Source organism: Petromyzon marinus, chromosome 5 (genome assembly GCF_048934315.1).
Source record: "Petromyzon marinus isolate PM22_M1 ecotype Great Lakes invasive population chromosome 5, UKy_Petmar_22M1.pri1.0, whole genome shotgun sequence".
Taxonomy (NCBI): Eukaryota; Metazoa; Chordata; class Hyperoartia; order Petromyzontiformes; family Petromyzontidae; genus Petromyzon; species Petromyzon marinus.
The window spans coordinates 15,211,806-15,270,855 of record NC_133671.1 but is presented as its reverse complement, the minus strand read 5'-3'; the positions used below and the strand labels follow the sequence as shown (position 1 = coordinate 15,270,855).

Below are 59,050 nucleotides of genomic sequence, written 5' to 3'. Positions count from 1 at the left end.
CACGACTCACTGCCATCACCACCACCACTCCCTGCCATCATCACCACCACCACCACCACCACCACCCACTCCCTGCCATCATCACCATTTCCTCCCCGCTTCCATCACCGTCATTACCCGGCCACCACCTCCCTGACATTAATACCACCGTGCCGTCACCAACGACTGCTTACCACCATCATCCACTTCCTGTCACCACGGCTGGCATGGCCACTACCACTACCTGACACCCATCACGCACTACCACCACCACCACAACCTATTCGCTGCCACAATGCGCTTTCTCTCTACCACAACCGCCACCACCACCACCACCACCACCCAAAACAAAACAAAAAAAAAACAATCAGTGGGCGCTGCGCATCCAACGCGAGCCTGCTGCGCGCGCGGGGCATCACGTGCGTGGTGAACGCGTCGCTCGAAGTGGCGGACGCGCGCCTGCCTGGCGTGCGCTACGTGCGCGTGCCCGTGCCCGACTGCCCGCACGCGCCCATCAGCCGCTACTTCGACCCGGTGGCGGAGCGCATCGCGGGCGAGGCGAGGCGCGGCGGCCGCACCCTCGTGCACTGCGCGGCCGGCGTGAGCCGCTCGGCGTCGCTCTGCATCGCCTACCTGATGCGCGGCGAGGGCCTCGTGCTGCGAGACGCCTTCCGCTGGGTGCGGGCACGGCGGCCGGCCGTGTGTCCCAACTCGGGCTTCTGGCGCCAGCTCATCCGCTACGAGCGCGAACTGTTCGGCCGCTGCAGCGTACGGCTCGTGCACCTGCCCGCGGGCTGCGAGGCGGCAGACCTGTGCGGCAGGGGCGTGCAGCAGATCATTCGCCTGCAGGAGATCTGAAGCGGTTCGTGCGTTCCACCGTTCGGGTCGCGTGGTTTCGTTTGTCGTTACGTGGCTGGAGGCGCGCAGGGCAGAAGAGGCTTGCGAGGGTTGAAAGGTCGCCCCCCCCCCCCCCTCCGCCGCTGTTTAGCCTTGTATAGCGTAGAGAGGTGAGTGCCGTCACTGATCGTGCGTGCACACACACACACACACACCTTACGTGGCCCTGTGTTGGCCGAGGTTAATTTTTTGATTTATGGGGCTAGACCCTTGCAGAGGTTGTGTTCAAGTTTAGACTGAGACTGTGTGGGGGGCCCAATAGATATGCTACCCTCCAACAATGGAGAATAAGGTTCGGTAGGTCTGATGTTCCCTCTCCCCCCCACCCCGCTGATCGTAATTTTGGATTTTGGGTGAGGTGTGGGTGTAATCGTATACCGAGTTCTCACGCCTTCCAACAGGATTTCGGAATTGAAATACATTCTGACAGTTTCAAAAGAACAAAGTCACGTAAAACGGCAAGTCAGAGGCGTTGTTTGATCTGCATGGCTGGCGAGACGATTGCTTTTGGGAGTCTGGAGAGAGGGTGGGGCTCTCCACTGAAGTCGATGCCCACTTGAGAGTCAACAGCACATACAATTTTAAACAGAAAAGGGTCTCTGTCGCCCGTCAATAAAAAAAGACGACGTTTTGGTCCTCCGATGCATATTTGGGTTGTACCGCACGCTGTTCTCAAGGAACTCTCCAAACCGAATTCTCGTTCCTGAAGGAAGCTCCCAGCACGTGGAGCAAAACGTCGTGCGTAAACGCCGGACAGCGCACCTTCCGACCCGAACACGCATCTCAGGGCTAGGCGGCAACAACGGCAAAAACCTATGCGCCAGTCACCATTTGGCTCATCAGCCTATTGGTCTTCGGGACTAATTTTTTTTCGGGATGGAATATTTTCCACCAGTCAAACTCTGGACCAGGTTTGGACTTTCAGAGCCCCACTCGTAGAACCGTGGTCTGTTATGCAAGAGTTTGCCTGCTGAAAAAAAAACATTCGTTGGGAGGTCATCGTAGAAATGGCGAACCAAGATGCAAGTGTATTTTTCTTGCCCGCGAAAGAGACCCATGTGTGTTTATTATTTTACTACCCACACTCCACCAAGGTGGCATATATAACATATTGTGTATCAATTTATAGCTGCATAAAATGTAACGACACACTTTTACGGAATAACTTACAACCTACAAATAAATGCTTCATTGTAAAGCATATACGGATTACTGAGTGTTATTCAAGAATAAAATAATGACATTTTATCAATAATTATAACAGTATTAGAAACAACAATACAGTACAGGTATGGTATCGTTACTTTTATTTTTTTGCTAAATTATTCCAAGTTAATATACAGTACATATATTGAAACAATCCTTTGTGATAAGTTCAGTGTTTAAACATTGGTGGAGTGGATATTAACGTTTTAAATTGCATTTAAAATCAAGACCGAGTCACGAACTAATAAGCATGATGCTCAAAGATCTCAGAAACTCTAAGGGGGCGTGAATTTACTCTTTTTTTTAGTCAATGCTTCACAACCCCCAAACCAGCCTAGGTACATACAACACCCCATCAATGTTGCATATTTCCCTGAGACTACCCAGAATAAAATGACGCTGCAATTATTATTATTAGAGTAAAAACAAAAAGCAGTGGAGTTGCTCAGACATCTAAGATGGTCAGCGTGCTGAGCTGGCACCAACGAGATCCTGGGTTCGCATGCGGGCGGTCACCGACGGTTGAAACTTGTCGTCGATCTGTCTCCACCCGGACACGGATGACTTTTTTGCACAACGTATTGAATTTAATTTTCGCACTTAATTTGGCCGACTTCTTGTCGAGCATGTCGATTATTGATTCCGACGGTCTTGCGACAAACACGACTCTCATATGCAAAGTGGGTGAAAGGACTCTCACAGGCAACTTTGTGATATCCGCTTTACCGTGGTCCATTCTCTGCTCCGCACGAGATCCGAATGGCTTCATCTCATGACATGGGGAACCGATCGTACAATCAGCATACAATTGTGGGGGGGGGGGGGGGGGGGGAGTGTATACATACAAAATATAAAAGCTTAGAGGGTCAAAATCAGCTTCCCCTCCCCCCCCCACTATTTTAGTAGGGCATTTAAACATTTATTCCAGGACATTTAGTAGGAGTGTACTTGGGTGTCACAGCCAAATTAGCCGAATTGATTCATAATACGCATTTTAAGGTTATCCCTGCTTCATTGAACAATCGATATGAGCAATAAATAAAGCACCCCCGCCCTCCACAAACGCGTCTCTTGTACGTGTATCACACACGGATGCGAAGCTACGGCGGAAAGCGGCAGAACTGCTTTATCGTGAAAGTTTCCAAAACGTCGGCTCCAAAGCCCTCCAACCAGAGAGCGCGGAATGATCGTGGCATAGCGGTTACGCACGCGTTTCTTGAACCGAGAGCAAGCTTATCATGGGAGGAACTTGGTGGGGGGGGGGGGAGATAATTTGATTGAAGTTTCAAAGCCGAGCAGCGCTAGGCACGGCCGTTCCCTCGGGGTATGGCGAATCAGGGCGACCGTCCCCCCATGGTGCTTGGAAAGGAGGAAGACAAAGTTGTGACTTAAAACTTTCGTGACTGCAGGAATTCATATTCTTTGGTTCTTTCGGTAAAGTCACGTAGATAGATAATGTATATACTGTATCCTGGTTCTTAATCTGAATGAGTGTACTGGCAGTCTATAATGTAGACTGTAGCAATGGCTATTAAGCTGGGTGAGTACTGACAGTCTATAATGTAGACTGTAGCCTGAAAAATAACATTATTCTCATATGCGATGCAAAGTGCCTGAAAAAACAATAATTTATTTTTCAGGCTACAGTCTACATTATAGACTGTCAGTACACTCACCCAGCTTAATAGCCATTGCTACAGTCTACATTATAGACTGCCAGTACACTCACTCCGATTAAGGACCAGGCTAGAGCATTATTTATTTTTTAAAAATATTTTTATTTTTCTACCTACGTGACTTTACCGAAAGACATTTCGATTTAAAGCTTTCGTGACTGCAGGGATTCATATTCTTGGTTCTTTCGGTAAAGTCACGTAGAAGGGAAACAATAAAATAATAAAAATAATAAACCAATTAAATTCTCACGACGTTTCGATTGCAACGCAAGAAACCGAAAGAACCAAAGAATAAGACAAGATTGGTTGTCCTGCAAATGTGGTGGTTGGAGAAAGTGTGGATGAGAGTAAACTCTCTCGTTAGAAAAAAAGGGGCTTTTTTTTGGACACGGGTATCAAGATGTTGACGCTCACGGCTACAAAAATCGAGGTCAGTATAAACAAAAAGCGACTGATAAGGAGGCGCCTCGACAAAGGCAAGATAAAGATTGATACGAAATCAGTGATCACTTCATTAAAAGAGAAACCAGTTATTTTTTTACGCAGTATTGTATATACAGGATGGTCCAGATGTCTTGCGACTCCCATTTCATGCTCTAAAACTTATGTTTTTTTTTAAAGTAAGGTTTATTTGAAACAGAAATTAATATACAAAGGAAAAACAATGTTAGGGGTCAATTCATTGGGGGGGGGGGGTTCCCAAGACAACTGCACCACTCTGTACATCAAAGACAAAGATTCCCCATATAGCCTATACAGACTGTAGGGGCAAGTGCTATTAGCGAGTACCTATGAAGAACGGCATGGCACACTAGGCTGAGTCGACCTAGGGGAGGCCCAAGACCGGTTCAGATAAATGTCACTGGTGTTGGCCGTGAGCGGGAATCGAACCCGGGTCTCGAGGTCCGTAGCGAAGCGCGCTAACCGCTACACCACCGCTCCCCCACACTCTGTACATCACCACCCCAACCACCGCCATATCTCAAACACAACGTTAATAGATTAAATCTGTATTCTTTTGGAGAAAGCTAAGACACAGGAGGATTTCTCCACAAATCTGGCTGTAGCCTGATGCAGCTAGTTGTAATTACTGGCGAAACGTCGTACTCAGATTGTAAATGTTGTGGCTTGGCACTCCAACACACCGGTTAGTGCTGTACTCGTGACGAATTGGCCACGTTCTGTTTACGTGACAACTCTTACTAGTTGGCTGTGTCGGGTGGTGGCGGGTTTAACGACACAACATTTATATATTTACGCGATCTAACCCCCCCCCCCCCCAAAAAACCGAAAACCCCACCTGTACTCTTTGGTTTTATTCGGTAAAGTCACGTAGGTAAAATTAAACAAAATAAAAGAAAACAATTAAATCGCGACGTTTCGGAGGCAACACAAGCTTCCGTCTTCAGGTGGAATAGTCACAGCAGAATATCTGTGTCAGGAGCACAGTTCATAGACGACCGGGATTCAGCGGATGTGAGTGTAGGTATTACCTTGTTGTCGCGGCATCTTCTGAGGAAGGTCAGCGTCTCGATGAGCTGTGACTTCTTGTCTCGTTGTCTGTTAAAAGCTCTAACAGATGGCTGACAATCCTCCCCGTAGAGGTTATTAATTCTAGATTTTGAAGCTTTCGTGACTGCAAGGATTCATATTATGGATATTGGTCGCGAAAGCCTCCGCGTTAAACTGACGGATGCACCGCGCGTTTATTGAATTTCTTTCGCACCGCACGTGGCCAACCGCGCCAATCGTGGAGGTGCGGGATGAGAAGCGCACTGCGATTACATTGGAATCGCGCGGTGCTAGTGTTAGAATCGCACCGTACGACGCGTAATTAATGAGCTAATTAACATTTGACCTTAAATCACACCGAAGCGCGCGGTTATAATTATTGACAACTCCCTCCTCACAATAGGCAAAGCAATGCTGGGCTTCAACGTTGGCATGTGGATTGGATTCGTTTGAACAACGTTGACTCAACGTTCCATATATATTGGGATGGTCACACACCCCCCCACCCACACCCTCCACCATGACTGGTCCTATATTGTACCATAACAACACTCACCACCACCACCAATATCGTCATCACCATAGCCCCGCGGCTTACGATGAGAAACGACAGCAGGGCTTTACGAACTCCAATCGTCGCATACTGCCACGCCACTGCCCGCCTGCCTGCCCTCGTTCTCCCAAAAGTCAACAGCACGATTTGCTACGTACGGTGCGAAAGAAGCTCTACATACTGTAGAGTACACAGCAACAGATCTCCGTTCCCAAGTAACAAAGGAAGCATTGCCACGGTCATCGGTAAACACGCCACGTGACGCACGAGAGTCGATGAGTACACTGTGTAACTGTTGCTGGCTTACATTTTGATTTAAAGCTTTCGTGACTGCAGCGATTCATATTCTTGGTTCTTTCGGTAAAGTCACGTTGAAGGGAAACAATAAAACAAATTTTTCACACCTGATGATGACTGTTTGTGTTACAGTCGAAACGTCGTGAGAATTTTATTGTTTTATATATATTTTTTGTTTCACTTCAACGTGACTTTACCGAAAGAACCAAGAATATGTTCCTGGGTTATTAAGTGTTATTTTCTAATTGCTTATGCCTCAAAAGTACAGAAAATGGCTATTTTTATTCCCCACAAACTTTGCTTTTTGTGACCAGGACATAAAAGCAAAAGCAATAATCCACTCCATTAAAAACACAGTGTAACGCATTTTTATTTTTTATTTTTTTTGTTCCTGGGTAGTAAGTGTTATTTTCTAATTGTTTATGCCTCAAAAGTACAGAAAATGGATATTTATTCCCCACAAACTTTGCTTTTGTGACCAGGACAGTGCTATTTAGAAATGTTCCTATTTTCAATGAGAAAACGTGGTGTGCATTTGTGCCATTCCTTCACATAAAGTCCTGGTTTCCAAAAGCAAAGTTTGTGGAGAATAATAGCCATTTTCTATACTTTTGAGGCATAAGCAATTAGAAAATAACACTACCCAGGCACAAAAATCGTGTTACATAGTGACGTATCAATACTTCGGTTTGAGCGCGTGGGGAGCGGTGGCGCAGTGGTTCGCGCACTAACGATACGAACCCGACCACGCGATGTCGATTCCCGGTCACGGCCAACGCCGGTGACGATCATTGGAACCAGTCCAGGTCCTCCCCATAGCTCGACTCGGCCTCAAACTGAATACCTGGCGCGGGGTGTACATCGTCAGCATTGGGGAGACAAAGGCGGCCGGGCGTGGTTGCTGGCCATCACCCCCCTCGTGTACCATGCCGGCCTTCTTAGGTGCTCGCTAACAGCACTTTCCCCACAACAGCCTGTTCAGACCAGGGCCGGATTAAAATTCTGTAGGCCCCTGGGCTACAGGTACCGTGAGGCCCCCAGTAATATTTGCAAAAGTAACACAAAGTTAAAGAAAAATAAAATGTATTTGTTCAAGGCTAACAACAAATAAGTATAAAAATGTTCTCTTCGCTGAGCCGTTGTCCAGACGTTCCCAAACTCCAGTCTCGCCAAGTTTCACCAATTTTCGATTTAAATACACATTAGGGCAAGTCGTCACGCGCTGCACGCGCCTGATTGTTGTGAAACGCGTTTCACGTGCAGTGGCCGAAGGGAGCACTGATTAAAATCGAGTCACCTGTCACACAATTTACATAACATGAATCAGCGCTGCCTTCATCGTCCAGGACCCACACGTACACCCACGATCTCGAAATGAAGTTACATTTGCACCTCCCGATTAGCACGGTTGGCTACGTACTGCGCGAAAGAAGTTCAACCATACATATATTACTGTATAGCCTGAACCAGGGCCGGGTTAAGGCACGGGGGGCTTTAGGGACTGCAGCCTAGGGGCCTCCACCAGCTGGAGGGCCTCCAGAGATTAAGTGAAAAGTTATTTCAGTTGTGAATGCTGAATTTTATTTGTTGTTAGCCTTGTAAAAAATAAATTTTATTTTTCTATAACTTTGTTTTCCTTTTGAAAATATTACTGGGGGCCTCACGGTACCTGGAGCCCAGGGGCCTACAGAATTTTAATCCGGCCCTGGTCTGAACAGGCTGTTGTGGGGAAAGTGCTGTTAGCGAGCACCTAAGAAGGCCGGCATGGTACACGAGGGGGGTGATGGCCAGCAACCACGCCCGGCCGCCTTTGTCTCCCCAATGCTGACGATGTACACCCCACGCCAGGTATTCAGTTTGAGGCCGAGTCGACCTAGGGGAGGCCCATGACCGGTTCAGATCATCGTCACTGATGTTGGCTGTGAGCGGGAGTCGAACCCGGGTCGTCAGGTTCGTATCGCAGCAGTCTCACACACATAACTACCGGATTATAAGACGCAGCCCCCCCCCCTACCCAACTTTTGCTTTAGAGTACGGGGAGTGCGTAATATAATCCGGAGGATTCATTACTACTGAACATGATGGACGTACGAGTATGATTACTGAATATTATGGTATGCTTATTAGATTACTAAACGTAATTATAGTAATTGGATTCACTTTAGACGGCATTATGGTGAAATTTACCTGCCGTGTCCTGCAGGCTACCATATTATGTGATCCAGTTGCCGCTGCTTAATCAGTGAAGTGAACGTATATACATCAATTAACAGGATAATGAAATATAACAGGGCTTAATGACTGTCACTCGGAGGAAATGATTTTTCTTTTTTTAAATTAACTTCTTACTTTACGGTATCCGTTGTTATTAAACGTACAGGTGTGGGTGCCAACGGGGGGGCAATGGTAACGATTTTTAAAAAAATAATAATTGTGACAATAGGGTGGATTCATTGACCCATTATCAAGCAAGCGTGTACCCCAGCCGTGGCCGCATTTAATACGCCACGGTGACGAGGAGATGTTACTTCCCTCGCCAGGTATGCAGGAGGTCGTGGGTTAGATCCCAACCCTGACGCCTGCTGCCTGTATATTTGGAGTTCGCGTGTCTCTCCCCCCGTCCCTCCACATTTAGTATTTGACTCTTTTACATTTCCACGCGATAGGCCACTTCGTCGAGCTATCATTTGTGGCCAGCTCCCTTTCTGGAAGAAAACAAAAACCTTACACACCTCAGTGGGCTTTACTCGATATATATAAATAGTTTAGTTTAATGCCAGACTCCAGCTACTAGACGTGCACACGTTTGTAAAGCCACTCCAAGTCGGAGGGAATAACAACAATTCATCAAGTAATCGATTAATATTGATTCATAAGATCGCGATGCACAGTTGTAATTAGCAACGTGGGCGAGGGGGTGCGCTGGTGGCGTCTCGCTCGGGCCGTACGGGGGGTGATGGGGGTGGGGGTGGGGGGAGTGCGATAGAGGATGGGGGGGGGTCAAGAAATGGGTGCGTGGGGAGGGGTGGCACAGGAGAGGGGCTAAATCCGGGGGTGGGGAGGGGGGAGATGTTGGGGTTCGCAGGGGCATCGCTCAGCCACGGGCACTTCATCTCGGAGTTACAAAGACAAAGGAAGGTCCCCCCGTGAAATTTGAACAGACTGTTGGGGCACGTTCTGTTAGCGGCACGGCACACGAGGGGGTGGGTGGCCAGCACCATGCCCGGTCGCCTTTATCTCCCGAGTGGCGATGTTTACACATCGCTCCAAGTACTCACTTGAGTTGTAGATTTAAAGCTGACTGCAAGGATCCATACTCTTTGGTTCTATTCGGTAAAGTCACGTAGGTAAAAAATAAAACAACAAAAATTACAGCGCTGCCCTCGAGAGAGCCTGGTCCCTTCACCTGATGAAGGCCGCTTGTGTTGTGGCCGAAACGTCGTGATTTTTGTTGTTTTATTTTTTTACCTACGTGACTTTACCGAATAGAACCAAAGAGTATACTCACTTGAGGCTGAGTCAACCTAGGGAAGCCCTAAAATCGGTTCAGATAATCGTCACTGGTGTTGTGGCCGTGAGATGAAATCGAACACGGGTCGCCAGGCTAATCGCAGTGCCACCACTCCCCAATCTGCTCACCCACAAGCACGCACGCTGAACCTCAACTTTGCCCCAACCTTTGTTTTTAACAGTGGCGGCTCGTGACATTTCCACTAGGTTGGGGCTTCTTTGGTTCTTTCGGTAAAGTCACGTAGAATGAGAATAAAATAATAAATTGATAAAATAAAATAACACAATAATATTCTCACGACGTTTCGGCCACAACACAAGCGGCCTTCATCAGGTGAAGGGGGCGAGACTGTCTGGTAGGACAGCGCTGGAGTGAAAGAGCCACGTTCAGATCACGGCCTTTAAGCTGTGTGAGAGGAACAAAGCGCCTTGACAAAGGAATTAGCATATAATTTAGCATTGAAATGGCTGAATGATTAGCTTGTGACTGGTCACAGAAATAGCTATGTTAAAAGTTAAAGCATACACACCCGTGTTATTTTATTTTATCAATTTATTATTTTATTATTATTATTCTACGTGACTTTACCGAAAGAACCAAAGAAGATGAATCATTGCAGTCACGAAAGCTTTAAATCGAAATTTAGGTTGGGGCTGTTGTGAGTGACCTCTGCAAATGTGGTGTTCTAATTCAGAAAAACCTCGTCATGTTGTTGGCTTTTCCGTGAATGTGATACAACTATCTTATCTACCAACGGTGAGGCATTTACAAACAATACGAAACAAAACAACAAACCACTCGCATGCTGTCCCCATGACCCTGCCAAGTCCACACAACCCCTTTCACACCGCCAAACGCCTAACAAGAACAATTAAAGATCAATCTTGATTTGAAGTTTTCGTGACTACATGGGAATCCATTCTCTTTGGTTCTTTCGGTAAAGTCACGTAGGTAGAAAAATTAAACAAAATAAAAATAATTAAAGATCAGCTGACACGACTCGCCAAATTAGCCGAGGCAACCAACGCACGGGATGCTGTACACAATAATAACCACACAACAACAACCGCCATTCGCCACTAAGTGGCGGTGACGTCACCACGACGCTTGTGCCAGGCCATGTGCACCTTGAGGCCACCACGTGAAGTGTCGAACGCCCGCTGGCAGGAGGTCACGGGGCAGATCCAGCAGGTAGGTGCCACGGATCGACTGACTGAGATGACTGAGATGACTGGCTGGTGCACCACCTGTGCCCCCCTACTGTGCCAACCTGCTGTGCTTTAGCCAATAAATTACCACTAAACCACGCATTAACACCCACACACCGCCGGAGACACGTACACGTGTCGGCCGTCACCTGCTTCATTTGCACAGTGGAACCTCGAATCGTGACATCGTCTCATTGTAGCCATTGGGCGACTCTTTCGCCGCCCTGAATGGGACTCAGACGGCGTGGCTAATCGAGTGAGAAAGCTCATCGCTAAATGAATGAGGAAGAGATAACTCTCACTCGGACGCCTTCAACAGCCGCGGTTTCTAATGCGAACAATTTGCAACGTTATCTTCATTAGGCAAATCACGTAGATTTGTTTTTTTTTTACATTTGAAATAAACATTTTTTTTCACCACAACAAAACAATTTCGAGAAAAGTATTTTTTTTATTTAAAAAATAATTGCTCATCTCCAACTGCTTGATTGGGGGGCGGGGGGCCCCCAACGCGCCGAGTGGACGAACCGCGCCTGGTTTTGCAATGCGGAGAAGTTGGGGAAGGCGGGGGAGTGGCGAGCAAAAATCGACTATTAAGTCGAATCACATCGTTACACAAGCCCCGGTGCGTTATAAGATAGCGAAGTCGTCGACTTAAGAACTTAATACATGAGACCCGTTCGTAAGTCGAGGACTCTACGGTATTTGTTGGCCATTGCACAGAGCCACACCTCGCACAGCTGAGCGCACACGAGGCCACGTGGCTGAGCCCAGCAAGGTTGGATCCACATCCATTCATCAGTCATCATTATCAGCAATGATCATCCCCCCCTCCCCCAAGCCGCCTCCACCCGTCACGGGTTTTTGCGATGCAACAATCCACCGAGAAGCAGCTCCATCTCCCTCGGTGGACGTTTTCTCGGACGCGTTTCATCCACCCATCGTTCCCTGCATTCCCATCGCCCGCATTCACATGGCAATCACGTCTACACGCCGCACTGCAGCACAGATCACGCCACGGCTCACGCAAATTCATTTTGCCTCCCGACGGCGAGTGCGATTGCGTTGTCACGAGTAACAACAACAATGATGATGTTGATGATGATGCGTCAACAATGAACGAGTCCGAAAGGCACGTGTGAATCGCGGAGATGGAGTGATGAAATGAGCTCGTGTACACGTGCTGGGTATATTGATTGTGGCATGGCAGAACCGTGAGAGATGGCAATGGATTGGCGATGGATTGAGCATGGCTGTTGATGAATAACACACGTGTCATTCATGTATACCCGACGCAGGAGAGCTTCAAACTCATGAACAGTTAAGGGCCAGCCACCCAACTCCACTCCACCACCTGTGGCCTATTCGTCGCTCTGCAGTCACACACGTTGTTGGTTCCATCTCTGCGTGATCCGTCAACCCCACCAACCACGTTAACGTATAAGCTCATAGGCGTGCACGACTATACGCCGCATTAGACATCGAAATGCAACTTTTGTCCCGAAATAATTCGCTGTGGTCCATATAATTGTTGCATCCCACACATTGATATTTTACTGGGAAAAGCCAAATCAAATATTGATTGTTTTTGTTTCTATTAGAGCAAAACTATCTTTGCAAATGTTCAACCCCAATTTACTAGTGTTCACATCAGTTAGGATTTTTTGCTGACAGTTCAAGGTGAGGCCGTTAATCTCACGGCCTGCATTGATCAATGTGATCGTTTGGATATCCTTGGCACATCATTGTTCAATTGTATGCATGTAACACACATTCGCTTCAACGGCTTTCTGGATTTGGAAAATTGATGTACCGTAGTTTAAACGTATACCCACCCATTAGTTACATTATACTAAATCTTGATTTGAAGCTTTCGTGACTGCAGGAATCCATACTCTTTGGTTCTTTCGGGAAAGTCAAGTAGGTAGAAGATTAATAGATCACCACGCTTCGATCGCAACACAATTGACCGTCTTCACCGTCTTCACCTGAAGACGGTCGCTTCAGGTGAAGACGGTCGCTTGTTCGATCGCAACAACAAGCGACCGTCTTCAGGTGATCTATTATTTTTTCTACCTACGTGACTTTACCGAAAGAACCAAAGAGTATACATTACACTAATAACGATTATTTGCCATTCGGTTTGTTATTAGTTGATAAAGAATTTAAGCTTCCGTGACTGCATTCATTACTCAGAAATACCACAAAATTATATTAAAATCAATCAATCACGATGTTTCGACCGCAACACAAGCGATCTTCATCAGGTGTAAAAAAACAAATAGCGAGGGAGCATTGGTGTCGCCCTGTATGCTCCCTCGCTATTTGTTTTTTTACACCTGATGAAGATCGCTTGTGTTGCGGTCGAAACGTGGTGATTGATTTATTTTAATATAATTTTATGGTATTTCTACATACGTGACTTTACCGAAAAAAAACAATGCGTTGTTATTAGTTGGTTGCTGCCAGAGCTCGATTTTTCAGAGCTGGTAGATTGTAGTAGGCAATTTAAACGTACTGTATACCCTGGAAGCGTATTATTAAGTAACGAGGTTGTTGGGGGGTGCCTGTCGCGTCCCTCAAAACCATTTAGGGCCTTCGGCCAGGAAAGTCACACAATTTGCACACGAACGACGCATTCACGCACGCACCCGATGCTCCGTTATAAAGTTTTGAAATGAAACATCTTTGAATTTTATTATGTTTTGAATTAGATAATTTAATTTATTCATTAGAAGCTTATATAATCTTACATCTGGAAGACTTAATTGAAAACGACATTTCGTGTGAATTTTCTCTCGTCGTTAAGTAGATGGCCTTGCTTGGGGGGGTTCGCTTCGATGCGGACTTTCACCTGTTTGGGATTGCGGGATCGAGATAAGGCGACGTGGAGTTGCTGGCCGTGCGAAAAGACCGTCGTCTGCAGATCGATTCCAACGTAATCGAACGTCTGATCCCTGCGACTTGTCGATTGTGATAGCGTGTGGAGGGGAGAATGGGAAATTGTCGTCGCCGCAAAACAGTCGTGTCGGTGGGGGCCAAGTCGTTCGCTCTCTCTCTCTCTCAAGCGTTCATCATGTTCATCGCAGATCAGTTTGGGCGTTTATATTAGTAATACATCTTACAATTCTGTATGGAGGAGGAGATACATACTAATGAAGTGACTAATCGATTATATTATAACAATACCCCTCCTCCGCCTCTGATCTCTGCACCTGATTGGGTTCAGTGATGACGATGACTTCGTGCTACTGCTGCTGCTGCTGCTGCTCTGTTTAAGACCAGAAGCAGGTGGATTGCTTCACTATTATGGCAAATCGCCAGATGATGCTGGATGTCATAACCAGAGAAAAGTCGTACTCAAATTGAAAATTTTGGGGATTTACGCTCCAACACACCGGTGGGCTGAAGTCGAAACTAATTGGCGTTTTGTTTACGTGACAAAAACCCTTACTAATTGGCTGTTGGGTTGTGGAGGGTTACGACACATTTATACTTACGCGATCCAACCCAAAAATCTTTGAGTACTGTATAGCCATTTGTTCCACCCATGATAACCAATATCGAGATATATACTAGATGTGGTGTGCCGGGTGCCTAATTATTTTCCGGATCACTGACTCAACGGAAAGGCTCGGCTGAAATTAAGTGCCGATTACTGCCCACTGGATATAAGTCGAGACAATTCTAAAGTGCAGTCATTCAGCTTCTCGGTTGCATATGAATCGATTGGCGGTGACCCGGGTCACCATCGTGACCCGGGGGTGCCAAAACCTCCATAACTTCGAAACCAGAAGACCGATGAAGACGGGAGATGTTACTGAGCCCGATACGCAACGCCAAATATGGAAATAAAAAACACGCAACACACCCATAAAAAAGGGGGGCTGCTGGGGATTTGTGCATGGAAACGGCTGTTTATTGCTTGTTTTGAAAGTACATCAGGATGTTGGTCTGGTCATTCCCCAGCACGTTCTGCTTCTTAAGGGGGTGGCTACCCTCCTTGTCTTTAGGAGCGAGACCACTTGGAGGCAATGGCGCACCAGACGCTCTCTTGGTACGGCCGGCGGTCACGGTCGTGCTGGCGGGATCGACATCGTCGTCATCATCGCTCCCAGCGTCGCCCTCCGGCAGGACAGGGTGGTAGTACTAGCGATGCTCCCAGAAAAAAAAAAAAACGTAAAACTATGCCCGGCCCACCAATATTTTGCAGTGACCCGGGCTACCGCCAATCAATTCAAATGTCAAATTCTCGGCCGAACATTACATTTATACACAGAAGCAACAGTTACTTGCGAAGGCTTGTCGCCACATGAATGTTAATATTGCAATGAGTTGAATGCTGCTGTGACAGCGTGATGGTATTCAACAGATAGCTCATTTACAAAACGCGTGGGGTTGACGTTTGCGTGGGCCCATGACGATGATTAACAAATCGAAGCAGACATTAAAGATATCGTTTGCTTACCCATGAACGTGGTGTGTGGCAGTGTATTGTTCACATCACGCACGTTCAATAGGTTTTCCATTGTGCCAACATTTGGTTATGATACAACACTTGTAATCGAATTAATTGTAAAACCTCTAATGATCGAGAAGGACTGGACGAAATACATTTACACATTTGATTTAACGAAAATTTACAGCCCCTCGGTATATATTTTTTAATCTGGCCAAATTAAGATTCTAAATAATTTTAAGTACCGTATTAAATATTTACAAAAATCTACAGATATCCACTCTGGAGTGACAGTGAAGCCAACAGAAAACGAAGCATGCTGTCAGTTACTCTTGTATATCCTCAACATAAAAACAAACAATTCAGCATAGTACTATATACCTCATGACCAATTCAATCAAGGAAGCTCGTCGCTTGCTTATTGCTCTCCCTGGGATATATTACATCCTTCTGTCGTTTGCAGAACACCGCTGTTCACAGAAACGACAAACCCCCAAAGCAAATCCTTTGTAAATTACCACAGCTTACCAATACAAGTATTTAGTTTGTGGGTAAATGTGTAAATACGCCCGTGTATGTGCTTACTTGTTTGTGTAAATGTCTCGGTACAGTATAATCTCCTAACAATGGAAATACCATCCTTGGACCGAATGCAAGCTTGTTTTGCAATACAAAGCAGAGGTTTATTTGGTATCCACATTAATTCGCCATTAGGTGGCCTTGTAAACCAACACCTACGGATTAATAATGCATTATCATCGAGTGAAAGGTGACATTGCAATAATATTCTAGTATCGAGGCATTCAACCCATTAATGTTTTATTGCATTTGTTCTCATCAACGGTATATGCGACCTTAATGTAAGTGCGCCATCATTTACTCGCGAGCGTGTTCATTCCTGTGCGGATGGTGTCATGGTGAGTGGCACTCGCACTCCAGAGGTCGCTAGGGTTTGATTCGATCTACCAAGGTGACAGCTGAAACAATGGGCAAGTTTGTTAAACCCCCCTCGCCTGTCCACACAGCGGTAAAAAAAATGGGTGCACCAGTTTAGTCAATTTGACGGTCGCATTTGGTGGGGGTAAAGTGTGGTTTAAGCACTTCAAACTATACAAACATATTTTTTATTTTACAAGGTAAGGCCCATTGAACTATATAGCTCATTTTCAGAAGTGACCTGGCCACAAATGATAGCTCAACGAAGTGGGTTATGTGGACATTTTTTAAAAGCATGTTTCTAAATGTGGAGGGAAAACCAGGAGGTCCTGGAGAAAAATCCACACGATCACAGGGAGAGCATGCAAACCCCACCGTTTAAGCCAAAGTTCCAGAGATGGACACATGCATGCCATGTATAACCCGATTTGCGCACATGTGAGACGAGTTGAAAAACTATTTTAAATTATCGCAATAAAGTACGGTAACACCAGTGTTTAAAATGTTCAACGTACAAGCACACGTGAACACACAGGAATGGAGGCAAAGTTCTTACATGGTGTTGATGTGCATTTGAATAAGTGCACACTCCACGTGCACACGTGGTTGAATTAACAGTAACAAATACACGTACTCGAGAGAAGTACAGCCTTGTCTGCAGGAAACAAGTCAATGTTAAACGTATTTGAAAGCTGCCTACACCGAGGCACAAGAATGCACACGGCATTTATGAAGGAAAGAAAATACTATTACAAATCATACCATCAAACACCCATTTATTTGAAGATTCCTAAAGCATAGGTAACACATTCACAGCTGTGGACCAAAACAAATTATTTAGAGAGATGAAAACGCATCACAGTACTATTCACGGAATGTCATAAAATGGAAACCGTAATATACGGCAGTCAAGGACTATATAAGCAGGATGACCTTACAGCCCATACACGTTCAAGTAAGCACACATTCCACCTTACAAATAAACATATCAACTAACCTTACTGTCGCAATGTGCTGATGTTAATGCATAACTATTCATAACATACCAATATTTACATAAATATGGTCGCTCTTATAAAGATGCAACTGATAATGCAGTGTGGTGCGCGGTATCGATAAAAATTTGGTCTATATTTAATGAGGCCAAAATATAAAGCTTAAAATATCGAGAAACACAATACATCAGACACGTAAGAATACACAATACTGGGCTAAATTATCAGAAAAATATTGCAAGTATATTATAATTTCACAGATATACAAATACGCACAGTGAACCAAGATGGGTGCCATTCATTTTTATATCGTTAATTTGGCTTTTCTGAATGTCTTTTCTCTCAAACATTCATCCAGCGTAGCTACTTAAAGCCAACGATTGTCTGTCAAGGCTATTTTCATCCTTAAAAAAGATGTGGACAGTATCATTGATGTAGTACACGATACAATGCTCTTGTGAAATGTCTAAAAATATCTTTGATGGCAAATATTAAGAACAATGACGCAATAACACTCCATTCAGTCAGAGAGAACGCATATTTTACATTGTGCCTTCAATAGTGCACATATGGCTGGATAAGAGCACAACCTCACGACTGGGATAACCATAATAAGCAAAACCAACAATTTTGCCATGACCAAAAAAACACAAACGCATCGCAATTTAAGCAGAGATTGCCAGTGACGGGAATAATTTGCAAAAGATCAAAATCAATTCCTGCATTTCAGTGGGGAACACGGGACTTATCAACATCTGTGTTTGCTTCTGTGTACTCGTTTGGTTGCAAACACAGCAGATTTACTTATCATGTGCTTGCACACTGTTATATATCATACATTTTTATGTTTTTGTATTACACCGTTTAAAATGCATGAAAACAGCATTTCATACCGATTAGTATCTGTGTGTGTGTGTGCGCGCGTATACACCGTTGTGTGCTCTATTCCCAATTATTGCTATTGCGCCAATCGCACGGACGTACGAGTGGCCTTCGTACCAAGACCTTGCAGCAGCAGGGCACCAGCAGCGCCTGCACAGCTGCCGTTTTTCTGACCGAAGGCCGCCGCCGCCGCCGCCGCTGTCACAGCAACTCGGGAAGGCTCAGTCCGGGTGGCTTGGGCTCCACGCAGTTGATCCAGAAGTTGGCGCAGCTGGCGTGGTACTGGTGGCCCCCGTACACCAGCTTGTAGCTGTCCAACTCGGCATCAAATGCCTGTTTGTTAAACACAAAATAAAGGCGGAGCGTCGTCTGCACCGGCATCGTCACCAACACCACTTTTTTTTTATTTAATTCAACTAATCGCAATATTGTATGCAAAAATATGAGGATGTAAATAACTCTCAATTCACGCATTTTTCTAACAAATATGAAGGCTCATCAGCAGAAACGTTGATAGGAATATATTAAATGCAACCGTCTCATCTGCCATAAATGATCACTCGTAAGGAAAACGCAAGAAAATAAAACAGGCCCACGCTATGTGCAGAAACTTGACGCGTACGTGGGGTCAAATTTTACAGGAGCACTGCCATGCTGCCTTTAAAAGCAGTGGGAATATTGACCGCAAGATATAATGTTGAAAGACAAGTGATTGAAACAAGCCTCACTGACCTTACTTCGAGCCTCTACATTGAGCAGGCACACACCACATGCCAGCTGCTTGGCATTTCTAGTCCCCGCCCTCAGAACGCAGGATGAGAAGTCCAATGCGCTTTCGTCTGGCTGTTGAGAGTGAGAATGAGACGCGCACTATTTTCGGGGACACGCACGCACACAAAGTCCAGGGCAGTGATTGCATTTGGACAAACAAATGTGCGTTGCGTACCGCATCTCAATAGGCTCGCAGACATTTTATGACGGAGAATTAAGAACGGTACGTATGAATGTACTGGTGGAGCTGACGTGGATAAAATAGAGAGGAAGCAACAGGGCGAACCTGTGATGCGTGCATTCGGTGAAAACGAAATTGATTACAGTATATGATGAATGGATTGAATGAATGGGGAATGAGTAATAGCCATATGATGATAATATGAAGAGGGAACAGTAACAGTGGTGGTGAAGAGGAGGAGATTAAGGGGCCGTGGGGGTGAGATCGGGAAAATAAGTGAGCTTTGAGTGAGGAGCAGAAACTAGAGAGCGACCAAAACAATGGGTAAATAATGATTCCTTACCTTCTTTTTATTGACGATCAAATCCCATGTGTGCAGTGGAAAAACAAAGCATATACTACAATATAATACTGTTACGTGGTTTGCATAATCTCCAATTGATGTACTTCACAAAATCTAATTCTTTTGTTGGATATGAGTTTTCATTACTGAGTAATATGCCCGTTAAAAGTATTCTGCCCCCAATGAGTGACAGTACAAAATGTTTAAAGATTAAGCGATGTTGATCAAGCACACACTCACCGATGCTACTGGCCAACATAGCTAATGCGAAACGCTCATCCTTGCCACATTTGTGTGCGTGTATGTGTCAAAAGTCAGTTAACCAATAACACATTGGTCAACCCATGACCTGTTGCCAGCAAGCATTCGACACATCACGTGGCCTCAACTTGCATCCAGCCTGCGACAACGTCCTGTGGTTACGTCACCCTAGCAGTCAATTGCCGGCTGCTGTTTGCATGCATACCCGCGTCCACAGGCATGCGTTGGGACACGAGATGAGCGGCGGGTTTGTGTGGCTTACCAGTAGACTCACCGTGGCGGTACTCAAGGACAGAAAAGCCATGAGGTTGTGCCACACCAGCTCGATCTCCTTGAGAAGGCCCTGCAGCTCCTCGCTGCACACCGCCGCCGCCTTGATGCCAAGCTCGACCCGCTTGGCAACGCGGTAAACTTCCACAACACCTGGCAGAGCGACGTGCCCGGCAAAACACATTCAACTCTGCTGGCCCTCTCATCACAGTTTTTTTTATATTCAGAAAAAAAAGTAAACAATACAAAAATCATCCGAATCATTGAGAAATGCACGGGAGGAAATTGTTGTGTCCTAAGTACTGTGGTTGAAATGGTAGATGATGACCAGAAGGGGGAAGTGTAAAAATGCACTAGCGGTTGTGTTACAGCATCCCAGAGTGGAGGGATGCAACGGCGAGGGAGGATGGGGATGGGTGGTGCTGATGGTTTGAGATTGCACACCAAATGTATAAGATTCAGAACAGGAAAGATAAATCGGCATTAAAATGTCTCGGAGGAAGAGAAAAGACATTTAAAAAATATTTATAATGTAAGTATATTCGTATGTTTTTGAGTTTTACTTCTTTAATAAAAAAATGCGTAAAATGTGCATAAATGCGTTGAGAGAAATGCTGTATGCTCCAAACATCCCAACTTCTCACAACCTGAACTGCATAAAATTCGAACTGACTTTTTTTACTCTCTATGTAGAAATGTTAATAATCATTACATTTAAAAGCAAACTGACAGATCTATCTTGTTCATAAAACCTTCCAATATCATAGTTGTGCGTGAGCGCTCATATGCTACAATACGCACTTTTCTGGCTGGATGCAAAATAATGAATGCATCAGTGCTTGCTGTAACAAAAAAACTCGTTTGTCAATAACACTACATAGTCAGGAAAAAATATAATTGGCTTTATTTTGGACAATGACCCTTCATACCATTGCCTGAAACACCACCATTTTGTTTTCCTTTTAAGGCCGAAGTAATTGATGAATGTGTTTGGATGTCTGTTAATTGTGCACCACTGCTATGGTTGTAGGTGCTCGAAGCTGACCTGTCAGATACTCCATGCCCTGCTCAGATTGGATGACTTCCGTGCACACTGCAGAACTGCTGATGCCATTCAGCACGGTGTTGGCTTTCTTAATCACCTGCCAAATATACAGCAAGGCAGCTGGGTGAGATGAAACAGCTGCAACTTAAAACAGTACTTCGGAACATTTTGCGTAAACACATCGTATTTAAATAGACTTCTGAGAATGCCCACGTTAAACGAAATTTTCTTTTCAGTTTTTGAAGTGAGGAAGATCTGATTGAGACAATCTGAACAATACTATTCTTCGTTTATATTTTAGTTTCACTTAAGAAAGTACTGTGCTTGAAAATCGCAATTTCTTCAAATGACTATAATCGTAATAAAGCATTTAGGTTTTAAGCAGTAATGTCAGCAGATTCCAGCTTGGCGAGGCCTTCATTCAGCATCGTGACAACGGTGGCCGATGATGATAAATATACAAAGCAGCCCTACCTCTTTCGCACTCTTAAGGCACCGTCGCCACTCGTACGCGTAACGTTCACTCTCCTGCGAAGAGGTGCAACGGCAACAACAAAAAACGCATCAGCTTTTCAAAGACAGTGACGTTCCTGGTGAATATTGAACAAATACGTCGGCAGTGCAGGGACAGAGAGGTCACTTTTACCTCCACCTCCCCTGTGAGGTCCTTGTATTTGTCGCGGATGATGGGAAACGCTGGTTTTTCACTGAGCGTGTTGGAGCGCTCGCGTGGCATCGGCTGTGGCTCGGGGGCAGCTGGGATATGCCCTTCCTTCTCATCCAGACTCAGGCTGCGCTTGTGTGTGGCACCAGCTGTCGTAGTATTTTGCCAAATGACACAAAAATTAAGAACGTGAGGGTACCAAAACGTAAAACGGTGCTTTGAACGCTGCCGCTGCTGAAGAACAGAAAGTCGCTGAAGCTTAAAAAAATTATATCTGGCAGACAGAGAGCCATGAGGAACTTTCACAATTATTTTTTGTTTAACAGCTGGGTAGAATTAACCTATATTCTTAGCTCTTTCGGTAAAGTCACGTTGAAGGGAAACAATAAAATACTAAAATATATAAAACAATAAAAATTCTCACGACGTTTCGACCATAACACAAACGGTCATCATCAGGTGTGAAAGCCAACGGCAAGAAACATTTGAAAGAAGTGGCGGTTTGCATTAATTTATTTATAAATCAATAAGTAAATGCAAACCGCCACTTTATGAATTACTGCAGTCACGAAAGCTTTAAATCAAAATTAGAATTAACCTGTTTGGCAAACTTAGACATCAGCTTTTAAATGATATTGTCGGCAGCAGAAACTCTTCAAAGTGGCATCTATGTAATAAACCGATTTTAGTGATGAGTCTACATATGATACCATTCCTATGATATGTATTTAAAACTAAAATTAGCATCTATTCTTTATAACAGGCTTCTTCTTTCATTTTGCATGTAAGCAACAGTTTGTATAGATGTCATAGTTGAATGTTAAGGTCCTTCAACCAATTCAAGGCGGCAGTAGATGCTGTATGGATTGCAGCGATACCACCAGGGTGTGCATGGATGGCGCACTCAACGGTGATGTGTTATATGGTCTGGGCTTTACCAGTCACATGTTTGTAACAATTCATCACTCGGTCATCTCTGAAATACAACAAAAACAGGGCAGAGGCCACCCTGGCAAGTCAGAGCGAGGCATTGGAGCTGTAGGGGAACTTCAGTGCCTACCTTGCACAGTCAGGTCGAAGGTCTCCAGCTCGCTACGGATCATCTCCTCGCTTGACCGCACGCGGGACTGACCGGCAACAGCCAGGAAGTCAAATCTGCTGGCGCGGCGGCCTTCCTCCTTCACGCCATCCTCCAGCTGAGTAGTAGGGGCATCTTCCTTCTTGCTTTCCTGCTTCATCATTATCATCAACAAACATGTTCAGTTAAGAGCCTTAAAAGCATCAGCGATTTGCAACCAAATGTAAAACGGAACAATACTATGGTAGCAGGCAACAATGATGATTAATAAAGTTATTGAAAGCTAAGAGATAAAAAGAAATAGTTTTCAGGAAATAGTTATATTTGAGGCAGAACATTTTTATAACATTGGGAGGTATGGCTGATTATAAGGGAGCAGAGGTAAAAGGCCTAAATACATTATATTAGTAAGTCTACAAAATGGTAAGGACATCTTCAGCATATTTTCCACGTGTAAACAAGTATATATATATAAATAAAATAAATTCCAGCCATCTCAACTGACTAATGGTTGAAGGTCTCCCCACGGCATATCAGTCATGTACTTTGCTGATCAATGTGAGGTATATTGTTCTTTAAAAAAATAAAAAAAACTGATGCAGGAAAGAATGATCTGATGTAGCTGATCACCTCCAGATAGAGCACTGGGCCTGGGATAAGTGAGCCTATTCGGTGCAAGTGACAGCTTTGGAGCGTTGTATAAACGAACCGTGCTCGCAAAGTCTCCAAACTCATCCTCAGCACCAACAGGTTCCGTGACAATCACCGTCTCTCCAGCGCCACACGCTGATGGGAGACTCTCATTGCTGCTGGCGGTATGCAGCGCCACGCCAGAATGCATGGGCTTCTCTGCCCCCATAAAAAACTGGGGCTGAGCCTTCCGCCCCTCGGGTCGCTGAAAAGGAACAGCACGATTATAGCATTGGTTGGCTTCATACGGTGCGAAAGATGTTCAACATACATATGAACATGTCGTGCACATGTCACCAATAGCTATAGATAAAATAAAACACACTGCCAAGATTCTGAACCTTTGTGCTGAAATGATAAAATAGCAGGCTTTTAAGTTTGTTTTAAGTCACTATCTGTGGAATGTTGTTGACCCTGGCAAATGGAAAATTGGCACCATCCTTTTATGAAATTAAATGGGCAGATAATAATGGATGTAAAGTCTGTGTAAGGTCTTGTGACAGCAGCTGCATGTAAATCCTGAGTGGAGACATGACATTCTACAACCACATAGTTTGGCTGTTAAAATGTTGGAAATCAATCGTTATTAATGGGCACTGGATGTGAGTGGCATTTGGAGGATGTTTAAAGATAGCTGCAAGGCCAGAAATAGCGAAGAACAGATTGCCTTTTTTAAGTTGGGGAATTTGTGATGAGTAAACAACACATGATATTGCATTTGCTGCTGACGTTTAAAAAAAAAAAAAACACGCTTCAGTAATCGATAAAAATGTTCTTGACGATCAGTGTTTTGTACGCAAGCACCCACCAACCCTACCTCAATTTTTTGTGCGTGCGTCTTGTGCCGGCTGTGTGTGGTCACATCCTGGTGCTCAGACCAGTCATAGCCAGTCAGGCTGCTGGTCCCAGACGATTCACCGCCAAAGCTCCCAAACGGATCAAACCGCATCTCCTCCAGATCTGTGCACAATGTTCACATCAGAACATTTAGATCCTGAGTCTACAGAGATACAGTATAATGGTTACAAATAGCAACATCTTTGCTGTTATTGTATATTTAGAAAAGGAATCCTCAAAATATTTATACTGCCAAGTGCATAACACATTAGAGTTGACCAGGTGGCTCAGGTCAGAGCGCTGAGCCGCCACCGCCGCCGAGATCCTGGGTTCGAATCCAGGGAGCCGCCCATGATTAAACTGGACTTAAGTGTCGTCAGTTGATAGCCTCTGCCTCGCCATCAATTAGACAAAAAGACATCAAGTAAAATTTGGTTCTGCACTTAATCTGGATAAATTCCAAGTTTGGAAAATTCAAATATCAGTTTGACTGTCATGTGATGGAAATTAATCTCACATGACAAGAGTGAATGGAAAAGTGCTGCCCTCTATTGTGTAGGTCAGGTCACTTGAATGGATTTCAGAGGTAGTCATCCAATATCTGGTTCTGTGGGCACTTCTTGAACATGCATTGCACTTCGAGTGATCTGAATACTTGTTTTCTTGACATTACACTGACATAAAAATTTGGAAAAATTTGGGGAGAAAGTTATTTGTACTGTATTAAGTTTATATATTGGTGTATGGTGAAAATACAAGTTATTTTTCAACATTCTGTACACTAAGTGCATTCAAATGTAAATATATCACGTAAATATGTCATCTGGCTGGTCAAATTAATTTAGTTTTACCTCCTAAGTCTTGCAAAGTAACTAAAAGCTAATAGTGTAAAAATGTGCCAACACTATTATCTGTTAATTGAAATTCAAGCTGAAAAATATGGTAAAATAAACGCTGATTTAAAGCTTTCGTGACTGCAGGGATTCATATTATTGGTTCTTTCGGTAGTGTCACGTAGAAGGGAAACAATAAAATAATAATAATATAAAACAATATATTTTTATTATTTTATTGTTTCCCTTATACGTGACTTTACCGAAAGAACCAGGAATAAAAATAAACGCCGTTATCAAATGTCCAAGTACTCTCGGCAGGCCGTAATGAGCCACAAACTGTAATGAGCCACAGAACGGTGGTTTAATTTTAGTTTCCGATGTCATATCACGGTATAAATTGGCGCACAGAGTGATCCCCGTTACCCGTTGAGTTCTGCAGCTGCTGGCCGGGATTGGCTGTGGCTGGCAGGTCGAGCGAGCTGTCCGACGTCACGTGGCGCAGGTCAGCCAGCGAGCCTGACGCACGGGGCTCGGAAGACGACAGGGACGCCACGTCATCCGAGTCGTCTCGGCCGGCCAGGACACCCGCCAATGGCGGCAGCTCCAGCGACTTCACCGAACCGCTGTCCTCCCGCAGGCACAGACGCGCCATGCCGCCGCCTCCAACCAGCGCGGGGGCACAGGACGTGGCAGGTGCCACCGCGGGCGCCGATGAAACGGACAAAGCGTCGTCAGAGTCGTCACGTCCCACCGACGGCAGCTCCAGAGACTTCACGGAGCCGGTGTCCTCCCGCATGTTGAAACGCAATGCCACCGGAGTTCCGAACGGCTTGCTGGACTGTGTGGCATCAGGCAGTGGACCCTAAGCAAATGGTAATTGTAACACAAGTTTTCGCTTTTAAATACAGAACAAATTTAAACTATGAAACGAAGTTGTGCGATGGCCGACGCACTCGAAAATACTTGCCTGCAAGTCTGAAAATTCGTATTCTTCACTGCCCACCATGGCAATGCCGAGTGACCCTTTAGTTGGGTCCTCCACAGCTTGAGGTGTGTCCTGGGCTAGCTGCCTGAAAATGCTATACTTGTCTTCAGCTTCACCCTGCCTGGGAAGCACCTCCCGGAAATCTTAATTGTTGTAATATAAAAACAAACATGACTTGTAGCATATACTCATCATATAAACACTGAAAAAAAGTATAGTGCAATGAGCCATACAAAGCAAAAAATGGATAGTGCAAATCGACAAAAGCTACATAATTACCTTTAAAAGCTGGGAACGGACTTTCCTCCTTAATTTGTATTTGTTCATTGCCACGAAAGGCAGAAAAAGACGTGAAGTCGGCAAAACCATCGCTCGACGCCTTTGTGGAACCGTCTTTCGCTTCGGATATAAGAGGGGGCGTGGCAGTGTCCGAACGATGTCCAACAGCACTAACAGAATGTGACACCTGACTTGGGGGAAAAGTGGGAAAACCTGACAGTTGTGGTGCATCCCAGACTGGTCTTGTGGGCGGTGACTCTTGGAAACAGTCAGCGGTCAGGCTGCCACCCATCGCAGCTGAGACCGCGGCTGCCGTTATCCTCGATGGTGGAGGATTGATGGATGAAGGAGGGGCATCTACAACGCCGTGGAAATCGGCAAAGTCTTCTGAATTGGCAGTGGGCACTGCTGTCACAACCGGGTCTTCACCTTCACAGCAAAATGATAAAATATCACTGCGGTGGCAACGTATTACTGCCAGCTAGTTATATGCAAGCACAATTTGTAGGTATTGAATATGTACAAATACAATAATGAAATTGACCTTTCAGGATAAATAACTTTTTTTTTTCAGAATTTTTTTTCTGAAAATGTTTATGTCAATAAGCATTTTTACCATCATTAATAAAAATTATCCTTTATATTTAATAGGTTTTCTTTAACCTGTATATAGTTGAAAAAACAGGAACATATTACCGTATGAAGTAATATCATTGTAACATTACATGAAACTGGACAATTATAATAAGAATGAAAGTTAAAATATTATAGACTCAATTGCCAGCTTGCTGAAAGACATTTTGCCACATTTTTCAGAAATAAGCCATGCCGATTCCAAAAACAGAACAATTTTTCACCAAAAAATAAATCAGTGCAGATAACGTCAATCAACAAGACAGTAATTGGACTATATATTGAATCAAAAGATATCTGCAATGATCACATGATCAAAATGCATTGAGTAAACCATGCAGAACGACGTGCAAGGAAAACAGATAAAGGCATGCAAAAGTTTAGAAGTTGTTACTGACCTGACACTACAACTGCATTCAATGCCAGTTTATGTTCGCATATGTCGGCAGAAACAGAAAGTTTGTTAATCCAATCGAAGTGTAGACGCACTCCGGGTTACTGCCCAAGCCTGCATTGAGCTGCCCTCTGCTGCTGAATTGTCCAAAAGTGTGCGAGCACTGTGTCGTGTGTTGGCGCTTTCAGAGTTTACATGCCTAGATAATGTTCGTAATGTAGTTATTTTAAAAACCTTGGTTTGGCGCTTACGCATTACGGAATACCTAGCATCTAAATTTGGTCTCTGCAGCACATTTCATGTATACACATCACTGAAGTACATCAGAAGTATACAACTACCCTTGATGTTTAGTAAGAATGGTTGTTGCATTCTCACAATTAGAGGGTATATGAGCAGTTTAAATGTGACTGGAAGGTACATGTTCAGGGTTTCATAAACTATGGACAGGTGTTGCGTATTAACCATTGCTCGAAACGACTTTAGTAAATAAATTAAGAATTTAAAAGCAAAGAAGCACAGAGGGTAACTAAATGACAACCAATATTACCTGTAGTTACATGGCACTTAGAAAGTAAATGATTTAAAATGAAGTACAAAAAAGGTCGTTTGAATGCATCTCATGTGTATATGTCCACCGCATGCGTTAGTAATGCCGTTAGTATCCCAACCACCAAAGCCAGAAAGAAATGAAAATACAATAAAACAAAATAAATCAGCATGACTGTTATTTCATTCAGCAAGATTTTGATTGGATAAAGATCAGTTTATTTACTTCAACAATGCATTTTGATACAGAATAAGTTAGTGACAACTAATATTAAATCAACAGTGTAAACAGTAAGTCAAACCACAAAAACACACACGATAATAGACCTATAGGGTTAAACATAAATATGATAGGATATAACCGACACGAATTCGCAGTGATATGCATTGGCCATTCACAACAAAGTCTGAAATTGATATATTAAGCCAATGATTGTGTCAAAACAAGACAATATCAGTCTGTGTGAAGTATAGGCAGCCTGCGTGTTTATTCCTTAATCTAGCAAAATATTATTTAAATAAGCTGTGGTGCAGGATTGCATTGAGCACTTCAGACTTATCAGGCATGCTACATCCATTAGCAACAGAGTTTTGCTTGTAACAAAACTGAAGAATGGCCTATGAAATAACTCAAAACAGTAAATAAGTTGGGTTTTTTTTTTCCCAAAGGGACTCTTTAGATGTTTAATGGTAATATTCAATTTCTGCAAACTGTTTTTTTTTATTGGGACATGTTGTGACACATCAGTGGGTTTTATATGCAAAGGAAGAAGAGTTGTAGCTTTAAATAGACTACTCAAAAGCAGGGGAGAACAAACACTTGGCTGTATCCAGAAAAATCAAAGCACTGAGAATGCTTCACTGAATACTTTCGGCCAAGTTTGTTTTATTCATTATAGTGTGCGCTGGTTGTTTTTTTTCTCTTTACTTTTTGTTTCGGTAAACTTTGTTCACTTAAGTAATCCTATTTATTCATTTCCCATGCCTTGCAAGAAGAAAAAAAAAACATTTCTGTTGTCTCCAACTATGTTTTCAATGTTTGCCATCTCATTAAAACTGTACTGAATGTTCTGGACAGCACTTCCATAAATTTTGTACACCCCTGCTCTTGAGCGATTCACCAGTACACACTTGCATTCGCTGCAGCTGCTGAAGCGTCCAGGGAGCGGAAAACGCTGTATTTATCTGACGGGTCTGCAACGCACAATTGCAGGCAAATCACTTAGCATTTACAGGTGCAGCTGCATTGCGGCAATTTAATTTAAAACACAGTAATTACCTGTACGTTTTAAGCGCAAAAAGCAGCGTTACCACAACCACCAATGCTGCGTTCCCATGACCACTTAAATATTGGGCCGGCACCGTTCACGAAATAAGCAAGTGGGCCAAGCTCACAAAACTGCTTTGTGTTTAGTTTGTTGTCCTTCCCCCCCGCACCTCCCGATTCGCAAAGTTGGCTACGTACGGTGCGAAAGAAGTCCAACATACCTACGTACATTGCCCGGATTCCAAGGGCAGCCTTACCCAGCCAAGAGAGCAGTAACATGGCCACATGGTTCTCGCATACTGGGTTGAGTTAAGTGGCTTTACCAAGTATGTTATGTGCTTTTAGCCACAACGCTCTTGGAAAACGCTGTGGAGTACCAGGGTCAACAGATAAGAGATGCGAGCCATGATTCGGTGTCTCTCACTTAGAATCAGGCACAGAATATTTATTTATACTGGAGGAATCCGATGAGATATGAAGCTCTTTTTAAAAAATGTCAGGGATATGCTTTTTTTTTACACAAAATATTTGCAGATATAAGCTTAACATGATGTAGCTTACCAAAGTATATGTTAACACTTGTTCAAATTGAATAAAACAATATTATTGCTTCCCCCTGTCCATGGTTCGACCATGCCTTTCTCTCTCTTGGAACACAAATGGACCATTCCTGGGCCAACGAACCCATTTACCAGTGGTCATGGAAACGTAGCACAGCTCTACCCAAAGGAGAAATAGGCAGGCTGGAGGGAAAATGAGAAGGTCGGTGTCTTTGACTCGGTACCTGGAGGGGGTTCAGGCACCGCTTTGGGGCTGTCTTCTATCTCGCGGAACACGGCGTACTTGTCAGAGCCTGACAGCACGGGGACTGCTGACCCAGGCGCTGAGCTGGGTACCATTGGGGTGGCCCAGGATGCCCTGCAAGGACACAGTCGACCGTCTGGCTCCTCATCGAAAGCTGAGCAGCGTTTATACATTGTTTACTTTGGAGTACATTCTCTCAGTCAGAGTACCACCATCATGTCTTTCATACAAATGGATTGAAATAAAATTAACCAGATTTAAACAAAAATGGTGATAAAGCGACAGCGCAGTGGTTAACACACTGTTTTGTGAACCTACCGACCACAGTTTTATTCCCAGTTACGGCTAACGTCATTGGCAAGTGATATCTAAACAGGATCTGGGCTCCTCCCTTCACCAACCTGCACTGACCAGCATGGTAAAGTATGGTCCAAGAACAGCCATGACCGACATTGTGTGAGGAAGGCCTTCATCCAACAGTGGATTGACAAAGGGCTGTAAATTATCATTGCATCATCATTGATGTTTAAAATAATGAGTGTTTATCATTTGCAAATCAAATTACCAAATGGTAATCATATTATGAGAAGCTTACCTAGTATCTGCTGGTATCTGGGGTCCAGCTGCCTGGAAATCTCCAAATCCTTCAGGGGATGAAGCTGAAGCAGACTGGAAATCCTGGAAATCATCAATCTCAGTGGAAGTAACCTGCAAGGTAAGAGAATTCATTCATCCTTGCAGCAACAAAAAGATGACAAGGCTGGGTCATTTGCCAGCACCAGCGATATTAGTATACATTTATGTTAGTGCTTTTGTGTAGGATGCGCCCGGCTGGGAAATATGTAATGAAATTAGCCTCCTCAAGTATGAAATCTTACATTCTCATTTTTGTTGCAGGAAGACATTTAAACTAAAAAGTAAAACAATTAGCATGCAAGTGACTTAATGACGCAAGTGCATCATACTCTGCGAGCGCTTAACAGTTTAAAGGTATAGAAACTCAAGGATGCACAGCTGAGATTGATCAACCAAATGTTCACCGAGTCGTACCTGCATGCCAGCAAAGGAACCAATGACTGAAGGGGCAGAAGACATTGTTGAGGAGTTGGGAAGGGGACCGCTGGCACCGACGGACATGTGAGCGGGGCTGTGTGTGGCCGAGAGGGGCAAGGCGGGCCCTCCACTCGTTGACCGGCCAGTGATGGGGACCAGCTGTGGAGCCAAGCCTTGTGTAGAGACACTCGCGTGCGCTGGGCTGGGAGTGGCCTGCATTCCTGTGGAGCCTGGGATGTTGAGCGTTGGGACAGGCGGTGTTGGGAATTGGCCCAGACTCTCCAAACTGACCATAGATGCCCCTCTCTTCCAACAAATGCACAAAACAAAAACAAGAACATTAGTATTTGCATTGTGTAACACAAACAACATGCGAGCTGAAGTGACAGGTAGCTCCTACCGAGCCTGCTTCACTGAGGACTGGGTTCAATCCCCGATTTCAACTACTAGTGGTTAAATTGATTTCTCACGCACATCAAGTTGACGGTCTCAGCCAAGTCACCAATGATGGCACAAAAATAATTTTACATTTGGTTTCTCATTTAATTCGGTTTGATATGCGACACTCTTTTCAGCTAATGAATAAATATCTAACCTATGAAAGATGTGACTTCTATGATGTCATCGTTTGGGCCCATTCTCCGTCACAGGGTGGTGCATTCAGCTTGTGGGCAGAGTTCTGATTGGAACGTTATTTGTCTCATCATATCACTGACAGCACAACTTGAATATAAATTGCCAGAAAAAAATGTGTACCTGAGAAATCGCGATGAGGGCTAACACCATGTACAGCTCTTCTTTGGAAAGCTGCCCAGGCAAAGTACGGTTGGCCAGGGCCCATATGTGACCCAGCGTTTCACGAGGAAGCCCAGACGACAACAGGATTGGGTACAGCTTCGATGTGTCGATTCCCGCTGGACACATACTGCTCTCCAGCACTTTTCTGTACACGTCTGTAACAAAAAGGCACATTCCCTAAGTAAACATGTAGGGAATATTCATGAGTATCTTTAAACCTTCAATAGCATTCAACACATTAGAGAGTAGATGTATGGCTATTTTGTCAATCCACTGATGGATGAGGGCCTGCCTCTGCCACGTGAGTCGTGGGTGTTATTTTACCAACGTTAACTCTGCAGGTCATTGCAGTTTGAAGGTGGGGAGCATAAATAAAATACAATGGATTGTCTGCACTGCACTCTGCTGCCCACAATGTAGACTTGCACCTTCTAATGACCTGTTGTTCATGGTGAATAACCATCCAAGCACTATCCAGGCTAAATTCTACTGAGCGTCTTAGATTTAACCGGATCAGTTGCATTCCTGGTGATTTTGTCATATATTCTAGCGTATATCGATAGTGTACCTAACATATTGCTAGTTGCCATAATAAATGGATATTTGAGCATACAGTAATAACATTCTACTTAATATGTTTTAAGCATATCGAAGTTCCGATATATTTTCACATTGACCAAGTATTATTATGCAGAAAATGGCAGTGTGCTAATATAAACAGCCAGGGAGTTACTGGCCTGTTGTTCTGTACAATATTTATTGTTAAATTTCACAGATTAAAGTGTTGTTCACGCTACAGTATGTCCTCGCTTAACGCGGCAGATGCGCTCCTGAAAAGTGCAGCGTTAAGCGAAACACTCGCTGGCCGAAAACAATTTCGCCATAAATAGAACGATACATTTTGGCGAGATATGATGTACGCACACACAATAACATGTTGGGACAAATAACTGACGGTACGCCACCGCGTTACTGCACCATTTCCGCATACTGCATCGTACCACTCAGCCGCACAGCTCAAGTAGTTTGACGTCGACCGCTCGTAAGCCACGTCATAACAGGTCACGTTCAGCGTTATAACGGGGCACGTTCCGTGTTATAATGGAGCGCGTTCGGTGTTATAACGGCCGTGTTTTGCGCTGTGCGAAAACGTTCCCTAATGGAAGAACCGTGTTATAGTGAAAACGCGTTGCACGCACAAGCGATAAGTAACGACTTACCGCACTGACATTTGTGACTGCTACATGCCGACATTCGGGGCACAAAAATGCATTGCAAAATGTAGACATACCGGGAACTAGGCTGTCACTGAAGAGCCAGGCAGGTAGCAAAGGTTGTAGGGTGTCCTGCGTTGAAAAGCTTGGAGCTACCGATGTTGGCACTGCTAAAACAGAAGACAGATACTCACACTTATGAATAACCTTTACAGCACTTAACAAATGTGATGACAAAATTAAAAACGGAATATGTTGATTCTGTAGCGTCACCATTCCAGCAAAAGACAATGTTTAAAACATGCTCCATTTTCATACTGAAACACATGCCAGGTGATGCGTATGCCTGTACGTTAATTTGGCATGCAAAAATATTAAATCCAAGCTGCTCAAGATTTACCTTGGGCAGTGGGGTGTATAGAAGGTGGTGCTGATATTGGGCGATTGGAATCGTTAAAGGAATGTGAAGAAGCACTGAGACTATAGGATTGGGTTGAGGAGGGAGGTGGCAAGGAAGCGTCAGAAACCGCGGGGACACCGTGGTTGGGATAATGGATGGAAGGCTCGGCAGACATGGTCGGGATGGAAGCGATAGGGCCCGGTAAGAAAGCTGCGAAATCCCCTGTAGCAGCTGGTGCCAGAGAAACTGCCTTAGGAGGCGGTAATGGGGTGGAAAAGTGAGAAGGGAGGGAACCATGCATAGAAGTGCCACCACCAAATGCTGAGGACGGGCCAGGGTTCTGGGAGGGGATAAGAATCTGGGATGGGCGACCAGGGCTGGAGGCTGGAGGGTGTGAGGGTTGAGGCTGCTTGGGAACATCTGGAGGCAAACACAATACCAAAATGACAAACAAGGAAAACCCACACTGCAACAAAAACAAACGACAGTGAAACCTGCGTGCAATAACAGCTGGGAATCATCACAAGTTGAACATTTATCTACATCCTCTTTATACGCATATTAACAAGACATTTTCATAATATACAGAAAAAAGAAAAATACAGTTGAAATATGGGTATATAAAGGTGCCAACAGATTTCACTGTAACAACAACATATCAACAGAATGCGCACACGTGGTATAATTCTGCTTATACAAAATACAACGATGACCTGAAGGTTGGCAAAACTTAGTAAGCAATTTCTACACTTTTATTTACGTATTATTTCACTGGCAATTCTGGTGAACTCGGTATGTATTTCTAAATTACAGAATATAACTTGTGCGCATTGAGCCACAGCAAACAAACTGGTATACTGACCTTGTGACCCAAATAAAAATATAAAATCACTGCAATAGAGCTCAACTATATTTTTTTTACAAAGAATCCTATTCATACATAATACTGTAAATGTTCTCAAATATCTAACAAACTATTATCAGATGACTTCGAAAATCTTAACGTTACATGGTTTGTAATTATTTTTTGGAGTGACATTAAGCTTTTTGCAGTGATCAAATTACCTTTAAAAAGGTCACCGTTTATGGCGGTGCACATGTACAAAAGTCAAACATCAATAAGGGAGAGGTAATGCGTTCACACCGGTCTTGTGAGGAGTAGAAGGGTGCTGGATCTTCGCCTGCCGCGTGAAGCCGGCAATGTTGCCCATTATGGCCTCCAAGGCATCATCACGCTTGTCAACTGCCTATCATTGCATTCAATACAAAAAACAAACACGTTTCACAAAGGTGGAATTATTCAGCAAGGGTGCTCTTAGAAAGCCAACATATAGACAAGGGCTTCAATAGTAGTGTATCCATGCGTGTACAAATGAATCGATTACTTCCGCATGGAAAGCTTACTCAAATTATTCCGGCAACGCATCTGTATTGTTTCGGTCATGACGCAGATTCCAAACAGGATAAAAACAATTGTCCAATATTTTCATGAAACTCACGAGGACATTATGATCAATCGTATTATTGTATATCAACAACAGCTACGAGTGCCTTCGATTACCTTTGGCATGTGAGTATTCGAATACCTATTTTAGGCCTCTGACCTACAAATTAGATAACATGAAATAAAGCAACCAAAAAAATTAAAGATACAACGCAACTCTGAACTAAAATAGACACCAATTGACACAAAATTCCAAGATGAAACATTCTCCACTGACAAAATTATCGATATCATGATGCATAAAATGGCCCAGCCATGTGTGATACATGAAGCTCAAATCTCTGAATACCTTGAGCTTAGAGCTGCTCATCAGCCGCAATTTGTGCTTCTGCTCTTCAAACTGTCTTCTTTTCCTATCCTGTTCTTCCCTCTTTCTTTGTTCTTTCATCATTCGTTGCTGCTCCTCTGCCAGCTTCCTTTCACCCAGTGAAAGAAATGTGAAATTGTAAACAATCACAATATATTAACGGCATCACGTCGATCAGAATTATTTTTTTAAGAAGTGATATTATTGCGCCAAGCCGTTATATTTGGGCAAGCCAGCTTTGTATTTTCAAAAGGACGCCGATTTCAAAAATGAGAACAAAAAAAAACATGCAAAGAGATTTCATCACATGCGATGGGCTTGCCTTGACAAAATGGAATTACAAGAAATTTAAAGACACGTTACATACTTTCTCAAGCATGGTATTGGATGTATTTGGAGAAAATAAAGCTTATGGCTAAGTGTCCATACAGCACTTACTGTTGGCTCACGGCATAAGTGGGCGGAGATGACCGGATTTGATAAAAGGGTTGCTGCTGGGCAAGGAACTGCATGCCTCCTGACTGGACCATGCCCATGGGAATCCCACCCTGATTCCATAGAGCACACGAGGACATGACATCACAGACACCAATGAATAAAATAACAGTTTCTTCTAGTCAGTACATTACTGTATTGTTTAATTTATTTACATGCTATTGTGCTTTTCAAATATATCTGCACACAAAAAGGTTACAATTAAAAGTCATAAGCTTAGCACAACAAATAATTTTTGTTCGTGTAAAAAAGTAGCTAAATAATTAATTCGTTTACAACCACCAAGTATTGGAGAATTTTAACAAGCGCTTTCAACCATCAAAAGAATGAAAAAGTAGAGATGAAATGACAGGCAGACAGATGGCCGGAAGACATAATAGAGTACATCCCATTTTTCCCATCGTAAATAACAATTGCTCCTGTGAATAGGCAAAACGTATAAAGCATTTCACAAACCAATCTGTTATTCACAGTGCAATCTGACAATTATAATTTAACTGTATTTTAAATAAACACGCAATCAAAATGTATTGCAATGGATTTGATATGTATGCTTATATTACAGTTCAATTACAACGTAACACGCATGCTAGCACGATTTTCGCCCCGTCTTTAATCTGACAGTGCAGCCGTTGGTACCTGCATGCATACAGCTCCTTGCGGGGACATATGCGGAGCCATTTGTCCCCCGTAGGCCATTCCCATTCCTCCCATCATGCCTGCCTGCATCTGCACACCTGGAGGCATCATGTAGCCTCCTCCTTGTGATGGCTGCAAGCCAGGCCCTACACCTGGGGCTTGGATGAGCAGGGTGTTTGTGAGAGGGGATTAAATTGGAACACAGCAGTAACAATAAGAGTGAGATGACTGGCAAGCAGTAATATTACATTTTTATAGGTGTCAAAGTTAGGCTTTAAAGTTATTGCCTATTTTTTTTAGCTTTTCTGCATTTATTAGCAATGTTGCTTAAATAGCAAATTTCACACTTTATTATGTTATATATGTATATATTGTTCAAGTTGGTACATGTCAATTAAAGTATCAAACAACATACCTTGTGTTGATCCCATTGCTCCAACAGGAAACATGAAGCTAAAATAAAACACATTAAATTTTCATTAGCAATCTATCACACATACAGCATGTACTGAACACAGCAGTCAATGTACATTTATTTTAATTCGAGAGTAATCTACTCCCAATATTAGTTCCAAACGTATTTTATAAAATGCTACAGGTTAGCCATTAATTTCAATAGCTTTACACTCAATCAAAGATAATGACCTTATGAGTGAAATGTAACAATTTCCTGGATAAACGACAGCCAAATTGACACGTACCCACACAAGGTGCAGAATTTCTAAGTATGGGGAGGTTAGAGTTGGAGGGGTCGGAACCAGACCATGGCTCAATTATAATTACAATAGTAGCTGAAATTACATTTACAATTTTACAGTGTGATTTTAATTCATTACGAAGTACCCAATTTCAATTGTATTTGACTCCAAGTATTGTAGTAAAAGCCTAATGTTATACGGAATTAAATGAAAATGCACAAAACAAAATCCGCATTAAGTTTAATACGAAATGGCCAGCAAAGGGATGGGCAGCTGTAAAACGGAAATAAATGCACTTCTACATTCCCATCTGCGAATGTCCAAAGACACCTATTTTACAATGTTCTAAAAATGTCATTCCAATAATCATTAGCATGATTTTCATTTAAATTAATTCAAGCTTACTTCACGTTAATTGTACTGAGTTTTTTTTTATTTTAATGACCGTTAATTGAAAATGTAACGCCTCTCTCGCCACCATTGTCAAGATGCAAAACAGCATTCAGTAAATGCGCAACATAGACGTCTCACTCTAAGTTTGATAATTCGCGAGTGGCGACATGACGTTCAGTTCCATGATTTCACAGTTCCATGATTTTGGATGTACAGTACATGTCAGACACTTTTAAAGATGTGGCCAATCACAAGTAAAATTAGGAAGTGGCTTTTTACTTAGTTTAGAATTTCACCCAATTAGGCCTGCAGATAGAATTTGTTTGCCTTTCTCCACCATGACGCTCATGATTATGTTAAATATTATATTTTAAGTCAAATTAGGACGCGTATCAAAAACCATAGGTCCTTGCCTGTAACATCGGCAGTTCACCAGCACACATTCAAGCAAGCCTGACTCTGCTGATGAGACATTGAATAGCAAAATCTGTCCATAGTTTGCCTCTATTGACTCAATTATGTTGAAATTATGCACTCCCAGAAGGCCGTACGTCCAATCCATTTTTACGTGGCGATGGCTATATCAAGGACAGAGAGTCTGCTTACTTGTTATTTATAAAATATCATGTTGTGGATGCACTCAGACGGTCTTCTGTTTTAGGTCAAGCTGCGGTCGTGACAGAACATTCTGTGTCAAATGTTAAATCATTAACACATTCCAAGAAAAAGCCATAGTTGACCAAGGTTGCCTCATTTTCAGAACTACCTCCAGCATAAAGCGTGAGACTGCCTCTACCATCAGGCAGGAGACTGCCTCCAGCATAAAGCGTGAGACTGCCTCTAGCATCAGGCATGAGACTGCCTCATGGTGGAGTGAGACTGCCTCCAGCATAAAGCGTGAGACTGCCTCTAGCATCAGGCATGAGACTGCCTCATGGTGGAGTGAGACTGTCTCTAGCATCAGGCATGAGACTGCCTCTAGCATCAGGCGTGAGACTGCCTCTAGCATCAGGCAGGAGACTGCCTAGTGGTGGCGTGAGACTGCCTCCAGCATAAAGCGTGAGACTGCCTCTAGCATCAGGCGTGAGACTGCCTAATGGTGGAGTGAGACTGCCTCTAGCATCAGGCAGGAGACTGCCTCAAGCATCAGGCGTGAGACTGCCTAGTGGTGGCGTGAGACTGCCTAGTGGTGGCGTGAGACTGCCTCAAGCATCAGGCGTGAGACTGCCTCAAGCATCAGGCGTGAGACTGCCTCAAGCATCAGGCGTGAGACTGCCTCTAGCATCAGGCGTGAGACTGCCTCAAGCATCAGGCGTGAGACTGCCTCAAGCATCAGGCGTGAGACTGTCTCTAGCATCAGGCGTGAGACTGCCTCTAGCATCAGGCGTGAGACTGCCTCAAGCATAAAGCGTGAGACTGCCTAGAGGTGACTGCCTCTAGCATCAGGCGTGAGACTGCCTCGTGGTGGAGTGAGACTGCCTCATCATACTAGAAGCGTGAGACTGCCTCGTGGTGGAGTGAGACTGCCTCCTCATTCTAGAGGCGTGAGACCGCTTCTAGCCTCAGACGCGAGACTGCGGAAATCGTTCGCGGATCCTCCGCACAACAAATCGGCGTCAGCGAACGCCGCCGTTGAGGTGGCGAGGTCTCCTCGTCCTCATCGTCCTCCTCCTCCTCGTCACGCCCAACCCGCATCTTATACATCCTAAAACATAATCCTCCTCCTCCTCCCTCGATGAATAATTCACGTGAACGGGGGAGACCCGCGGGCACCGTGGGTAAAAGGAAACGAAGCCGCGCAGCGAGGCGGGTTCACGCGACTCCCACCGCAGTGGGCAGCGAGGCCCTCGCGATGTCGTTTTTAGCTCTCAGCTCTCTCTCGGTTCTCTCTCTCTCGTCTACTCCCTCTCCGTCTCTTACTTCCCTCCGCCTCCTCCTCCTCCTCCTGCAGCGCCGCCGCCGCCGCCGCCTCCACCCGAGCCGCCTTGGTACGCCATGTCTTCGCCGGCCCCCGTGCGATCAGATTACCTAGCGCGGATAGGCGCGGCCGTTTCGTGCAGGCAGCGGTGGGTAGAGGGGGTGGGGGGCAGCCCGCGTGCGCGCGCTTATCCGCAGTGGGAGTTATAATGGGAGGGGAGGGGCGGGGAGAGTGACGTCACGCGGCAGAAGCAAAGGCGTTTGAGTGGTGTGGGTGGTGTTGGGGTCTTCCCCTTCTGGAAGATGCCATGTCACGCGTGGAATTTTATTTTTAAAAGACAAAAAAAAATATATCATGGGACCTATTCTTTGGGTCTTTCGGTTAAGTCACGCAGATAGGTTCAAAGGAAATAACGAAATACTACGACGTTTCGATCGCAACACGAGGGTTCGACATCAGGAATTGGGACCTCCCTTGCCAGTATCAAAATGTGAGAATGTAGATTGTAACCTTTTCTGGCAATAAAACAGGCGTTAAGATGTTGAAAACACCAAATTGAAACCTTTTGCAAGCGATCATGTCTGCATTAACCACATATACTTGTGGTGAACATGCACACAGAAAAAACACATTTTCAAATTTTGCTAAAAAATTAATATTTCACCAGAAGCCACACTCGCTTGAGATGGAACAAACGCGTCTACGTTTGCAAGGGGTTGTTTGGAATCGTCAGAATATGTATTTATACTGGAGGAATCCGATGAGCTATAAAGCTCTTTTTTAAAAACAGATATCCATATTTTCATGTGTGTCCAGTACCCTGGGTGCCAAGTTTACAATTTACGGGGGTGGTAATTGGCACAAAGGGGCCGTCCATAAATGACGTCACGCAATTTTGGACGATTTTTGACCCCCCCCACCCCCTCGTCACACGGTGTCACAAAAAGTCAGACCCCCCCCCTTAAATATGACGTCACAAAGCTCTGCCCCCCCCCCCTCAAAACCATATTTCCATTTTGAAAAATAAAACATGCATCAAATCGCTTTAAACTATTGTCATTGTAATGCGTATTTAATGTGGCGCTGCACTGATGTTGTAGGAGTGTTGTTATGACAATTAGTGTTGTTATAACAATTCTTTATTTATTTAAAGTTGCGCATTTTGATGTGACGTCACATTTCTCACACACCCCCCCCGTCACACATGGTCACAAATGTCTGACCCCCCCCCCCTGTAGGTGCGTGACGTCATTTATGGACGGCCCCAAAGACAAATATCACCCATGTAGCCTTAGCAGACTAAACTCTCTGGTTCTTTCGGTAAAGTCACGTAGATAGAAAAATAAAAGAAAACACGTTTCGGTCGCAACACAAGCGTCCGTCTTCAGGTGAGAAAAAAATGATCTGCTGTTGTGGCTTTATATCGGCACGGGCTGAGTTTGGCTGTGCTCTGCCAATTCGTGGATACGACGAAAACCAACTGGGATCTCAATGTTCTGGGGGTCTTGGCACCATATAGACTGGCGCCACATGCCTCCGCGGAGTTTGCTCGCTTCTATTTCATGTACTGGTCGTGAACCTGAAGCTCCCATAGAGACTCAGCTGGCTAAGCCCCCATTACAGGTGTGTCTGATCGGCCTGCGTCTTTTGCAAGCCACGCTCGACCGATTGCTCGAGGCGCGGATGACGCCAATGGCGAGCACCGCCACTAACGAGCGAAATGCACTGCGATGAGTTCACACACTTCCCTGGGCAGGAAGCGACAAAGCATGGTAACATTGCACGCAGGTCCCATTATGTACCTCTCCCGAACTGCGTCGGCTGTGGCAGGGCCCGGTCGAAATGATCCGAGGTGAATCGGCCGCAATGCGTGCGTTTACAGCTGGGACGTTGCCATTGGTACGTTCACCCGTCGCGCCTCAAATCTTACCTTCATCATCATCACCATCATCCATGCACCTCATCTCCATGCCCCGTTCTGCTGGAGCCTGGGGTGTCCGACAAGCCGCAGCAGCTGCCTTTTGACTTTTGACTTTTCCAAGACAGAGGTTCTTTGTAAGCCATCTGGCTACCATGAGAGATTCGTTCATGAGGCTATCCACATATACAAGCACAGAGACAATTTCAACCGAGAAGATGGATTCTGGCTTAGCAATCATTGGAAAGATTTGATAAACCATTTCAGGTCTCAATTGATTGTTCACGCTTACAGTGGCTTTCAGACAGCATACATTAATTTTTCGTCTCCTCCCTCCTCTTTTCAGAACATAGATGGACTAGTCCTTCTAAATAAACTGCCAAATCGCTGCGCGTGGCGCTGACGTTTTTATAAATAAATACACCGTTTAAAAATAAATTAATTAATGGAAACCGACACACCTGATGACGACCTTTTGTGTTATGGTCGAAACGTCGTGAGAATTTTTATTGTTTTATATATATTTTATTATTGTTTCCCTTCAACGTGACTTTACCGAAAGAGCTAAGAATATGAATTACTGCAGTCACGAAAGCTTTAAATCAAAATTTATATTGCCATAGTTGGACACATCAGGACATTATTGTTGGGCCATACCACAAGGGAGTCACGGAAACATGAGGCCATTGTGATGTCATCACTTAATGTTGGTGGAGTTCCCCGAGGCTTCCCGTGGTTTGCTTGATTGTCATTCTCTCCCCTGGTGTTAGCCGGGACAGCTCTTTTTTAAGGGGGATGGGGCGTGCAGACGCGGACAATCAGGAAGCAAATTAAGGCCTCTGATTGGTGCGGGAAGGCCTGAAAGAGAGTTGGCTGGAGGCAGAAATTTAAGTGATCGGAGGAGACATACAAACGTAGGAGGACGGGGGAAGAGTTAACAACCATTGAAGAAGGTGGACGGGGATTGACTGAGGGAATAGGATGAGCGAACCTTCGAGAAGGGGACTTGAGGGACATGAAAGGAGATATCACAAGGGCAAGGGACGGTTGGAGAGAAGACGAAGTTCAGGATTAAAAAAGAGTGTTCGTGTCCACCAATAGAGGCTCTTACTAAAGCGAAGAGCGTGCGTCAGTGGTCGTTGCACCTTTTTTGAAATGGAGAAGGCTGTTGAGTGTTTCACATGGTGGTTACCCGTGCAATCACCATGGGCAAGCTTGAATCTGCTTAGCTTCTGAGATCAGACACATTGTGAGTGATTTGGTTATAGGTAAATGTGTAAATGTGCGTTAATTAACCAGGCAAGACCCCAAAAAATTAATCATCTAAAACTACCCAAATTTCTGGTGAGTTGACAGGCCCTTCCTTCCATAAGCCCTGCCCATTTTCAATAGTAAACAAAATATTCGGTGATACAGTACTGCATTGGCAGTGGTGCACAAGCACAAACCTCCGATTAGCATTGTTGCTTACGCATAGTGCGAAAGAAGTTCACATACATAAAAACATACATGCCAAGTCTCAATGATTGCCCCTGGTTTTCCACAGTTTTGAGCGTTTCACGGCTGTGCAATGGAATCTCACTTTTTTGTTGTTGTGTACCTGAATGTAATGCACTAAACCCGATGTATTGTAGTGACTCGGCAGCTGCCGATGGTTGGAGTATTTTATAAGGGTTACCCAAAGGTTGTGTCTTTACTGACATTTTTCCATTTTAAAAAAGCAGGAAATTAATAACTATCCAAGGATATTAGGATTGTTACTCCAACCCACATTTAATAAAGAGGTGTACTTAAACTACACAATTTATATTTCACCAGGTAAGGCCCACTCAGCTACTGTATATAGTTTTGCAGAAGCAACCTGGCCACAAATGATATCCCAATAAAGTAACGTATTATGGGCAGATTTATAGCAGCCAAATACTCTAAACGTTCTTAAAGTTGCACCTAAATAACATAATTGAGAGATGTCCATATTGTGGTAAAGTTTGTTCACAGGTGAAAATGTTCAAGTATTATCCAGATAAATACGTGCATTTGCCAGCACTTATTTTTTGCAAGATAAGAAAATAAAGTGATTTTTTTAAAATGCATCAATTATGGACACCCTATTTCTGTAACAATTGAGTGAAATGTTTAACTGCTCAATAAGATACTGTTGGATGCCCTATGTCTGTAAGATCAATCGGCCAATCGACGAAAAAATTGTGTATGTGGACAGATGAATGGAAGTATTATTAATTAATTATATACCCATTTTGTTCTTCAATAACGTGTAATGAGTTTTATACAAAATTATGTTTTGGTGCTGAACAGGGGCCGTGTTTTCAAAAGGGGTGCTCTTGCCAATATCATCTGAAACCGCAGATGTATTTCATGAACAAACATTACTGCTGATAAGACCCAAAAGGTGAAAACTGGTCCAGAGTTTTCTCACTTAAACATGCTGCTGGATAAAATAAGCTAAACATGTCAATGGGCTGAAGGACGAAACATATACAGTATGTTTTATGTGGAGAGACAAATGCATATTTATTTAATTAAACCTTGCTTTAAAATTGGGTTGCTTTTAAAAGTTCATTGACCTTGCTGTACAGGCACGCATTTTAGGAAATAATTTACCTTAAAGTGCTTCTAATGACTATGACGCAGGAAAATCCTTGGATAATTACGTGTTTCCACGGAGAGACTCTGCCAGCTTTGGTGCCAGAGGGTTATCTTGCAGCCAGCGAAAGCAGGGTGGACGCAAAGTCTACAACCACAAATGGCAACTAAAATTTTTAATTGCTACCTCCAAGCAGGGAACATGTAAGCACAGCCATCTGTATCATGACCTGCATCCTTGTGGCCACGAATAGAGAATTCCTAAAACCTCAAAAGCCAAAATATCCTACGTTTGTTTTTTTCCTTGCCTAATTTTGTTGAAGTCACGTCTGCCCATAATTGCTTTTATAAGGTGTGGTCAGGTCTTTGAGGGCCTTGGGTGGTGGAAAAATCCAGCAATGTGGTGGACTGTGTTAACTTGCACGCGGAGCTGCCCGGGACTTTGCTTGTGAGCCACACCTCACCTTGCCCTTTTAGTGCCTCAATTACAAAGCCCAGAAATATTATTTGCAAAAATGATACGGGATAACTCATTCAGACTTATTTCGTTTGATGTAGTTTTGCAATATTAGAGTGCCATTTTGAGTAAGCGGCAACAAAACTTAAAACTGAAGTAATTTATGATTCATACTCTTTGGTTCTATTCGGTAAAGTCACGTAGGTAAAAAATAAAACAACAAAAGTCACGACGTTTCGGCCACAACACAAGCGGCCTTCATCAGGTGAAGGGACGAGACTGTCTGGAGGACAGCGCTGGAGTGAAAAAGCCACGCTCAGATCGCGACCTTTAAGCTGTGTGAGAAGAAACAAAGCGCCTTGACAAAGGAATTAGCATTGAATTTAGCATTGAAATGGCTGAGTGATTAGCTTGTGACTGGTCACAGAAATGGCTATGTTAAAGTCAAAGTATACACATCCGCAGAGGCACCCCTTGCCAAAGGAATTAGCATAGAATTTAGCATTGAAATAGCTAAGTTAAAGCATACACATCCGCAGAGGCACCCCTTGACAAAGGAATTAGCATAGAATTTAGCATTGAAATAGCTGAGTGATTAGCTTGTAACTGGTCACAGAAATAGCTATGTTAAAGTCAGAGCATACAAATTCACAGAGGCACCTAGTACAAATCAAACAGGAGATTTTAGCATTGAAATAACTAGGCGAATTTAGCATTGAAATAACTGAGTGATTAGCTTGTGACTGGTCACAGAAATGGCTATGTTGAAGTCAAGGCCTACACATCTGAGCTATTCACAGTAACTGGGTATACACTACAATATATAATGAATACTATATAGTTAACCAATAAAAAACTATAAAAATCTAAAATATAAATTACCTCAATGTTATCAATAAACTCTATATATTCTCCAATCAGCTAAGCTACCAACAATAAGTCGTTATATATCACAATGCTATATGGCGAAAAAATGGGTGGATTCTTACCCTCAACTTTAACAACACGGATAGCTACGGGCCCCGTTCAAACGGACGAGTTCATCCATGGTCGGAACAGAGGAGGGGGAGAGAGACAGCTGCGAGGCGCTGTTATACTCCATGTTGTAAACCATACCATTAACCGTGGTGTGAGAGGTATTAAGAGTCAATGCCAGCGAAAGAGATGTGGTCTGAAGGTCATCGTAAAATACAATTAATTAAGAACGGAAATGGTTTAAAACATCTTTCCAATGGTTACTAAGCCAGAATCCATCTTCTCGGTTGAAATTGTCTCTGTGCTTGTATATATGAATGGCCTCATGAAGGAATCTCTCATGGTAGCCGGTTGGTTTGCAAAGAACCTCCGTCTTGGAGAAGTCAATGTCATGTGAGCCCACTGAATTATAACAGTGATCTGCCACGGCAGAGGAGTTCGTTCTACCGTGTTTCAAGTCTGCTCCACGTTCGCGGACGCGGTCGGAGACACGTCGCCTGGCCTCTCCAATGTAGCCACCACCACAGAGGCACTCCAGCTCGCAAACGCCCGGGCACTGCACGTCCGGAACAGCATCCTCCACAGACGGAACCAGATCACGGATTCCATGCACTGTGTTGAATCGGACCTGGATCCCGTGTTTATTCAGGACCTTAGAGATCCCCCCCAGTGACCCCTGCAATGCAGGGCAAGGCGATGGCCTTGAGTGGCTCCAAAGAGGACCCCTCCCCATGACTGGAGCGATGGCCCCGCGGACTGCGCAGTCGGAGCAACCACCAGCCCCGAGAGCCCGGCGTACTCGCTTGAGCTCACTGGCAATGTGTTCCTGGCCGGAAATGCACCGGGCTCCATGGTATAGAGTCCCAATGAGGGAATTCCTCTGGGACGGATGGTGGTGGGAACCCGGCCTCAAGCAAGCATCTGCATGGGCAGCCTTCCTGCAGACAGAGTGGCTCACTGAACCACCATGTCCCCCTCCAATCAAGACATCCAAAAAGGGCAGCCCGCCATCCCTTTCGACCTCCATGGCAAATCCGACGGCTGGGTGTATGGAATCGACGTGGCTGCGGAATTGGTCCAGAGCAGGCCGGCCATGCAGCCAGATGACAAAGGTGCCATCGCTCCAGTCATGGGGAGGGGTCCTCTTGTGGAGCCACTCAAGGCCATCGCCTTGCCCTGCATTGCAGGGGTCACTGGGGAGGATCTCTAAGGTCCTGAATAAACACGGGATCCAGGTCCGATTCAACACAGTGCATGGAATCCGTGATCTGGTTCCGTCTGTGGAGGATGCTGTTCCGGACGTGCAGTGCCCGGGCGTTTGCGAGCTGGAGTGCCTCTGTGGTGGTGGCTACATTGGAGAGGCCAGGCGACGTGTCTCGGACCGCGTCCGCGAACGTGGAGCAGACTTGAAACACGGTAGAACGAACTCCTCTGCCATGGCAGATCACTGTTATCATTCAGTGGGCTCACATGACATTGACTTCTCCAAGACGGAGGTTCTTTGCAAACCAACCGGCTACCATGAGAGATTCCTTCATGAGGCCATTCACATATACAAGCACAGAGACAATTTCAACCGAGAAGATGGATTCTGGCTTAGTAACCATTGGAAAGATGTTTTAAACCATTTCCGTTCTTAATTAATTGTATTTTACGATGACCTTCAGACCGCATCTCTTTCGCTGGCATTGACTCTTAATACCTCTCACACCACGGTTAATGGTATGGTTTACAACATGGAGTATAACAGTGCCTCGCAGCTGTCTCTCTCCCCCTCCTCTGTTCCGACCATGGATGAACTCGTCCGTCTGAACGGGGCCCGTAGCTATCCGTGTTGTTAAAGTTGAGGGTAAGAATCCACCCATTTTTTCGCCATATAGCATTGTGATATATAACGACTTATTGTTGGTAGCTTAGCTGATTGGAGAATATATAGAGTTTATTGATAACATTGAGGTAATTTATATTTTAGTTTTTTATTGTTTTTTATTGGTTAACTATATAGTATTCATTATATATTGTAGTGTATAGCCAGTTACTGTGAATAGCTCAGATGTGTAGGCCTTGACTTCAACATAGCCATTTCTGTGACCAGTCACAAGCTAATCACTCAGTTATTTCAATGCTAAATTCGCCTAGTTATTTCAATGCTAAATTCTCCTGTTTGATTTGTACTAGGTGCCTCTGTGAATTTGTATGCTCTGACTTTAACATAGCTATTTCTGTGACCAGTTACAAGCTAATCACTCAGCTATTTCAATGCTAAATTCTATGCTAATTCCTTTATCAAGGGGTGCCTCTGCGGATGTGTATACTTTAACTTAGCTATTTCAATGCTAAATTCTATGCTAATTCCTTTGGCAAGGGGTACCTCTGCGGATGTGTATGCTTTAACATAGCCATTTCTGTGACCAGTCACAAGCTAATCACTCAGCCATTTCAATGCTAAATTCAATGCTAATTCCTTTGTCAAGGCGCTTTGTTTCTTCTCACACAGCTTAAAGGTCGCGACCTGAGCGTGGCTTTTTCACTCCAGCGCTGTCCTACCAGACAGTCTCGTCCCTTCACCTGATGAAGGCCGCTTGTGTTGTGGCCGAAACGTCGTGATTTTTGTTGTTTTATTTTTTACCTACGTGACTTTACCGAATAGAACCAAAGAGTATGAATCCTTGCAGTCACGAAAGCTTTAAATCTAGAATTAATTTATTATTGCAATTTTAAGATGATAAACTATTAGGAAATGGGCTAGCTACTGGCCAATGAATGTTTATTTATTTACACTATGAGCAGTGGTCAAATGCAAAACATGTCATACACACATACATGTAGAAGACATTGAACCACACACGATGCATTACATAATCGTAGCTTTCTTCTTTGGTTCTTTCGGTAAAGTCACGTAGAATGAGAATAAAATAATAAATTGATAAAATAAAATAACACAATAATATTCTCACGACGTTTCGGCCACAACACAACGTGACTTTACCGAAAGAACCAAAGAAGATGAATCCTTGCAGTCACGAAAGCTTTAAATCGAAATCGTAGCTATGTTACGTAATCTAAAGTTTGGACAACCTCAATCACCATCTTCAAAATCCTTCGGGGGACCGCCCCTACCTCCCATTTTTCTATGATCTCACTCTACGCCCATCCACACTCGCCTCTCACTCTACTCCACACTCTCCTCTCACGCTACTCCCCTCCACACTCTCCTCTCACTCTACTCCCATCCACACTCTCCTCTCACTCTACTCCACACTCTCCTCTCACGCTACTCCCCTCCACACTCTCCTCTCACTCTACTCCCCTCCATACTCTCCTCTCACTCTACTCCCCTCCACACTCTCCTCTCACTCTACTCCCCTCCACACTCTCCTCTCACTCTACACCCCTCCACACTCTCCTCTCACTCTACTCCCATCCACACTCTCCTCTCACTCTACTCCACACTCTCCTCTCACGCTACTCCCCTCCACACTCTCCTCTCACTCTACTCCCCTCCATACTCTCCTCTCACTCTACTCCCCTCCACACTCTCCTCTCACTCTACTCCCCTCCACACTCTCCTCTCACTCTACACCCCTCCACACTCTCCTCTCACTCTACTCCCATCCACACTCTCCTCTCACTCTACTCCCCTCCACACTCTCCTCTCACTCTACTCCCATCCACACTCTCCTCTCACTCTACTCCACACTCTCCTCTCACGCTACTCCCCTCCACACTCTCCTCTCACTCTACTCCCCTCCATACTCTCCTCTCACTCTACTCTCCTCCACACTCTCCTCTCACTCTACTCCCCTCCACACTCTCCTCTCACTCTACACCCCTCCACACTCTCCTCTCACTCTACTCCCATCCACACTCTCCTCTCACTCTACTCTCCTCCACACTCTCCTCTCACTCTACTCCCCTCCACACTCTCCTCTCACTCTACTCCCCTCCACACTCTCCTCTCACTCTACTCCCCTCCACACTCTCCTCTCACTCTACTCCCCTCCACACTCTCCTCTCACTCTACTCCCCTCCACACTCTCCTCTCACTCTACTCCCCTCCACACTCTCCTCTCACTCTACTCCCCTCCACACTCTCCTTTCACTCTACTCCCCTCCACACTCTCCTCTCACTCTACTCCCCTCCACACTCTCCTCTCACTCTACTCCCCTCCACACTCTCCTGTCACTCTACTCCCCTCTACACTCTCCTCTCACTCTACGCCCATCCACACTCTCCTCTCACTCTACTCTCCTCCACACTCTCCTCCACACTCTACGCCCCTCCACACTCTCCTCTCACTCTACTCCCCTCCACACTCTCCTCTCACTCTACTCCCCTCCACACTCTCCTCTCACTCTACTCCCCTCCACACTCTCCTCCCACTCTACACCCCTCCACACTCTCCTCTCACTCTACTCCTCTCCACACTCTCCTCTCACTATACTCCCCTCCACACAAACTTTCCTACCTCTCGAAGAGGCCTGGCAAGACACACGCTTGAAATTACACCGAGACAGAAAGTAACACACGTAACTCTATCAGAGAACAAATGCGAATTGGAGACATCATGTTGAATGTGCGGAAAAGTAATTGGGCTAGGGTAGGACATATTCTTGGTTCTTTCGGTAAAGTCACGTAGATAGAAAATAAAAAAATAAAAAATGTAGAGTAAATACAAAATAAAAGCAATTTGTAAAAAAAAAATCTACGTGACTTTACCGAAAGAACCAAGAATATGAATTCCCGCAGTCACGAAAGGTTTAAGTCAAAATTTAGGGTAGGACATTTTGCCCGAAGGGATGGTGGCCAATGAACAAGATTGGGAACACGTCTGAGAGAGGTTGACCACCACGACGGTGGAGCGATGAAATCATCGCAAGTGCAGGAACAGGATGGGATCATGGCATTACCAGCACGTAAAGGATGGCGACAAAGCGGCGTGGCCTTTGTCCAGCAGTGGCTTGATCACATCTGTTCATGATAATGGAGGTAACAAAAAAAAAACCACGTGGTTTTCAGCTTAGTTTGGGATTTACGATATCAAATTACTGCAATAGTTTGCTGCTATCGTCTACACGTGGCAGAGCAAATATCATAGGCAGCTAGCTTCAAACGGGTTCCATACAAGTGTAAATTTGCATGCAAATCTGCAATTTACTACCCCCCCATCCGCCCGCCAAAGAAACTGTAATTAGCGTGCACATGTTTCGAGTGTGACCGCAAAATGACTCCTCACGACTATTATAATCGTCGCCCTGGACAGGCGCTGATATAAGTGCGCTCCTGGCCCCTTTAGGCTCTTGCACAAAACGGCTGCCAATGTTCCGCAGCCCAGAATTCACAGCAACATCTCTGCGGCCGTCGCCGTGACGAAAGTCAACATCCATGATGTGCACGTTGTTCATTTCGGCGGTCCTCCTGCTGCTCATATGCCTCAGCATTGGCATGAGCAGCCGGAGGGCACACGCCAGCCTTCGAGTGGGCGTCCCTGCGAAGGTACTCCCTGGGTTGGGCGTGCAGACGCAGGAGCTCCTGCCGAAGGCTCCTGAAGACGCTGAAGGCTCCTTCGCCACGGGCCCCGGCGCCTGCGCATTGGAGGTGAGCATACAACCTGCAACGGTGGGCTAGGGAGATGTTAACTACCTCGCCCGGTATACAGGAGGTCGTGGGTTCGATCCCGACCCTGACGCCTGCTGCTGTATATTTGGAGTGTGTGTGTGTCTCTCTCTCTCTCATCATCATCACGTTGGCTAGGAGATGTTAACTACCTCGCCAGGTATACAGGAGGTCGTGGGTTCGATCCCGACCCTGACGCCTGCTGCTGTATATTTGGAGTGTGTGTGTGTGTCTCTCTCTCTCATCATCATCACGTTGGCTAGGAGATGTTAACTACCTCGCTAGGTATACAGGAGGTCGTGGGTTCGATCCCGACCCTGACGCCTGCTGCTGTATATTTGGAGTTTGTGTTTTTCTCTCTCTTTCTCTCATCATCATCACGTTGGCTATGAGATGTTAACTACCTCTCCCGGTACGCAGGAGGTCGTGGGTTCGATCCCGACCCTGACGCCTGCTGCTGTATATATTTGGAGTTTGCGTGTCTCTCTCCGTGGTCGCGTCAATGTTTCTCTGGGTCCTCCGGTTGTTATTTTCCTCTCCACATTGAGAATCAACATGCGTTTCGAGTATTTGGCTGCTATTCATTTCCACATGAACACGCCACACACTTCGTTTGCTGATGGCCAGGTCGCTTCTGAAAAAAAAGTTACATAGCTCAGTGGACCTTACCTGGTAACAATAAAAATAATAATCGTTTAACACATAGGCTTTCGCGACCAATATTATCCATAATAGAGGGTTTTTTGGGTTAGATCGCCCTTCGCCTGATGATGCTAGTTGTAATTTAATGGAGCGAGAAAGACGTTAAGTGTCAATCTTGATTTGAAGCTTTGGCGACTTGCAGGAATCCATTAATTTTCTATCTACGTGACTTTACCGAAAGAACTAAAGAGCAAGACGTTAAGTGTCGCTGTATTTGCCACGTTATTAAATATTCTGCTTAATTTTTTTCGCCCCCCCCCACCCTCCACCCCCTCCAAAAAAAAAGAGATTCAGGGCTTCGGAAACAAGCCGACGGCACGACCACAGGACCGAGCGGGCAAACTTGGAAGCGTTCAATCGAGCGTGCCCGTTGTATGAGCCACAGGCACGAGGTGTCAGCTCCCGTCGCCCGCGTGTGCCCGAAGCACCGATGCCCGCCGAGAATTGGCAGAAGCCCCGTCGCCGCTTGCACCGCCACGGGAAGGCACTGGCCCGCAGTCAAAAGCCATTCAGTCAACAGTCGCCAACATCGCCGCAAGTTCGTCGCCGTGCCAAGAGATTTATTTACCCAGGCACTTTGTGGTGCGGGCCAGGGACCAATGCAAACTCATTCGATGAGCTCGGTGCGTACTCATTGCAGCAATGCCATCGTAAATCGGCCTATGGTTTTTTTTTTCATGATCATCATCGTCCGTGATTTCCGTATGTTCATTAGCGACGAAATTGGTTCAACGAATGTATGCAATTCTTCAGCGATTTATCGCGGCTTTTGCTCAATCTCAACCTGTTCTCTCCTGGATGTGTTACCACCGTAACCAATTCGCCCGGGGGTTCTTGTCATCCCCTAACTCCCGTTTCCTTCCACGCTAAGTGGGGAATCCCGCCCGGTCTCATCCCAACTCTGTCCGAACCACTGCAGTCTCCTTTGTCTGGACTTTGTCTCACAAGGTTATATTGACTCCTAACCATTTCCCTAGGTTCTCCTTCGCATTCTCTATATATGGTGCAGTATATGTGAATTATATACTAATATGATGCGTCCATCAGCAGAAAGTCAATGGCATCATGAGTCGATGTGACATCACACCCCACGGTAGAATATTTATACAAAACTATATTTTTTTACTATTTTCCCTATACACCAAAAAAACACAATAGGGCACAGAGAGTCTGGCTGAAGACATCTTTTTGGATCTGACTGCGATCATTGCTGCTCATGCTTTCGGGAGACGGTTTTAAGAGTGGTATAGCCATGTGGAGGTACTTCGCATGAAATAAGTCTTGTTTTTACTGTAACACGATCACGTAATCTTTATTCTTCAGGTGTTCTCGTATACCGATTCTGCCTTACCAGGAAACGTTATATAAAAAGCCAACATTTGAGACAATAGCCGTTTTTCATAACACATTTCCAGAAACGTAATCTACTTTTTCTCGTGCACAAATGTGTTTAGTCTATGTATAGTACTGTACTTGTTTATACACAGTGTATATATGTTTATACTGTATATGTTCATCATGTCTCCAACATCACCTCCTGGTGTCTATTGAGGTGCGTGCCATCGTGCCATTTGGATGGTAGATGATGCTAAATCTCTTTTGGATGCGCGCATGTTGAACTTTTTGCCTCACCGTACAAAGCCAACCGCACAAATCGGAGGTGCGGGGGATGGACAACTAACTAAACATAAGCTTTGATTTAAAGCTTCCGTGACTGCAGGGATTCATATTCTTGGTTCTTTCGGTAAAGTCACCACGTAGAAGGGAACCAAGAATATAAACATAAGCTATCAATATACAGAGAGCCGTTTTCAGATTATTACGGCTCTACGCGACACCGCTGAGCCACTTCCTTGCGTGCACCGCGATCAGGTAGCTTGTTGGCCTGACAAGTTTTATTTTCTGAGCACATTCTGTTAAGCGCCTTAGCCACATGGTGGCAGTGTGGCACAGCACCACTGAACTTGCAATGCAGAAATATTACAATCATCCAGACCGGCCTTGGGAAGTAAGGAAATATTACGCCTCTCTGTAACTTGATGAGGACGTTGCTGTAACACAGGGTGAAGGAAACTTGTCGAGACATTGTATACAATATTTACACACAATCTAAAAAACAATGTTAATCGATATCGCCACATCTTTAGCTTTCACTTTTTGGTGCTCACCCGACTATCCTTCCCACCATCTCTCAGAGGGCGAAACTCCACCCACAATCTCACTTTCTGACCACATTAAAACCCGAGAGCTCTGAAGGAGCCGCCAAGGTCATATCCTCGGTCAACTTGACATCGTATTCTTTGGTTCTTTCGGTAAAGTCACGTAGATAGAAAATAAAGTGGATAAAAGTAAAAAATAAAATAATAAAAAACAAAAAAACACTCATGTAGAATGTAGCCTGGTTCTTAATCGGAGTGAGTGTACTGGCAGTCTATAATGTAGACTGTAGCCTGCTTCTTAACTTTGGTGAGTGTACAGGCAGTCTATAATGTAGACTGTAGCCTGGTTCTTAACCTTGGTGAGTGTACAGGCAGTCTATAATGTAGACTGTAGCAATGGTTCTTAAACTGAGTGAGCGTACTGGCAGTAAAAAAATATAAAATAAAATTGACAGTTTCTGCACCATGCTAGCAGAGACACATTTCTTTCGTGACAGTCGCATTTTTCAACTGGCGTGTCATAAACTCTTTAAACTCGGTGGAAATGCGGCATGGACGTGTGCATATTTCTGTTGACCCCTATTTACTGATGCCATTCCCCGGTTGACAGGCTCCTACAAAAAGACCGACATATGCTGCCGGGAGCATGACCATTGCCCCCACGCCATCGGCGGTTTTGAGCACAAATACGGCTACAACAACATCGGATGGCATACCATCTCCCACTGCGACTGCGATAACAAGTACTTGAGCCACTGCTGCAGAAAACATAACACGAGTCGTCATCAGCCACCGCTTGTTCTGTATTTTGATAAATGTTGCCTTTTTAATGACATATTTAGTTAAATATTTAGTTCGGGCGTGCGCCTCTGGTGCGTGGAATGAAATGGAGTTCCCCTTTTTCAAATTCACCCCCTTTTTTAATTCCAACTTCCAAGGCATTGGATCCTCTGACCTGTGGGTCCCTGGTGCAATTGCACCGCCTGCACACTCAACAGCTTTGCCACTGGACATTTCTGTGCATGGTCGCTTAACTTATTTTTTTTACATAAAATGCTTTTTTTTAAGTCACTCATACGTTCAGTGAAATTCTGAACAGCTGGACATCTTATGATCAAAGTCTTTAAAATCATAAAAATACACCACAATAATTTCAATGTCCTCCAGGGCCACTTGGAATTTAAAATCTGGTATCGTTAATGCCAGTGGCGTCCCGTGATTCGTGCAAGGTGAATTAACCCACTTGCAATGCCAGGAGCAGTGTGGCTTCATGGTCAGCGCCGTCTCTTCCAGATGGGCACACGCCAGCCCACGCACCTTCCTCAGGAGAATTGGTCTGGTGGGTGCCTTGCTCTGGGGCCTTAATGATTTAGAATATCTTGATTTGAAGTTTAGAATATGTAGCGCGCACAGTTTTTCATTCAGAGATAGGGAATGATTAGGAGGTGCGGAAAACAGCAAGCAAGCTCCATTAGGATGTTTGGCGACCAAACATTGCTGTTTCAATTCCAGTCGTCAATTAATCCATCGCACGCGTTGTCACCCGAGACTGGAAAACCCAAGAAGGAATATGTAGCTTCCCCTAACTGGAGCTACTCTCCACCATTGTTTTAAGTCTCAAGTAACATTTGACAGCTGCAGTGCAGCGGTTTGGATATTTCACTACGAACCCAGTGATCTGAGTTCAATTCCAACCCATGGCCAACATCAGTGACACGTGATATACGAACTTATCCTGGGCACCCCCCCCCCCCCCCACCACTTCATCAGCGTACACTGACCAACGTGGTGAAGTATGCAAGGCAGCGCCTTTATCTTTCTATGGTTTACTAATCTATCCTTGCTCCCTGCCAGATTCAGGCAATGCATGAAGGAGTCAAATGACACGGCGGCATGGGACATTGGGCGGACGTATTTCAGCATCGTGGGAGTTCCCTGCTTCACCCTCCGTGAGGACGAGGCCTGCGTAGATTGGTCTTGGTGGGCCGGGTAAGTCGGTGGTGGAGTTACAACAACAGTAAACGGTAAAGGGGCAGCCCTGCAATCACCTTGCTCACGCCACTGCTGGCGAAAGGGCCTGCACTAGGAAGGCAATCGACAGAGGCCGTTTAGGTAATGTTTGGCCTACTCTTCCAGCACTTGCCAGACGCCATGGGAGAGGTGAGAGTACCCACACCTTAACCCCTAGCACACGCAGCGTTTTTTCAGCTGGAAAGGCCCCCTTGAGCTGAACAGCTCTGTCACTTTGGAGTTTTGGCGATCACAGCCCCGAGACGTTGCGGCGGTGTGGGTAGCTTCGGGGACATTGCAGGGTGGAAATGTGCAGACTGATTTTAAGGCAAAACCAAAAGTGTTTAACATTAAACCCACGCCAAAATTGTACTGCGATCAGGATAGACGGTGAATGGTGCTTAAAAACTATCAAGATTCCCGTCGCAGAGTTACGTAAAATGAACCGTTTATAAAGCATCTGACATTATGGAGCTGAGCTGCGGCATTCGCAAATGTAGCAGAAGTAACCTGCCGATTGACTAACTTAATTTTGGTGCACACATTTATACTGCTGGGTGGATAGAGGTGGAGGCGAGGGAGGATTTGAAAAACCTGCACCATTGTTTCAGTAGAAAGACAAATATCCCCCGTATAGCCTTAACAGACTATTGGGACAAGTGTTGTTAGCGAGCGCCTATGAAGGCCGGCACGACACACGAGGGGGTGGGTGGCCAGCACCACGCCCGGCCGCCTTTGTCTCCCCAGTGGCGATGTTCACTCACTGCACCAGCTACTCTTTGAGAATGAGTCGACCAAGGCGAGGCCCAGGACCGGTTCAAATAATCGTCACTTGGGTGTTGACCTCGATCGAGGAATCGAACTCTGGTCGCCGGGTTCGTAGCGCAGCGTAGCGCTAACTGCTCAGGATACATCGTTAAAAAAACCCCTCCTACGTGACACTTCTCAACCTTTACAAGCATCCTCAGCCATACAGCAAGTGTTCGTACCATCGTGGTGGCACGTAAGGCAAATGTACTGTCAATGTGAATACAATTAAACCCGAGACCAGAGTGAGGTATGTGGAATTAGGGTTGGTGTGCGATTATGCATTAGCGCTGTAAGGAAAATATAATTATTGTTTATGGAAATTGGTGAGATTAAAACCTGAATGGGGGGAAAAAAAACGTTAGAAAGTTTAATTGCATATGTGAGTCATTCTACGTTGTGTTTTCCCCTCGAAGATGTCTCAAGTACGAGCGGACGATGATGGCAATAATCCAAGAGCAGGGGCCTTTTGATGAAGTACCACCAGCTTCCAATGCCACTGAAGTCCCAACAGAGGAAGTGGAACGACAGGAGACCACCACGCCCGCACATTCTGGAGGGAGTGCCACCAGTGAGACAACCACAGGGCCTCCGGTGTCCACATCAACATCGTTTCAAAGTCCCAATGTCGATTTTTCATTCAGCGCTCCGACAGCGCTGAGCGACAGCCTGAGCACTCTCTCGACCACACGCAGCCCTGGGGTTTCCAGCAGAGGTCCTTCTGGAGGTGATGGCAGGAAATGGAAAAAGTTCTGGAGGAAACACTGCTCGGAGCAGAGCAAAGAGAAGGATCTGAGCGATGAGAGATCAGTTCATTGCAAAGCTTTTAAGGGCAGGCTACATCGATATAATAGCGTGGCAGTTGCGGAGCGCCTGGCCAACGCCAGTGGTGTCGTGGCCACAGTGAACGGGCGAAGCTCGGCAGACGGAGACACTTCGAAGCGCCTGTTGACAATGGCGGCGTTGCAGCAGATGCAACAAAGTAATGTATCCGACACGGAAGAACGTGCGATTTCAGAGAAAGGCAACGCGCACGCCGACGCTGCGGTAAGGCCAACTTCTCCCGCACCTGCAAGCGATAACGCAACAGCGCACGCAGGCACGGAGGAGAACGCCTTGCGGGAGCACGCTGGTCTCGATCCCTTGCTGACCAAAGCCAACCGCAGCCAGCCACGGAAGACGACGGGACGAATGAACGGGAAGCGGCAAAAGAGTCCGGCGAAAGGGCCTGCCACGGAAAACTCTGCTCTCCACAAGGGAGGCGTCGTTGGCAGAATCCCCTCGCTGACAGCTGCAGGGGTGACCACTGGTCCTGCTTTTAGCACCGCCGAGCCCGCGTTTACCGCCGCGTGCGCGGTTGTCACCGACAGCATTCTGGTTCCCGATGCCCTCGTTGACGTTTTAAAACGACCTGCGGCGAGAAAAGGCGACGGCAAACGTCAGCAAACGGGGGGAAAGAGAGACGCGGAAAAGGTCGAGGAGAACACCCGGAGGCTGGTCGCCGGCTACGCGGAGAGCGTGTCCGAAGTCTTGTCTGGCCTCGTGAAGAGACTGAACAGCGACGCGAAGGAACCGCGCGGATCGCAAAGGAGGGGCCGCGTGTCTGACCGGGGCTGCGCGACAGCTCCGAAGCGAGGCCATTCGGACGAGAAGCGGCGGGTGCGGAATAGTCCTCGAGGCAGGCGCCCGTCCGGGCAGGCGCTGTTCGTCGTTGGTGAGCGGCCCTTGGTTGAGGCTCGACGAGTGGGCGACGGAACCTGGTTGGCTCTGGTGGAGAGACGACTCGGCGGGGGTTGCCAGCCGCCGGCTGTCGTGGAGCGGCGGCGCGGCGGGGAGCAAAGTCCCCGCGGGGAAAGCCGTCGACGGGGACGCGACGAGTGCGTCGGGAGGAAAGTCCCGGTCCTCGACGTGTTCGCGTTTTACGCTAAGGCGTACGAGCTCAGCGAGCAGTGAACGATGCCGTTTCGTGCAATGGTGATCGCCTGCCGTGCGGCTGGCTACGCGAGTTCACTGAAATCGCAACGCGTCCTCGTGTTTCCTAAACGCGGCAGGGCGATGCAACGTCCAAGCGAGTTGGCACGGCAGATTGGCGCATGTTGGTCTCGGCAGAACGTACCATCCGCTCCTCTCGAAAATGTGACACATTACGCATGCCCACAGGTGATAAGAAATGAATTCGTGAATGATAAACCCTCGAACTGGCAATAGCGGTAAAAAAAAACCTAAATGCAATGCTGGTTTCTGATCAGGCCACTCATTCTTTCTTTGCCACTGAACCAATATTTGAAAACTCCATATTATCATGGCGGGGACGGGTGCGGGAGGGGGTGAGTGGCGACGTTCATCACAGTACGACCGCTGTCGACCGCACCCCGCCCCCCCCC

General features: G+C 45.2%; 3 protein-coding genes and 1 long non-coding RNA gene across 13 annotated transcripts in view; 3 read left to right on the top strand and 1 right to left on the bottom strand.

Moving 5' to 3' along the window:
• Positions 1-2,079, top strand: part of DUSP14 (dual specificity phosphatase 14) — a 15,543-nt gene extending 13,464 nt beyond the window's left edge. The window contains exon 3 of the mRNA XM_032947097.2: positions 351-2,079. Within this exon, the coding sequence (XP_032802988.1) occupies positions 351-837 (487 nt within the window). The 3' untranslated portion in view covers positions 838-2,079. The remainder of the gene's footprint in view (positions 1-350) is intronic.
• Positions 2,080-16,993: 14,914 nt separating this feature from the next.
• SYNRG (synergin gamma) lies at positions 16,994-39,603 on the bottom strand. 10 transcript variants are annotated; one of them, XM_032947086.2, is made up of 26 exons: positions 39,420-39,603; positions 36,824-36,861; positions 36,409-36,566; positions 35,713-35,822; positions 35,257-35,383; positions 34,608-34,710; positions 33,464-33,883; positions 33,141-33,233; positions 31,808-32,004; positions 31,049-31,357; positions 30,594-30,706; positions 29,979-30,112; positions 29,059-29,121; positions 27,383-27,394; positions 26,352-26,780; positions 26,055-26,215; positions 25,511-25,949; positions 24,232-24,374; positions 23,434-23,619; positions 22,707-22,878; positions 21,629-21,795; positions 21,457-21,510; positions 20,983-21,079; positions 19,930-20,090; positions 18,844-18,954; positions 16,994-18,444 (listed from the first exon to the last, which is right to left on the bottom strand). In XM_032947086.2, the coding sequence occupies exons 1-26, from the start codon at positions 39,494-39,496 to the stop codon at positions 18,313-18,315; spliced, it is 4,206 nt and encodes a 1,401-aa protein (XP_032802977.2). In that variant the 5' UTR covers positions 39,497-39,603; the 3' UTR covers positions 16,994-18,312. The 10 variants fall into 10 exon arrangements, 9 of the variants coding, with proteins under 9 accessions (XP_032802977.2, XP_032802983.2, XP_075918074.1 ...); XM_032947092.2 differs by having other exon boundaries at positions 19,942-20,090; XM_076061959.1 differs by having other exon boundaries at positions 33,141-33,230.
• A 10,345-nt stretch (positions 39,604-49,948) lies between these two features.
• Positions 49,949-54,546, top strand: LOC116939117 (uncharacterized). The gene is made up of 3 exons (XR_012936963.1): positions 49,949-50,970; positions 51,977-52,313; positions 54,460-54,546. It is a non-coding gene; the product is annotated as an uncharacterized LOC116939117 (long non-coding RNA).
• A 1,057-nt stretch (positions 54,547-55,603) lies between these two features.
• On the top strand, positions 55,604-58,619 carry LOC142905303 (uncharacterized). Its single transcript, XM_076060604.1, has 2 exons — positions 55,604-55,838; positions 57,083-58,619. Exons 1-2 carry the CDS (start codon positions 55,645-55,647, stop codon positions 58,617-58,619), a joined length of 1,731 nt encoding a protein of 576 aa, XP_075916719.1. The 5' UTR covers positions 55,604-55,644.
• The last annotated feature ends 431 nt before the right edge of the window (positions 58,620-59,050 follow it).

Coding starts and splice junctions, on each gene's coding strand:
- SYNRG (XM_032947086.2), bottom strand. CDS start 39,496: ATGGCGTACCAAGGCGGCTCGGGTGGAGGCGGCGGCGGCGGCGGCGCT. Junction 32,005..33,140: donor CAGTGACAGCCTAGTTCCCG/GTATGTCTACAT, acceptor TTTTTGTTACAG/ACGTGTACAGAAAAGTGCTG. Junction 29,122..29,978: donor GGTGCCTGAACCCCCTCCAG/GTACCGAGTCAA, acceptor TGTGCGTTGCAG/ACCCGTCAGATAAATACAGC.
- LOC142905303 (XM_076060604.1), top strand. CDS start 55,645: ATGCAAGGCAGCGCCTTTATCTTTCTATGGTTTACTAATCTATCCTTG. Junction 55,839..57,082: donor GATTGGTCTTGGTGGGCCGG/GTAAGTCGGTGG, acceptor TTCCCCTCGAAG/ATGTCTCAAGTACGAGCGGA.